Genomic DNA, 72,089 nt, shown 5'->3' on the forward strand with positions numbered 1-72,089 from the left:
GGTCCCCCGCTGGTGGGCTAGGCGCCCTCCTGGATGTAACCAAGCTGTCCCCAGAAAAGAAGCCCACAAGGGGACGCCTGCCTTCCAAGACCAAGAAGGAGTTCGTCTGCAAGTTCTGTGGCCGCCACTTCACGAAGTCCTACAACCTCCTTATCCATGAGCGGACGCACACGGATGAACGGCCCTACACCTGTGACATCTGCCACAAAGCCTTCCGGAGGCAAGACCACCTACGGGACCACAGGTACTATGGGGTGGCTCCCCAGAAAAGCTGTCTGTCTCTGTTCTCACCATCCTCCTCCCTAATGAGGCTGTTCTTGAGCCCAGCTCTGGCTCCAAGCATCACAGTTTCTGAGAAATCTCTACTGTAGCAAAGGAAGCCCGACAAGGTTCAGGGGTAGGTTCTTGGAGCATGGGTGGAGAGAGCATGGGAAGAATAAGTCAGGTCTCCATGAGCTCCAGACAGGCAGGCACAGCTTCCTAACTCGTTCTTCCATCTGCAGCGCTGTCCAATACAAGTTTCTGCGGTGATGGAAAGTGGGACCCATGACACATGTCACCACTGAGCACTTGAAATATACAACTGGTGTGACTGCAAGATTAACTTTTTAGTTTTACTTAATTTTGATTTTAATAACTACGTGTGGCTAGTGGCTGCCAGCTTGGACAGCAGAGCTCCAGCAAGTTGTCACCCCTCCCAGGTCCCCTTGTTCACCTTTGTTGTTAACCCAAGCCTTATAAGGAAACCGGGCTTGTCCCTCAGGGGAAGGCAGGGATGGGCCTAGCTGGACCTGTTGACGGATCTGATGGATCAGACATTGCCTCTGGGTTTCCTTCACCTCCCTAATCTATCCACAAACTTCGCATTTTGCCCACTCCACACTAGGTACCCCCCACGTCCCCCCTTTCTTTTGAGGGCAAGCACCTCATTGCTATGGGAGGGGATCTTGGATAACTGTTTATAACATTACATCATTTTGCAAAGATTAATTTCTCTGTTTTTGCTTTCAGATATATTCACTCCAAAGAGAAGCCTTTCAAATGTCAAGAGTGTGGGAAAGGATTCTGCCAGTCCAGGACTCTCGCTGTCCACAAGACGCTACACTCACAGGTGAAGGAGCTCAAAACCTCCAAGATCAAATGCTAAAGAGAGCCTCCGGGTCACCAGTACCCTGGGTCACGCTGCCCCCTCCTCCAGAGGGACCAGAAGCCGAAGGCGACTCTGGCGGGCAGCGGGAGGGGTTCCCGGGACCTTCCCCTATCCCAAACTTGTCCCTTGGGTCCCGGGCGCACGCAGAACTCGAGAGCCCCGCCCCGAGCCGTGACCCCAGCCGCCCGGGCGGCTCCCCCAGGACGCGGCTAAAGTCTTGGCCAAAAGGCGGTACTCACGTGGCGGAAGGGAAACTGCATTTAAAAAAAGAACGAAAGCTCCGCGGAGCCGCAGCGGCGCCTCTCCCAGAAGTATTACTTTTTCTATTGTTATTTTATACGTTTTCTTTATTATTTTTTTCTTTGACCATATAAGCTTGTAACTCTGCCTGCGGAGAGAGAGGGGAGAGGGAAAGAGGTTCTGCGCGTTCGCAGCTTCCACCCCCTCCTCCCGTCTCCACCCCACCCCGGGAGCCTGCAAAAGTGTAATCCATGTATCTGCTTCAGCAGCCCGGCCCTTGGGACCGCGGGGCCACGGATGCCCCCTCCCTGCTCCGCCGCGCCGCGCCGCCGGTCGTTGGCCCTCGGACTGGGACCGCGGGGCGGAGGGCCTTGGGCCCTGGGGCCGGAGGGGGCCCGGCCTCCGGCTCCCCTGCTCCGCCGCCCAGTCACCACCAGCGAGCAGCCGGCTAGGAGCAGGGCGTTGTATTGCGATTGGCACTTTATGCTGACCATCGGTAACGGACATTTATCACTGGAGTTTTTTAAAATATGAAATAAACGGTTATTTTACAGGCATTGCAGGATGGGTATTTTCCCTCCCAAACACAGGAAACTGGGAGGCTCCTTTCCTCGAGAGGAGCAGGTTTCCCTACCCGCTCCAACCTGTCCCACTTCCCGAACCCCGGCATTATTGAGGTGCTAGGATTGAGATGGGTGGAGAAGCCTCTTCCATCCCTGTGTTGGTCTACCTCGGATCCCGTCCCAGGTTTATTTTCTTACTTCACTCCTCCATTTCGGTCTTAGGTCTCAGTGTCCTCACTCCTCACCAAAGGGCTGGGAGTTCGTAAAGAAATCGAGCCTGCGGCCAGTACATCGGCCCTGAGAAATCTCAACGTCTCCAGGTGCCCGGGTCGTATAGGGTCCACTAAGGGAACAGAATGTCACCCACCTCTCCGACCAAAGGCTTCTGTACTGACCTTCTGCATCAGCTCTGGGGAGGGAAGGGGGTGCCTTCACAGATAGCCTCAGGACCAGTACTGTCCCCTGGGCCCCAATACTCGCTACACGTGCACAATCGCCGCTGCCTCCCCAAAGCCCCACACCTACAACGCTCCCTCCGTTAGGATCCCCCAGACACAGTTCTCTGTCTGGGGCTCGTCCCCTGCCCGGAGCGCGGCTCCACGCCCGCGAAGATTCCCTACAGTTTTTTAAAGCCTTGTTAGGAATGGCGGGGGCGGGCGCCCTGGGAGGCCCGCGACGTTTAGGAGGAGAAATCTGAGTCCGCCCTCCACAAGTTGAACCTTCCCCGGGGCGTCTAGTTTTCCCACAATTAGAGGCCAGGCCGCCGGGGGCTCTCCTGCTTGGGGCGGGGCGGGGCTCCCCAGCTCCAGAGTCCTGACCGCAGGGCGGTGCAGGCGGTGGCGCCCGCGGCCTTTCCCAAGCCGAGCGCGCGGCCTCTCGGGCTTCTGTGCCCGGCTCTCAGCGGCCGCGGAGACGGCTGGGTCGCGCTTCCCGGCCGCGGGGACCCAAAGACCCAGCCTCAGGCAGGGCCCTGCGGACTGAGAAAGGAAGCCCGGGCAGTAGGAGTTAAAACGCTCTAGCCTTTTACTGCACCATCCCCACCTCCTCCGGGCCAGCCTCTCCGCCCAGTATGGGCTTGAACTTCGCGGTTCCGGAGCCCAACTTGCCCCTGTGACCCTGCCTGGGCCGGCGCTGATGAGCCTGGCCCTCCGCGTTCAGAGCCACGCTGCCCCCTGCTGGACAGGCCTGGACGGGCGGCCCAGGACTGGGGCACGTCACTGTGTCCTGCAGCACAACCCATCTAGAGGAACTCTCTAGATGAACTCTCCGCTACAGGCCGTGTCCACCACTCATCTAGATGTCTGGTCTTGCCCTCAAAACTTTCTCGACCCGTCCTATGGCCCACTGCTAATGACTGTCCGCTGCCGGGTTTGAACCGGCCTGGGGGATCTCCTCTAGCGGAGCAAGATCCCAGCCCTTCTTCCCCCAGCTTCATAAGGACGCTCCCCAGGAGAGAAGTGGAGTCTGGATGCCAGAGAACGGTGATTTCTGGGAGCAGAAGGAAGGGTTAGTCCGTGGGTTTTGGGCTTCGACGGCTTTAGCCCAGCCAGCACAGGCCGTAGTAAGGTGTGCGCACTTGGCCATGGCTTACGTTAGGGGCCATGGCTTATGTTAGGGCCCATGGCAGGAGCCACATCCGTTCCTTTATTAGCTCCGTGAGGTCGGGGGACGTGGCTGTTCTAAGATGACGACAGTACCTGGGTACACGCGGCCGCTAAGGAAAGCTTTGGGCACCTCCGAGGACCCGTGAGAGGGCCTCCCTCAGTTCCTCCGCTCTTTCTGGGCTTCCACCTTTCTCAAGGATTTGCTACTGCTGCCGCCCCCGCGGCCTCGCGTTAGCCGCCTCCCACTCCCCCAGGACTGTAGAGCTCCACCCCAAGGACCTCTCGAAGGCTGTGAAATGCGGAAGGTTTGCAGGCGAGGTTTTTCCATTCTGGCCCATCCCACCTCTGGTAACCTGAATCCCCTTCCTTCGGTCCCTCCTAGGTCCTGCAATTGAGAGACTTTCTATACCAAGTGTGCGTCCTTAAAGGATAGATTCCCAGCACAAGTTTTATAGAGAGGTCCTGGAGTGGGGCAGGGTACTGTCCAAAGAAAGACCTCCACTGACTCACAATGCCTCCACCTTGTCCTACTCTACCAATGGCTCACTATCATCCTGATGGACCCAGAAGCCACTTCTCAACGTAGCTCGCTGCGTCTATACCCTGACAGTGATTTCATGGATTGTGCAGTAACAGCAGGGCAAATGGAAGGGCAAGCTGGGGCTGCGGGCCCCTAGGCACCACACAGGCTACAATTCCCAGACAACGTGGTTGGGGGCAGTTTCCAGCTCCCACTCTGGGTAGCAAGAAAACGCAAAGAGAATGTCTGAAATGCTTGGGTGGGTATTATTGCTTACCCACGCTGCAAGGGGACAACTTCCCCCCACCCCTGTTACACCCCTAGAAGATCCCATTCTTCTCTCCCACCTCCCCCGATCCCAGTCCTCGGACATTAAACTTCTTTGGTCTCAGGTCCCCAGCGTGGACTTAGGTCGGTTTTCGGGAGTGAGGGAAGGGAGAGGAGAGTTCAGCTGGGGTCCTCCCCCAAGCTGCTAGGCCAGCTGTTCCTGTGAGGGGCAACGCGAAGGTGTGTGCTACTTGGCTGGGCTGGACCTCTTTGTTAATGGGTAGAAGGCGCAAGAGACCTTTGAGGCAGCCTGGAGCTTCCTGGGGCTCGCTCTGGGAGATCAGTAGCACTCTGGGGAAAGAACAGCTCACAGAGGCTTCTCCCCAAGAGGAGAATGTAGTCAGGGTTCTGGGGCATAGGATGGGCCCCTTTTTCCTGCGGCTCTCTTGGCCGCGGGAGTCAGAGCTAACATACGGTCATGGGGAAGGGAGAAACGAAGTGGATTAGTCTAGAGCTCCTTGATATCACATCAGCTCCAAGAACGTGCAACCTGTGCTAGCACACCCAACCCCAGCCCTGGAATCTTGGTGTCTCGAGAGGCGGCTCAAAGGCATCCCGCCCCACCTCCCACAGCACTAGGGCGCTGTGACGTCACACGGGACTCTGGCAAGATACGCCAGGGCTCCGCCAAGTCTACAGCGGTATCTCATTTGTGCAGTTCGATGACGTCACAGACTGGCGGTGATACTACGGCTCCCACATTTCCCGGCCCCGCCTCGCGAATCCGGCCAGAAACGCGCGGAGAATTCGTTCGTTCCCGTACAAGAGGGTCCTGAGACCCGAATCGTTGGTAGGTGCCCCGAGTGAGGGAGAGCGCCCGGCGGCGTTCCCCTCCGGAATCTCGTGGCTTAGAACGCTCTCCCAGCGCGGAGGGTTTCCGTGCACCCGCTGCAGCGGGATACTAGCCCCGCCCACGTTGCCCTGTCCTACCCGCCGCTTCCAGCACTGCGCATGCTCTGCGCGCAGGCGCAGAAGGAACTCGTCGCCCAGCTCAGCAGGCGCTGGAGTTCACCTTCCCGCGGCGGTACTGGCCAGTAGCCGCGGACTTCTGTGTCTCGCTTTCAGATGTAAAGAACGCAGAGTACCACTGGCCCAGCGGGCGCATCCTACTGTCGGCGTTTGTGAGCACTAGAGATGTTAACGCCGAAGAGGGCAGCTCTGGGTTAACGCGGGCTAGAGACCTTGGAGTCCCTGTGGTGCCTCGAATCCAGCGCTGCCGTGGTCCGACGGAGGTCCGTGGGATTGGAGCTGAGAGGGATGGTGCGGCCCGCCCCTGCCCTAGATCCAGTGCGGCCCCAGTCTTTTCGACAGGGCCTTTGAGGCAGAGGTCTTGGTCTCCAGTCCAGCGGATTCGTGGAGGCACAGGCTTGGTCACCCACCCTGCCCTTTCAGCCTGACTTTCTGGGCCGCTGTGAGAGCCAGACTGAAGGTTGGGCCCAGTTTGCATATGTTTCAGATGAAAAATTCACTATGGACATGAGATAGGATGAGGGGGTCAAACCTCATGTCAGTGGCAGAGGAAGAATTCGAAGTTGCGTTGCTTTTGAGGCAAGGGATTCGAAGACCCAGTTGTTGCTTTTCCTGCCACTTACAAGGTCAAAGTCATACATATTTTCTCAGTGATTTATTCACCACTACAACCAACAACTGGGTCCTAATGTGTTGCAGAACAACTTTGGCATTTATGAAACACGTAGTAAACGTATTAGAAATGCTTTTCTCAGCGTCCCGAAATAGCCTGCCTCCTAAGCTGCCTTATTCCTAAGAGAAACTTCTTCCCGTCTTTACTTTCTCATCACCTAGAGATAATGAAATGGGACGGAAGAAGGAAATCACCTGGACTGGTGGTCATGGAACTTCCTAGAAAACTTGAAAGAAGCCACCTTTAACTGCATGGAGACAAATGGATAAATCAGTTCACAGATTATTGTTATATTTGGTTGAGAGAGGAAGGTGGGAGACAAAATGTAAGTGCCCTACTTACCACTCCGTGGTGGCATATGTCTAGGGAGAAAAAAAAAACTCGGGGCAGACAGAGGTGTCAGGCAGGGCAGGGCCTATATATGTGGCAGGTGTGACTGAAAAGGTGGTAGGGGGTCTTCCACTTTGCAAACACACCCAACTATGGTCTTCTTTGGATTTGTGTTTCTTTGATTTCTACTAGAGTGTCCATAGCCTAAAGAAAAGATAGTTGTACAATGTTGTTACATGGACAGATCTGCAGGAATATTCCTCTTACCCAGCCACCTGAGCCCTGGCTATCTGATACCACTCTTGGCCATTTTTCTTGGCCAATGCTAGTTCCAGCTCCAGCGATTAGAAAATAGGACTTAGAAAAGTGGGATGGATGAATGATTGGAGTGAGTTTTGTTTCTTATTTCTGTTTTTTAAAGATTTTATTTATTTATTCATGAGAGTGAGAGAGAGGTAGAGGGAGAAACAGGCTCCCTGCAGAGCAGGGAGCCCGATGTGGGACTAAATTCCAGGACCCCGGGATCACGACCTAAGCCGAAGGCAGACACTTGAGCCTGAGCCACCCAGATGCCCCTGTTTCTTATTTCTAAGCATGGAGCTGGCTCTTAGCAGCTTAGCCATCTCTGGGGAGGTGTAGGCATAATTAATTTTTAATGTTTGGTTTGATTGAACTCTTGCTTGTGAGATAAGGAGTTTTGTGGTTACAAGGGCAGGGATGGGTTGCTATTTGTCACTGGTAGGAGTGGGTACCACTTGGAGACTGTAGGTAGGTAGTGGCATGAGAAACTTTACAGGGGACATGGAGTAAGGCTAGAGGAGATGGGGCAGGAATCGCTAGATTCTTCACCACTCAAAGGACCAGAGAGGGAAAGTGAGCTTCCAGAGAATCCAGGCCTTGCCTTAAATAATGAGGTTTACTTGGGAGCTTGGTTCACTTCTTATTAACCTGGGTCAAGAGCTGAACGTGTCTATGCAGAATTCAGACTATCTTCAGTATCTTGCAGCATACATAGCTCCTCCTGTAGGTCTGCGGTGGGCGAAGAACCAGGGCGGGTGTGGTGCTGTAGCTGTCAGGGACACTTTCTATTATGGCCTCGTTAGACCAGCCCACACTGAAATATCTGAGCAGAGTCACTCTAAAGTGAGTCGAGCGGCTCAGAGAGTTCTTGTTAACTGTTACAGGGATCTGTGCGCCATAGATCTATCTCTTAAGTCTTCTATATTCTTTTTAGCTTTTCAGTTTGTCTATTAATTCCTAACTTTGGTACTTTAGTGTGTTAAAAACTCCCACCATGATGGTAGAATTGTTTTTTTGTTGAAGTTCTAGTATCTATAACATGTTCAGGTTTGTCTCTCCTTCACGGTCAGCAGTACTCATGGGCGATTCCTCAGTGGGACATTGGGGACAGTGGCAGTGACTGGGGCTTTATCACTTTGGGAGAAGTGTGAAGGCCTGCTAGGGCTTCTCCAGGCCGGAAGCCAGGCAAGCTTTTGCCCTGGCAAATGATGCTTTATTTTAACAATCGTAAGTATGTATTTAACTGGGCCAGGGAGGATCAGGAGTGTTGGGGGAGGGCACTGGGTTTTGCTATGTTTCCTCAGCTTTCTTCCCCCATACTTTAATTTAAACATTTCCAGGCATACAGAACAATAGAGAGAAATTTATACTGAACACTCAATCATCCACCACCCAAATTCCACAATTAACATTTTACCATACTTGCTTTATCACATTTTCTTCTACCCCTCTATCCCTCAAACTTTTTTAAAATGAAAATTTCTAAACACACAGAATAATTGAAAGAATAGGACAAAGAACACTCCCCTATCTTCTTCATAAAGTCAACAATTGATCATGTTTTGTTGTATGTCTCTCTTGCTGTCTTTCTTCCTGAACTATTTGAAAGTTAGTTTCAGACTTCATTATGTTTTAGCCCTAAAAAATTCAGCGCACATATTTTAGGAATAAGAGTGTTACTCTATATTACGAAAACATTTTTATCAATAATAATTTTGCCTAATATCAAATGTCCCATCTACATTAAAGTTTCCCCCAATTTTACCCCATTTGAATTTTTAAAAATCAGAATCCAATCAAAGTTTTTCACATTGCATTTGTAGTCTTTAGCATCTTTTAATCTAGAACAGTTCTGTTTTTTTTTTAAACTTTAATTTGAATTAAGTATAGATTTACAGGAAGTTACAGTGATAGTACAGGGAGGTTCCACATACCCTTCATCCATTTTCTCCCATGATTACACCTTGCATAATGATAATACAATATCATAACAAGAAAATTGATATTGGTACAATGATTGCATATAGTTTTATGCTATTTCCCCACAAAAATAGGAATAGGTAGATTCTTCTAACTACCACCACAATGAAGATACAGAACTATAAAATCACCACAAAGATCTGCTGGTATCAGTGTTTTAGAAGTTTGAGTTAATGTAGAAACCTTACCTCCTGTTGTGGACTGAATGTATCCCCCCAATATCCCTATGATGAAATCCTCACCCCCAGAGTGATGGTATTAAGAAATGGGGAGGCAAGTAGGTCTTGAGGGTGGAGCTCTCATGAATGCTATTAGTGCCCTTATAAGAAGAGTCTTGAGGGAGCTTGCTGCCTCTCTCTCTGCTTCAGACCATATAGGGGGACACAGCAAGAAGACAGCCATCTACAAACCAGGAAGACGACTCTCATGAGACACTGGATCTCTTGACACCTTGATCGTGGACTTCCAGGCTCCAGAACTGTGAGAGGTAAATACCTGTCCTTTTTAAGCCAATGGGTCTGTGGTATTCTCTTACAGCTGCCTGACCTAAAGCACCAACTTCTGAGCCCTTTTAATCCTCCCTGTTGATGGCAGAATAGTCTTAAATATTTCCTCTACATACACTGACATCCAAGTCATACAATGTCGTACTTGTTGCTTTGACCATCAAACATAATTGAGACAACTCGAGAGGGAAAGTCTGTTGTATTTAGCCATCTTTTTGCTTTTAAAATTGTTTTGTTTCCCTTCCTCATATTTTTAATTTCCTTCTTGTATCATATCCTCTCTGTTTGGAGAGCTTTTTAAGCCATTATTTTAGGGTCGGTCTGGTGGTGAAAAATTCTCTTAATTTGCCTTCATCTGAGAGTGTCTTTTTTTCTCCATCATTCCTGAAGGAAAACTTCACCAGGTATGGAATTCTGGGCTGACACATCTTTCTTTTCAGCACTTGAAAAATGTGATGCTTCTTCCTTTTGAGAGTTTAAACAATTCCAATGATTGTATTTTTTTTAAATTCTGAAATTTCCATATTTTTTAATATATTCTGTTTCTTTGCGGAGACTTTGTACTTTTCAGCTGTTGCAAGGGTTCATAGTTGTTCATTAAAGTATTTTTATGATGGTTGCTTTCACATTCTTGTTGATACTTCCAATATCTGTGTGATCTCGATGTTGATATGTGTTGATTATCTTTTCTCTTTCAAGTTAAGGTTTTCCTGGTTCTTGGTCTGACATGTAATTTCTGATTATACCCTTAAAATTTTTGGTATTGTGTTATGAAACTCTGGATCTTACTTAAATCTGTTTCAGTAAGCTTCCTCTGACTGGCTGTGACATGGTGGGAGAAGGGGTGCCATTTCACTAGTACCACATGGGGGTGAATATCTAGGACCCCCACTTGGCCTCCCTTGACACCCTGGGAAGAGAGGGGTGCCACATTGCTACTTGGTAGAGGTGAGATTTCAGGCTCCCTACTAGGCCTCCACTCACTCCACCTAGGCTAGGAGGGGAGACATCCTTTTTGTTCTTCCCACTTGGCTTCTGCTGGGGTAGGGTGAAAGGCCTTGTTGCCTCCGGGTGATGGTGCAAGTTTGGTTGCCCACTCAGTCTTTTTAAATACACCTGGGTAGGGCAGGGAGGAGCCCCCCCTTTGCAGGTGGACAAAGACAGAAGTCCAGACTCCTCATTCAGTCTTTCCTGACGGGTAGTCTCTGGCCTCTTGAAGATCTTGTTGCATAGGTGGACTGGTATTGGCCTTATGGAACTCTACACTAAGGGACAAATTTCTCCACAAATTCCCATTTCCTGGGATCACTTCTTTTATTGTTCTAACATGATCCCAGGTTGCCACTCTAACGTATTGTGGTGTTTTAAATTTTGTAATACAAAATTCTCACTTTATGTTTTGACATAAAATGCTGTGGGGTGGGATTTTATTATAAAGTTACAAAACTTGCCTACTCTCAACTGTTGGCGGGTAGGGTCCTCATGGATTAAAAAGAACAGTTGATATATATTTTTTTTACCCTATTCCTATGTCTGGTATTCAGGTTATAATTTTTAATACAAATATGTCCATAGAATTTTAAGCTTTGTTAAATTTTTGAGAATGGTATTTCAGGAATCTGCCTAAATTTTCCTAAAATATTAGGTTAGTTTCCTTCATTGTGCAAATTTTCCTAACAGGATAGGATTTTTTTTTCTTCTGCTTGTGCCTTACAGATTTCTTAGTGTTGCCTTGGTCAGGGAGAGAAATAATTATTAAGGCAAAAAACTTCTCTTCAGTTCATATTATTTATTGACTAAGACCTATGACTTGTGCCCGAGCACAGCCTAAGTGTGAATATCATGTAAATTGAGAGCAGTAGTTTTTGCTTTTTCCAGATATAGGTGGTTACAGCATAATGTTTACTTCCGTGAGTCAGGGCAACTTAGATAGATAACCAGGATAAAAGGAACCGGGAGGCGGGAAGCCTGTGTCGCAGCACACGCTTCATTGCTGAACTTTGTTGGGTCGCCTTAGTCAAATCCTTGTAACCTCTCACGGCCTCAATTTCCTTACCTGTCCATGAGAATAAAAGTATTTATCTTTTCTGACTTGTACAGTTTTGGTCAGAGAAAATTTAGAGTTTTGCCATAAATATAGATAATATGGCTAAAGACTATCCACCTCTTTTTCTTTAGTCTTAAAAAAGTTTCTGTAAACACTCCTGGCTTTTCGGCTTCTTTTGGTGTCTAAATGTCTTTGAGCAAAGAGAATTCAAAAGTGCTTGGGATAGCCATACATGTTTTTTCAGACTTCATTGCCATGGTTGACAATTTTTGCTATGAGTGAGAAACCAAATTTATTTTTCTCTCCTGGATACTCTGATTCTTTGGTTGCCCGGCAGCCGGTTACGTCACCCATGCAGAGTCAGGCAGAAGCCTCGCACGTGGTTTACAGAACCGTGTAGCAGACTTACGTGGATCGAAACAGCTGTAATTAGAAAATCAGCCTCACGTTTAGGAACTACACAGAAGCATGTGGCTATTCCGACTTGTTCTGGAAGCACAATAAAGTAAACCAACTGGTCTTGAAGTAAGAACAATTACAAAAACACAAATTTTGAAAAAAATGAACACAAGGACTTGAATCATAAATATTTATTTCTAGAGAAACAAGGCAAACTCATTTCAAATTTCAGAGGAAAGCATTCGCGGTAGTTAGACCACACCAACCATCCTGCTGTGTTGACGTGGGGATTTCTGCATAAGGCCATCTGCAGGAGGCAAGATGCCCTGCAGTCACCCCCATGGTGGGCAGGATCTCTTCTCCTGTCTTTGGACTGCTTCTTAGATATGGCAAGGAACTAACAAAGAATTCCTGTAAATTTCATCTACTGTTTGTACTCTTCAGAATCTGAAATTAGGGAGTGAGCCAAAGTTAGCTCTGACATGAACTTTATCTGTGGATATTAAGGTCATTTTGCAATTGGTTGCAGAGCACATGTTTGAATGGCAGAAAAAAAATGTAAAGCAATGTTTAGAGTTTTCTCCGTGTGTGTCTGCTATTGGCTTACTTCCCTGTCACTTAAATTACTCTGAGCCGAACAGTAGTACGGGCCAGAAAGACACGGAGCATGAGTATCAGTAAAGATCTGTTAGTGTAGCCTGAGGGGGCCAGGTGGAACCCATTCGGACTTTTCCAGCTCGTTGGTTTCATTGTTTCCTACAGTGGGTGATTGTCTTCAGCCTGCTTGGCTAGCACCAGGTCCTTTGAGGTTCCCAGGAAATCCTCATGTAAATGTGCAGCCAGAAAGTTGGGTGCACAGCAGGCTTGATGTCTGGTGTGTTCCTTGGTGCACACTGTCTTCTGAACGGGAGGCATTTCTCTAAGTGATGAACAGAAATTGCCTTAATTGAAAGTACGACTGTTGGCAGGATGATTTCAGAGTCTACCTTCCTTTGAAAACAAACCCTCACCTGCTCCCCAGGGGTCTGGAATCCCTCATTTTCTCATGAGAACCCCTCCTTCCTTAGAGCTGATGTTGAGATGCAGACCTAGGAGATATGCTAGGAAGAGATATTTTCGAGAGCTACCATTTATTGGGTCCTCACCATATGCAGAACACTGTGCCAAGAGATCCACGGATCCCATTCTCATTTTTTTTACATGAGGAAATGGAGGCTGGAAGTACACATTTGCACAAGGTGACACAGTGTATTTAGAACCGGCCTTCAATTCCAGGTTCTTCGGACACTCGCAAGACCCTCTGCCACTTCCCTATACTTGAGGTGCACCGAGAACTCTAAAGTTCTGATTGCCCTGCCCAGAGGAATGAAGAGTGCCGGGCTTTTACCTTTCCTAGGGTGGGAGAAACTAGGTAAGAGGGGTGGACTGAGAAAGCTCTGGGCCTCCCAGGGGGTGCTGAGCACAGGCCAAAGAATGATGAAGGCCAGGGTCCTAGCCTCCGCCTCCAAGCACAAGGCAGAGGCCCTGTCCCTGCTGCATGGAGCAATCTGCCAAGGGTCTCATTCAGGATGGAGCCCCTCCTTGGAGAAAGGGGAGTGGGAGCCTGTGGCTGATCCCTGCCTGCAGGAGAGCTCTTGTGCTGGGGTGCCATCAGGAGAGGGTGTGGCTTGTTTGAGGGGGACGGTGTGATGTGTGAGATGTTCCTCTGCCTTTCTCTTCATTTCACTGCAAGCTTGTGAGCCTGAGTAATGCTGAAGCACATCAGCTGGACATGTCAAGGACTGATGGCAGAGTGGAGACGGAGGCTCAGGTGGGTCTCTGGGTGCTGTCCTGATGGGGCACGGCTAAGACAGTCAGCTAACCTTCAGGGGTTCATCTTGCGGTAGAGGCAGCAATGATGAGTGCGGCTAAAATGCAGCGTGAGAAGGCAGTAAGAGGAGCTGAGGTCACCCAGACTAGACTCCTTCCCGACACGGCCTCAGTCTCTCACCTCCACAGTCTGGTTCCGGGGGTCTCTCCCAGGTGCTCGTATGGAAACCTCACTCAGCACTTCTAATGCTGCGTCCCCATCGTCCCTTCCAGGTTGCAGGCTCCTCGAGGACCCGGGCCAGTTCTGTTTGTCTCAGCACTCCCTATGTCTTTGACGGCACCTGAGCCCGTGAACATGTTCCTAGCCGAGCGGGAAGCTCGAGAGCCTCGGCCCGATTAAGGCCAAGTGAGGAAAACTTCATGAGAACAGAAGTTTTCTGTTAACTAGTTAACTGTTTCTTGAAAAAGCCTTCCGATCATTTGAGAACCATGTGTGTAAATTGAAGTAGAAGGAACTGTCCATTGCCCAAGTGATAGGGGCTGGCTGGAAGGGACTTTTTCAGAAAAAGGAACAGCAGCTTTGCTCTGGCAAATCCTATATTACTTTTTCAAATAATAATCTGCTAGTATGAAGACTGTACCTTTTACTTCCATTTTGCCTTGTGTTTAAATGAAACATTTAAAATGACATTCTTGAAAATTGAGAAGGCAAATAAAGCAGTCCTGCTAATTTAATGAAGACCAAGCTGTAAATGTAATTTTATGTCAACCACTCACGGAGGAACCTGGTAACTAGAGGGAAAGGAGGGGGCACAGGTGTGTGATGACTCATCCCAAGAGTTCAGGACTTTTCCTAGTTTTCTAGAGCATGCAGGGTCTCTGCAGAGGAGGGGGGGGGGCTCTGCTATTCAGGAATGAGCCAGAAACCTTAGCCCTGTGAATTGTCCCTTCCAATTGTCTTGTCTGTCTCCACGATGAGACTGGAGAATGGCGTGGCTGTCAGAAAACACTCATCCGCCTGGGATGGTGAACATCTCCCTCTGGTACTCTGTGCCAAGAGGTCCGTATTGAAGGCAAATCCGATGCCCTCTGTGGTATGCGGCCTATCTACAAAGCTGGTCAGAGTGCAGCAAGGGGAGGGCCGGTCTGTCCTCCCGGGTGTCCTTACTGTAATCCCCTTGTCACAGCCACCTCCGAAGGCTGCTCGCCCTGACAGAGGGGCCATGATGGGCAGCCTGTCAGAGAGATTGTGAGTGCATTAGCAGGATTAGCAGAGAAGGCTAATGTTGCAGCGTTCCCCAAGTTCCTTCACAGCACCTGAGACTGGGCCGCTCAGCTGCTACACTGGGCGGCACAGGCTCCGGAATTCACGTCACATCAGGGACTGGCCCTGAAATGGTCAGAGACACAACAGCCCCACGTGTCTGACTTGGGTTTATGTATTATTATTTCACAACAGAGCTTAATTTATAGTAGTAGTCTAAAGATGCTAAGTATCCTTTTTTCCATCTGATTGATAAACTAGCTGAAATACTTTAGTAGCCTCTCAAAACCAGAGGCTTTGTTCTTGGCAGTTTGTTGAAGTATCCTGATTTTATTTCTGCTTGTTAAAGTAATATACCCTCATTTTGGAAAAATTGGGTCAGAAAAGTATAAGGGGGAAATTTAAAATAGTTCTTTCACCAGATATTACCTCTCCTGCCGTTTAGATGTATTTTCATGCAGTCTTTCTTCTATGCATATCAAGTAAAATTGTGATTCTACTGTATACTTGGTTTTGATTCCTTTTAAAAGAACAAATATCCTAAGCCTATGCCAGTTTTCTTGCACTTTTAATGAAAACACCTATTAATACCTTGTATGAATATATTTGCATTCATTTTTTATGGATGTGTAATAAATTACCACAAACTCAGCTCTTTAAAATAATACCCATGTATTAGCTCACAGGTCTATAGGTCAGAAGTCTAGCATGGCGCGGTTGGGGTCTCTGCTCACATCTCAGAAAGCCAAAATCAAAGTATCAGCTGGGCTAAGTTCTCTGAAGGCTCTGGGAAAAATTGCCTCCAAGCTCTTTCTTGTTGGCAGAGTTCAGTTCCTCAAGATCGTAGGGCTGAGGTCCTCTTGTCCTTGCTGGTTGTTGGCTCAGGAACACTCTTAGCAGCTGGAGGCCACCTGTCTCCCGTGACATGTGGCCCCTTTGATCTGAAAGCCAGCAATGGTGCATTGCATCCTTACTGTGTTTGGACTCTGGCTTCTTCTGTGATCAACTGGAGAAAACTCTTCACTTTTAAAGGGCTCATATGCTTAGGCCACACCCACCAGAATAATCACATTTTAAGGACAACTGCGTCATATAATGTGACCTAATCAGCGGAGTAAACGCCATCGTATTGATGGTCAGCAGGATTGTGCAGGGCATGCGTACCAGGGTGGACAAATAGTGGGGCCATGTTAGGTCTCTACCTACCAGAATGTTTTCATTTATTGAATAGTTTCTTTGTTTTAAAATAAGCTGGGTTTCTTTCCGATTTTTTATTATTGTAAGTGATGTTTTTGGATGAGCGAATATCCTGTGTTAATGTGATAGGCGGAGAGTGATATTTTGTTATTTGCATTTTTGTTTCTAATGAAATTCAACCCTCAGTTTTGTGTGTTAACTATTTGTCTTCTTATGTGAATTGTTTCTTTTCTTTTTGGGGGTTTATTTTCTAATTAATATATAATGTTCTTTAATAGTAAGGACATTATAACCTTGCTAATTTTGTTACAGCTATTTTTCTTTGTGTACTTTTCGATGTACCAAGGTTTTAAATACGTGTGTACACAATTCCATTTATATCTTCCTTTCTGTTTTTGCCTTTGATGTCATATTTAGAAAATCCTTTTGCATCTCAAGATTTTAGAAATATATTGGTTACATGTCTCCATTTTATAGATTCATTATTTGTATGTAAACTTTAATGTACATGGGATTTATTTTGATATATAGTATGAGGTACATATTTAAAAATTTCCCCCCAGACTTACTAACCAGTAGCCTAATATTTAATAAATACCTCATCTTCACTGATTTCAAATGCATTTTCATACCTGACCTTTTTTGGTGGCTTTTCATTCTGTTCAATTGTTCTGTTTTGCAGGCTGGTGCCAGAGTATGCTCTTTTGGTTACTGTAAATTTAAATGCATTGAAATGTAAGTTCCTCCTTGCTTTATTTAGTTTTTAATATTTTATTGGCTCCTTTGCCCTAATGATTTCACGAATTTCTGGTGGAATTTATTTTGAATTGTATTGACTTCATAATATTTACATTGAAGAAAGGATGGCTTTGCTATATATAGTCTTCCCATTCTAGCAATATAGCATGTCTCTCTACTTATTAGAATTTCCCTGCGTATTCCTCAGGAACATTTTATTTTTTTATTTTAATAAAATTTCAAATTTACAGCAAATTTGCTAGAATATTACAAATAATTCTTTCCCTGAACCATTTGAAAACAAGTTGCTGGAAGACTTCAGTGTGTAATTCTGACAAAGAAAGACTTTCTATACTACTATCGAAATTGAAATCAGAACATTACGATCTGTGTGACACTGTCATCTCACCAGAGATCTCCTTCCACTAACGTGCGCTGCCATGGCTTGTAGAGAAACAGGACCCAGTCCTGTTGCATTTAGTTGTATGCATCTTTCATCTCTTTCAACCTCAGTTTCTCAATCTTTCTGCGACTTTCATGACCGTGTCACTTTTGAAGGTCACAGGCCAGTTATATGGTAAAATGCCCCCATTTTGGGTTTGCCCAGTGTGTCCCCATGATTTGATTTGGATCATGCCTTCTTGGCAGGAGTGTCACATAAGGAGTGGCGTTAGTGCATCCTATGAGGAGACACACTGATCTGTCCAGTTCTGGTGACTCGACTTCTTTTTTTTTTAATGTTTTTTTTATTATATTATGTTAGCCACCATACAGTACATCCCTGGTTTCTGATGTAAAGTTCGATGATTCATTAGTTGCGTATAACACCCAGTGCACCATGTAATACGTGCCCTCCTTACTACCTATCACCGGCCTATCCCATTCCCCCACGCCCCTCCCCTCTGAAGCCCTCAGTTTGTTTCTCAGAGTCCATAGTCTCTCATGTTCATTCCCCCTTCTGATTACCCCCCTTTCTTTATCCCTTTCTTCCCCTACTGATCTTCCTAGTTCTTATGTTCCATAGATGAGAGAAATCATATGATAATTGTCTTTCTCTGCTTGACTTATTTCACTTAGCATAATCTCCTCCAGTGCCGTCCATGTTGCAGCAAATGTTGAGCAAATGTTCTTTCTGATACCTGAGTAATATTCCATTGTATATATGGACCACAACTTCTTAATCCAGTCATCTGTTGAAGGGCATCTCGGCTCCTTCCACGATTTAGCTATTGTGGACAATGCTGCTATGAACATTGGGGTGCATATGGCCTTTCTCTTCACTATGTCTGTATCTTTGGGTAAATACCCAGTAGTGCAATGGCTGGGTCATCTATGACTCGACTTCTGATCATTTGATCAATTCGTGTCTGCCAGGCTTTCCCACCCTAAACTTGCCCTTTTCCCATTTGTAATTAATAAGTGTTTTGTGGGGAGAAACTTTGAGACCATACTGTTGTTAAAGTATTTTAAGCTTTGTTCGGTGTTTCTGGAATCAACATTTAGTTCAGAGCCAATTTTGTCCCACTATTGAGGAAAAAACCTTGCTTAGTACTCTGCCTGGTGCTCCATGAATTATGAGGTTTTCTGCTTTGCTGTGGCAACAGGAATTATTTCCAGGTGTGAATGAACTCTGGGGCTTGTTCTTGCTGACCCTTTCTGGTGGTTTTTTCCCCAGCCTTGAGTTTCCCCGACACCATGAAAATGTGAGAGAGACTCCCCAGATCTCGGGGCTGCTCTTTCTGCAGCTCTTTCCTTGCTGGCCTTCTTTCCTGGGAGCTCACCAGAGTTCCTTCTCTGTTCCAACTCAAGAGAACCTGGGCTCTGTCTGGACCCTTCCTCCCAGTCCCAAAGTCTGCAAACTCTCTCAGGGCAACAGTAGGGCTCACCTCACTTTTTCCTGAGACTCAGGAATCGCTGTCCCTGGTTGCCTGGTATCCTATGTCCTGAACACCATTGTTTCATACATTTTGTCTGGCTTTTTAGTCCTTCCATGCAGGAGGATAAAAATGGTCCCTGTTACTCCATATTGACTGGGAAAAAACCACTTATGCATGTTGGACAAGTCAAATGCATCATTATTTTCCAGGCATTTATTAAAATGTAGAAATGTGCCCCTCTGCTCTAAATGGCCCTAGGATGCTGAGACTTTTTAAAATTTCACTTGTCGTAGTCTTGTCTTCTCCTTCCTCAGCTACTGCTCGCCTCTGCTTGTCAGCTCCACGCCTGCTTTCCAGGGTTTAGGCATCACCGCTGCTGTAGGGCAGTTTCTTAGATAAGGGTCAGTAGGTTCTAAATGAGTGAAGATCTCTTCTAGGAATTAAAAATGTGAACTGTATCATATGTATTTGACTGGGGCACTTTTTTGCTTCCTTCCTGGTCCTTGGCCACAGTTCCGTGGTCGAGTCTGCTAAAGCACTGCTTTCTGGATACACGAGATATAATACACTTCGGAGCTTTGTTTGGGAATTGTGCTTATTGGTGAGTCAGGGGTGGGAGTGGGACTACTGCACCCTTGTTGGATCATAGAATATTTCTGTATTAGTTTTCTAGGGTTGTCATAACAAAGCACCATGAACTCAATGGCTTAAAATGATAGAAATGTTTCCCAGTTCTGGAGCCTACAAGTCTGCAGTCAAGGTGTTGGCAGAGCCATGCTTCCTCTGAAACCTGTAGGAGAATTCTTTGTTGCCTCTTCTTAGCCTCTGGTAGTTTGCCAGCGATCCTTGGGGTTCCTTGGCTTGCAGCTGCATAACTTCATTGTCTGCTTTCATCCTCACATGGCCTTGTCCCTCTGCGTCCCTGTGTCTTCAAATGGACATCCGCTTATAAGGACACGAGTCATATTGGATTAGGGACCCACCCTACTTGAATATAATCTCATTTTAATTCAACTAATTACATCTGTAACAACCCGATTTTCAAATATGGTCAAATTCTGAGATATATTGGGGGTTAGGACTTTAGGATTTTTTTTTAGGGGACACAATTTAACACTTAACAGTTGGTATAGAATATTAGGTGACTTTCTTAGTGGAAACTGAATGAACACCCAGACCGTAGGCTTTGAACCAAAAGCAGATGACACAGGTGTCAGCAAAGATTAGGAAAGCTGGTTGGGCTAAGGGTATGCTAGCAGGGAGTCCTGTGCCAGGTTTGACTCTTAGCTCCTGCAGATAGGAATGCAGCGACATCAGTATCCCGGTGTTAAGCCTGTGTCTGAAATTTCCTGATGTAAAATACTTTGCCCAAGCTTTGGCTAGTGGCCCCGAGCCTCAGTGAGTGCTGCAGACAAAGGTCAGATCTTAGAGCTGAAGCTTCTCTGACAAATGGTCATGGTAGCAGTGACCATGCATAATATTAGGAAATCTGCTTCCCCCTCTCTCAGTCTCTCAAGTGTACAATACAGTATTTTTAACTATAGTCACTGTGCTGTAGGTGTCCCCCAGAATTTCCTCATCTTAGAGCTAAAAGTTTGTCCCCATTTGTCCCACCCCCAGCTCCCAGAAGCCACCATTCTATTCTCTGTTTCTAGGAGTTTGGCTTTTTTGGACTACACATAAAGTGAGATCATACTGTATTTCTTTGTATGATTTATTTATTTATTTATTTATTTATTTATTTATTTATTTATTTATTTCCTTAGCATAATACTCTCAAGGTCCACTTATGTTGCTACAAGTGGCAAGATTTCCTTTTTTATGGCTAAATAATATTTCACAATATCTCTCATTTTCCTTTTTAATGGCTAGATAATATTCCATCATCTCTCTTCTCTCTATCTACCTATCTGTCTATATCACATTTTCTTGATCCATTTATCCGTTGATTGTCATGATTGTCATGTAGGTTGTTTCCATGTCTTGGCTATTGTGAATAATGCTGCAATGAACATGGAAGCACAGATTATCTTAAGATAATTTCATTTCTTTCAGATATGTATCCAGGGTGGGATTGCAGGATCATATGGTTTTTCTATTTTTAAGTTTTTGAGGAAACTCCATACTGATTTCCATAGTGGTTTTACCAATTTACATTCCCCCCAACAGTGTCCACATCTCTCCCTAGTTTTAAGATATTCTCAGCCTTATTTGCTTAAATAAGCTTTTGTCCCTTTCTCTCTGTTTTCTCCTTCTGGGACTCCAATAATGCATGATTTTTGCTCTTAATGGTATCCCATAGTCCATATAGGCTTTCTTTAATCTTTTTCATTCTTTTTGAATTGTTCTTCTCTTATTGGACAAGTTCAAAAGATCTGTCTTCTGCCTCACAGATTCTTTCTTCTATTGATCCAGTCTGATAGTGCCATTCTCTACTGAATTTTTTATGTCATTCATTATGTTCTTCAGTTCCAGAACTTGTTTTAAAAAATGATTTCTATCTCTCTAATAGACTTCTCATTCTATTATCGTTTTGCTGATTTTGCTGAACTACCTTTCTGTGTTTTCTTGTAGTTCACTGAGTTTCCTTAAAATGATTATTTTGTATTTTTTATTGGGCAAATCTCATTTTTTTGAGGTTGGTTACTGGAAAATCTTATTTCTGTGGTGGTGGTATTCTTACTTAAATTTTAATATTCCTTGCAGTTTGTGTCATTGCATTCACATTTAAAGAAATAATCAGCCTCCTCCAGTATTTACTGACTGGCTTTGGGAAATACCTTCCATTATCCATATTAGGGATTCTGAGCCTTTTTCAGATCTTTTCTATTGATATTTCTACTCCACAGTTCTTGTTCCCTCACAGAGGGTGAATTCTTAAGATCGTATGCCTTCTTTTGACCAGCAAAACCAGATTCGGGGCCTCAGCTACCCATTTGCTTTCTCTAGGACTGTGCTGAATGCTCAGATTGCATGCTTTATCACAGTCCTGCTGAGTTGGGCTGGCTTTCTGCATGTGCTCACTAGCTATCTGCAAAGGTTCATTTTCGTTGCTATAGGGATTGTGCTCAGGGAGCTGACCACAGGATGGTGGGGTGGGGTATGGGTGAGGTTGCAATGCATTTGGGGTGCCTGTGGACCAGCAGGAGGATCTGTAGGTGAGATATTCCCAGTGGCTCATTGGTGGGCTTCTGATGGAGTGTGCAACATGGTTAGTAGGATATATGTCTCTTTGATGCCTTCTAAGAGGCCTGGCTGCTCTTCTCCCAGACACTCCCCACCCCCACTCAGGCAGCACACCTCAGGATTCTGGGTGAAATGAGAAAGAATTGGGTCTCCTTTGTGGTGTCCCACATAGTGGGGGAAGCTGGGCACTCACTCAGATGTTCTTACTTTCCCTTGTGGGAGAAGTCACAGGCTGAGAAGGTCTCTCTTGGCAATGAGCTGTGCCACTTTGGGGGAGGGATGATGTGGGTAAAGTGAAACTGTTCTTCTTACCCTATTCAATGCATCAAATCTCATATGTTTTTTGGTCCGACTATGTGCTGGAACCTCTCCACTGGACTCCCAGACTTCCACGAGGACACTCTAGTTCATGGGTGATTAAATCGGTGCTTTTGGAGAGGAAGATGGTAGAAAACTATCAATTCCACCATGTTGATGGTATCGCTCTTCTCAGCCATTATTTCTGAGCACTTATATGCCAGATACTATTCCAGGCCCTGAAGCTGTTGCGATGTAAGATAAAGTCCTTGTAGAGTCTGACTTCTGGAATGGCATCAGTTCATTATTTGTAAAGTGGAGGTAAAAAATGAATATGCCCAATTAAGTTGTGAATAGTAAATGCAGTCATTCGTATAATGAGCTCAGCCCAGTGACAGGCATAATAGTCAGTTGTTTATATGGAGATAGAAACAGTAGAAAGTGGATATAATTCTTGTCTTGTTTGGAACTGCAATGCTCTGACACGGGGAGGGCATGCTGAATAATCTAGGGGGAAGATAGAAGTTTTGAGTCTTGGATGCCTTTTCCAGATTTAGGATTGAAACACAAAGCTGGACTACAGTGATATCATGAGGACAATGGCAGGACCTCCCAAAGAGCTAGACCTAGAGGACATGTACCAAGTTTATCTCCTTGGCCAACACATGCTTCTCTGCTCTGCCCAGAACTGCAGCCAGAGGTAAAGGATTTCATACGGTAAAGCAAAGAATCAGTGAGGACCAAAAGCAATGTATCACAAGTTACATTGTGCAGAACACATTGTTGTTTTAAATTTTGGTTTGCCTAAAATGGCTCACTGTTTTAGATGCCTGTTTTAAGTTCCTATACCTCCGTATGTGGTTTTAACTCCAATAGAAAATGTGCAACTGACCCAAAGACAACATAGTTTAAGAAATGTAATATTTTATTTGCATCACATTTTAGAAAGCTGTTTTTTGTTGAGGAATGGGGTAACTGCTACTGGACATTTTACTTTGCCTTGGGGATAAAACTGTAGTAGGAGTTAGAGTTTATACCAGAATTTGGCTAATCTACTCAGATTCAGCATCCGTAGTCCTTTAAGTGGCATTTAATATTACAACAGGAAATCTTTACTGTTTTTCTATCACAAAGGAACATTGCTAGACTGTACCGTATTGTGTGCTCAAATTGGCTCACCATCTGTGATGAGCTGTAGAAGAAATGGAAACAGACAGTGAGTGAGTGGAGCAGGGATGCTTGCGCCCACAGGTGTTGTGGGCCAGCAGCATGGATTTAAGGTGTGCAGATGAAGTCTGAGATCTTTCTAGATCTCCCTGAGATGGAGAAAATGATTTACCTCTCTCAGGTTGGTTGCAGTGCTTAAATGAGATATGTGCAGTAAACTTGGCACCCAAGAGATGAAAACAGTTTACGCTCCTTTCTTATGTCCTACTTTTGGAATTCAGTTTTCTTCAGTATTTTTAAAAAGCAGTTAAAATTAAACCAGTTAGTTTCTTATTCCTAGCTGGAGGGTCTGGCACATAGAAGGTGATCAGTGGGAGTGTGTGGGGGATGAGTTGTTTGTGGTGCTTGGTGTAAAGGTGTTTTCTGTCTACATCCCTTGGTGGGTTGGAGATTCAGCACTGTCTCCCAGCTCTTGAGTAGTACGCACAGACAGGTTAGACTTGGCTAGGCTCTTTCCAGGTAAGGCTCATGGGAGAGTTTTTCACATTTCAATATTTGAGCCATTTAATGCACATGATCTGTGTTTAAACCTACCTTTCAAATACCTGGCCACATTCTGTGTGTCTGGAGCAGTTCCAGAGTTTAGAAATTCAGAGAAGAATTAGAACACATCCCCTATTCTTAGAAAGTCAGTAATTCAGTAGCAGAGAAAGTACCACACACACACACACACACACACACACACGCACATACAAGTACTCATGCATACATATACATATTTGCTTGTGTGTATGTCTGTGTGTATTTTGGGACTAGTGTCCTAAGGTAAGGGGCAATGCTCAATGTGAGAGATCCAAAGTTGTGAATGTGTTGACCATGTTTTAATGTCAAAATTAGGATCCATGGACTGATAAGAATATAGCTCCATAGAAAGTCAAAGGAATAGTAGTTCCAGGATCAAGGCTGCCTCCTTTAGAGGTAGTTCTTGTCCTCAATAAGTTTACAGTCTAGGTAGAGAGTCATGTGCATTTCCCTGGATGAAAGCTCTGTGTGATGTATCATCAAGGCAAGAGGGGGACTCAAAGGGAGGTATGGCTATGGCAGAGCTATGGAGATGAAGAAGGAAGGGGAGGTAGAGTTTGATGTTAGTGAGTAGCAAAGGATCTGGAAGAAGAGGGAATGCTGAGTCTGGAAGGATGCTGGAAAAAGGCCTGGCCACAATCTTGTCTAAGCAGGGAGATCAAAAAGCCTTTCCTAGATTTAAGACAGTGAGGCCCACATCATTGGGGAGCCAGGTGCTTCTGTGGCCAAGGACTTTGCAGCTTGTCTGGCTGACCCTCAGAAACATGGTTGAGAGCAGACATGCGGGATTGATTAGAAAACTGCAGTGCTTGGGAAAAATGTAGATTTCAGAGATATGAAAATGAAAACATGCAAGCATTTGTAAATGAAATGTGCCTATCATTGTGGTTTTATGTGCCCAGAGACCTTGTGAATAACCTGTAGATATGGCGGGGAAAACATGTCTTCCAAGGCCTTTTTCTCTTCCTTGCACAATGATGGCTTTCTCCTTGGGTGGCACCTGATGGTTGTCATATTTTCCTTTCTGAGATAGGACCTTCCTCTCACTGATTGTTATCAGGAAGTGAACTGGTGGCCCACTAAACTAGGGCTTCCTTGGGCTCTTGGGAGGAAACCTTATGTGTGCATGTGGGGCGAAGATGGTATTGCAGACATCAAGTACCCACTCTGGAGAGTTATTAGTTGTTAACCTTTGGAAAGTTACCTAATCTATCTGAACCTTAGATTCTTCATCCATTAATGGAAATAATAATACCTATCTTGTAGAGTTCTTGAGAGGACTAAACATACTGGTACAATGCTTGGCACACATTGGGTATTCAGTGAATCTCACCTGTTATTGCTGTTTTTTGGGGTCAAGAGCTGGTTAATATGGGTACATTCTGAGTGTAGTGAGAACATAAAATTTCTTGGGGGTGGGGGCACACAATCATACACATTGCTGTCCGTAGTGCTGAACTATCATTGCATGGGGCAGGGCTGTAGTCTCTGACCCCAGGCCACCCTTGATGGCTGCTCAGTCTGTGCGAGAAATTCTGAGCCAGAGAGGTGTAATGAAGAGGCCAAGATGGTAGAGAAGCAGACTGATAATGTCATTTGGATAAGTCACTGAGAAATTCCTTTGCACAGAAAGAGACATTTTAGTCTCTCCTAGAGATTTATATTACCAAAGAAAAAGTCCAAAGTGACATGGCTCAAAATGCTGCTACAAGCTGTGTTATGTGATGGAGGGCTGTGCATGTGTTAACGTGAATGATGAGTTTGGGTAGTTGGCAGAACCCTGGAGGGGTAGAGCTTGTTTAAGTGTGGTATCTTTATCAGTTGGGTTCAAACAACATTTTAATAGATATTTAAACATTTTGGCCCCATAAAATATTTGTAATTTGCACAATGTCACAGAACAAATAAAACTATTACTTTATGATGTGTGTGGTCAATTTCATGTACTGTTGAAAATCAAAGCACTCTTCTGAGTGTAGTAAGTTTTTTTTGAGAATCGGAAGTTTTGAAGGACAGATGTCTCCCCCACATTCCGTTCCTTGGTTATTCTGGTGATGATTCTGGGAGTATTGTTTTCTCTGAGCCCTTGTTCTCCATTTGCCCCATCTCAAAAAGACCCCAAGCTGCTACAGCAGCAGCTAGCCTACCTCCTAATGTCTACCCATTAGTCAATTCATCCTTCCTTCCTTCCATTGTTCCTCCATCCATCCATCAATTAACCAATTGTCAAACATGTAATTATTGAGCATCTACTGCATATTATATACTCTGGTACTCTGTTGTGTGTTTTGCAGCAATAGAGTAGCTTGTCTAATCTACCTGTTATCATGACAAACCCTGGGCTTTGACTCAGCCCCTCCAGAATCTGCTGGTGCTATGTTTATTCCTTTGTCAACAACATTTATTAGGCACTTATTATAAGCCAGATACTGTTCTAGGTAGTGGGGATACAGCAATAAATACTGCTATCTAGTGTCTAAATTGCTGAAATAGGTTTCTCATTGGTTCTTTTTGTGCCATTGACCCCCTGCAGTTCATTGTCAATACAGCCAGACGTCCTTTTAAACCTAAGTCATGTCATGTTATTTCTTGGCTCATAGTCTCCTGTTAACTTCCCATCTCACTTAGTGAGGGGTAGTTCTGGAGGTGATAAGAGGTTGTATTCTCTCTTTATATTTTGAAGGTATAGCCTATGGGACTCACAGACATTGAGTATGACCAGAAGAGAGGAATCAGTAATATCTCCAAGGAATTTGTCCTTGGTAACTGGAAAGATAGAGTTACCAATTACTGAGTTGGAGGAGACCGACAGGAGCAGATTTGGAGATGGAAATTCCAAATCTTGTTTTGGACATGACAATTTTGATGCACTTATTTGGCATTTAAATGGAGATACTGAGCATGTAGTTGAAGATAGAATTCTCCAGAGTTCTATCCAGAGTTCTATCTCCAGAGTTCAAAATGTGTATGGAGATACACATTTTGGAGTCATTAGCATATAAAGGGCATTTAAAGCCACAAGTTTACATGAGATTGCCAGGATAGAGAAAAGGAAAGTTCCTAGGACTGAGTTCTGGAGGACTCATCATTTAGAAGGTGGGAAGATAAGGAGAATCTTGGGAAGAAGACTGAATAGGAAAAGATGAAGAATTTGGAAGTGAACCAAGTAGGTTGTGTCAAGGGGAAAATATATTTCAATAAGGAAGGTGGGTTGAGGGCTGAAAATTGACTTCTGGAAATTACAGGAGGTCTTGGTAAGAGCTGCTTTGGTAGAATAATAGAATCAAAAGCCTGACTAAATTGTGTTCTGAAGAGAATAAGAAGAGAGGAAAGGAGACAGAGTAATGACAACTCTTTCAAGGTTACCTGAAATATGTCAAGGAACTCATGATTTTCAAAGGGATACACATGAGTAAACCATGAATAGCTTTGTTATTGCCATGTTGTTCTAATATTTCCAAATACTGCATTGGCCTAAAGAGAGATCAGCATCCATCAAAACTAGCTGGGAAGGGGTGCCTGGTTGGCGCAGTCCTTAAGCGTCTGCCTTCAGCTCAGGGCGTGATCCCGGCGTTGTGGGATCGAGCCCCACATCAGGCTCCTCCGCTATGAGCCTGCTTCTTCCTCTCCCACTCCCCCTCCTTGTGTTCCCTCTCTCACTGGCTGTCTCTATGTCTGTTAAATAAATAAATAAAATCTTTAAAAAAATTATTAAAAAAAGAAAAACTAGCTGGGAAAGTGTAGAATCAGCCAAAGGCTGCACCACCTGTAGCTTCCCTAGAAGTAACTCCAGGCTTGCCATGTAGAACCTCTTAATAATAGGAACAACCACAATGTAGCCACAACTAATAATAGTACATTAGAGTTCTCACTGTGAAGCATTATATTGAGTGTGTGTCATGGATCATCTTATTTAATTCTCAGAACCCAGTGAGGGTGGTATCTCTGTTATTTCTATCTTACAGACTTGGTGGTTTATAGGCAGAAGTGTAGTCCTTTGGAATATTGGTGAGACTCTGAATTTTACTACTTTTTGCATACAGGCATCATTTCAAGACCTTGCCAAAGAGCAATGACATGACACAGTTTTTCAAAAGTAATATAGGGAATAAGTAAAGGCTGTTTTCCCCAAGAGCTACTATGTGGACTGAAACCTCACTCTTCCTTCCTACTTCACTTTTGCTGAGAGTTCTTGGGAATATAGGTGCCATTTTTTAAAAGATTTTATTTATGTATTTATTTACTTGAGAGAGAGGGAGAAAGCAAGCAAGGAGGGGCTAAGGGAGAAGGAGAGAGAGAATCTCAAGCAGACTCTGTGCTGAGCCCAACATAGGGCTCGATCTCACAACCCTGAGATCACAACCTAAACCAAAATCAAGGGTCAGATACTCAACCGACTGAGCCACCCAGGCACCACACAGGTGCCATTTTTAATGGATGATGCTAGGTAATTAACAGACAGAGCATGCCATCTTCAGGGCCTTTGTGTGTTTATGGAAGAGATCTGTCCTTCTTGTGGTACATTTCCTCTTTGACTCCCCTCTGATGCCCATGGCTCTTGTTGCCCCTTGTAGAGTGAACGGCTTGCTTCATTCAGAAGGAAGAAAAGTGCAAAGTGAGGTCACTGGTTCCTGCTAACTCTTAAGACCTTAACTTTCAGAAACATTTCAGAAATGTTTCCTAAACATTTACAAGAAACAAGAGGTATTTTGATAGGCTTATAAACTTTATTTAGTTTTAACAAATACTGAAGTTACTGGTTTACTATACCAATAGGAATTACATGTTGTGCTATAAAGTCAAAGGCAAAAATAGTTCAGATAGCTACAGCTCTAATTAAGACTTCAGTGCGTGGTGGAGTGTGGGGAAAGTAACACTGCACAGTCTATGGACTAGTCTTTTAAAAACAGTTTAGCTACTCAAGTTCCATTTATTTAAAAGAACATTTTATGGAAAACTTAGAGAACGTTGGATTCATTAACAACAATTGTAGGTTTCCATGAGTAGGAGATGGATCCATTGAAAGGACCGGATGAACAAATATGAATTGAGCATGACCTCCAGAAATTAGGGGTCTGTTTGAAACCTGTTAGTGTTTTGTACAGTAGCTTTAATCTTTCTCTCCTTGGGTGGAATTAAGTGCTCATTTTTTCCTTTCTCTTCCTTACTACCCTTTTCTCTTTAGTTTATATGCACACTCACACACTCACACCATTTCATATTGTATTACCACAGGATAATTTTCTTTTTACTTTTATTTCAATGCATGTTTTAGTTTGCTTGTTTTTTTCTGAATTGATGATGATGAATGGAAATATGTCTATACATATTGTGTTTTTTTCCAGCTTTGTCAAAGTACATTGACAAATAAAAGTGAATATATTTAAGGTGTACACTGTGATGATTTGATACACAAATGCATTGTGAAACGATTACTGCATTCAAGCTCATACACAGCCATAACCTCACTTAGCTACCTTTTCTTTTTGTAGTAACACTTAAGATTTAATCTCTTAGCAAATTTCAAGTATGTAGTAACTGTAGTTGCCATGCTGTACATTAGATCTCCAGAACTTACTCATCTTCTAACTGGAAGCTTGTACCCTTTGACCAACATCTATTTTTCCTATCCCTCAGCCCTGGCAACAACTACTCTCTGGTTCAGAATTTGACCTTTTTTTTTTTTTAATTTCACATATAAATGAGATCGTACAATATTTTCTTTCTGTGTCTGCCTTCTTTCACTTAACACAATATCCTCCAGGTCCATACATGTTCTCACAAATGGCAAGATTTTCTTACATTTTATGGCTGTATAACATTCCATATGTATATATTTCATAATATATATACATTTTCTTTAACTATGCATCCATTGATGGGCACTTAAGTTGTTTCCATGTCTTGGTTATTGTGAATAATGCTATTGCATGTTTTTAAACATTTATCCAAATGACTGCCTCAGACTTCACATCTCCTGCTAACTAGTAGGATCAAGACCAGAAAATAACTAAGATATTTGCAGCGAGTTTTCTATACTTATGTTCACTCTGAAAAGTCTTTGGCAATCAAAATAATTAAAAGTGTCAAGGAAATAAATAAGCTCTGTGTGATTCTGGTTTTCCATTATGTAATTCTAAAGGGATTTTTCAGGAGTCGTAAGGTCCTTGTTAGAAAATTATGAAATAGATATTATTTTAGTGCCATTTTTTCCTCTTCTATTCTCTTCTTTTTCCTCCTCTTCCTCGTCATTATTATTTTTATTTATTTTAGATACAGCTTTCCCATCCTTTTAGGTTATTTAGCAGCCCCTGACTATAAAGAACCTAGGAGGAAATCCTCCTCAGAGTTGTAAATGTTTTGCTCTGCCAGCACAAAGTTTCAAAAGTCTTTTTTGGCCCTTGATATTGGTCAAACGCATTTTCCAGTGCATTTCACAGTTATCCAAAGCCCCTTCAAGTAAGGCCTGCCATTTTTTTTGCATGTATATCTACTCCCCGCCAACTCCCATTGAGAACCTGGATTTGAGTCATCTCTGCCACTTATTAGGTATCTGACCTTGGGCAAATTGTTTAATCTTTCTGAGAATATGTTTCCTTATTTATAAACAGGAACGATGTCTAGCTCATACATTTGTGCTGATTAAATGGGATAAATTTGACATAAGAAATTCTCATTGTAGGTGCCTGGGTGACTCAGTTGGTTAAGCGTCTGCCTTTGGCTCAAGTCATGATTCTGGGATCCTGGGATCGAGCCACACGTCAAGCTCCCTGCTCAGTGGGGAGTCTCCTTGTCCCTCTCCCCCGCCCCCCCTCCCCTGCTTGTGTGCTCTCTCTCTCTCTCAAATAAAAAATAAAACCTTAAAAAAAGAAATGCTCATTGTGAATTGTAAAGGTCTATTTAATATTAATATAAAATTTATTATAGTAATAGTAATAATAATTTAATTGGAAAAATATCCCCCTGTTGGGGACCAGCGTTTTCATGTGACATAGCCTATTTTAAGTGATATGGTAGAGTTAGCCACAATTTATGTAAACATCTTCTAAATTGGGCAATTAAAATTGTTTCAAACTACTTGGGCCTATAAAGAACACTGCAGTCGGGGTGCCTGGTGGCTTACTCAGTTGAGCCTCTGCTCTTGATTACAGTTCAGGTTATGATCAGGTTGTGAGATCAAGCCCCGCATCAAGCTCCGTGCAGAGCAGGGAGTCTGCTTGAGATTCTCCCCATCCCTCTCCCTCTGCCCCCCGCCCCCGCTCACTTGCTCTCTCTCTAAAATCAATCAATCAATCAATCTTAAAAAAAATAAAGAACACTGAAATTATTGTGCTTATGCATAGATTCTTTGTCTGCATTTCTGAATATCTCTTTGGTGTTTGGTTCCAGAAGGCCAGTCACTTTCTCATTGGGCTGGCATTGCTCTGGGCTCCTGTCTAATCAGCACTGCTGTTCTGCTCTTTGAAGAGTTCTTTCCCCTTGCATTCTCCCTGGACTACAGAAGGACCTCCAGAAAGACCTGGGTATGAATGGGGTTGCAAATAGATGGGCTTCGTGGTTGTTGGTTTGATGGCAAAACCAGACTGATAATGCCCCATTGTTCTGGAGGATCTTGGTGTGGGGAAAGGGTAGTCTGTGCTTGGGGATGGACGGGCAAAGCAGAGAACAAGGAGAGGGAGGGCACATCAGATCGGTGGATGCATGTTCATGCTGAAAGTCCCCATTGGGTCCCCAGGGCTCTCTGAGCTGGGCTTTATAAGATTACAATTGAATTCACGACTCGATCTCTGCCAGAGAGAGCAGTTCTGTCTGCACTGCCCCGCTCAATGTTGTATCCAAAGTGAGGAGTGGGGGCAGCAACCCTCCAGGCTGTGAGCAGCTTCCCTTTAAGTGAATGGCCTGTGAAATGTTAGAGAAGACCTGAAACCCTCCTCCCTGGGTGGATATCACCTTCTTCTTTTGGATTTTATAAAGAACCTGATCCTCTTTGCCTAAACGGAGCCAAATAAATGGGAGTCTCGGAGGAGGTTGATGGCTCCGCCATAGAAGTCCCACAGCGACGTCTGGTTTTGATGTATTGCTGATGGATACGATCATGCTTAGAGAGCGAGATCACTTTTGCTAGTTTGAAAGAAAGGTCATGTTTTTAATTTAACTTAATTTCCTACACCAAAGAGAATTTTCAATAGGATATTCGACTTTTGCACCTTTAATGAGACCAGATGCTCTGGGGCCTGCAGCAATGAAGAGAAAACAGATTTTCTAGTTTACACTTCCACTTCTTGCATTTTCTAAATTGGTCATGTGCAGTTTCTTTAAGGATGCCATTCCTCATGGGTATTTCTCCCTTTCCTTCTCATTTTTTCTTTCCTTCCTTCCTTCCTTCCTTCCTTCCTTCCTTCCCTCCCTCCCTCCCTCCCTCCTTCCCTCCCTCCCTCCCTCCCTCCCTCCCTCCCTTCTCCTTTTCCTCCTCCTTCTTAGGGTTATCTTTGCTTTAGCACATAACATGGGTGAAGCAATGTGCTTAGAGCTTTACAAACTTAAAGTTAATTTCCATTTTGTAGATGAAGAGACGGAGACTCATCAGGGTTAAGTAAAGAGTATAGTATATATCGTGTAGTGGAATGGATAGGCTGAATAACATAGTCATTACAAGCGTGGATGATGAAACTAGATCGTCTGGGTCCAAGTCCAGATTTGGTCATTTATTTGTGGAATGACCTGGGAAAATTACTTACCTTTGACTACTGGTCTGTGTTGATTTTCTTAAAGTTGCAAGTTTAATTTTGTTTTTAATGTGGACAATTACGTATATAAAAGGGCATATGTATTGTTTATAGACTAATAAAATAAATGGGTACCTTTCAAGCAGATTAGGAAGTAGAATATTGCCCATACTTTTAAAGCCTTCCACATGTCCCTCCCCTATTGGCAGTGCCATCCTCACTAAACCCCAAAGCTAACCATTATTTTAGATTTTGATTCTTTTGTTATTTTCTTGTTTTTCTATATATGTACACACACACACACACACACACCCTATTACTAAACAATACATTCATTAGTGTTGTTTTTGTACTTTACTAAACTGAGAAACACTGTTTCTTTTACTTGCTTTTTATACTTTTAACTGTATTTATGAAATTCAACCATATAGTTATAGTTCACTTATTTTCAGTACAAAATAAGCATGATACTTTATCTCAGTTTATTTATTCATTCTCTTCTCAGTGGACATTTGGGTCATTGCAGCTTTTTGATATTACAAATAATTCTGTTATGCACATTATTAGACTCTTCTGCTGGGGCCCATCTGATGAAGTTTCTCTAGGGTATATACACCTAAGAATGGGATGGTCATAGTATGTATGTTCAACTTTATGCCCAACTGCTTTCTAAATTTGTTGTAACCTATTTACTGTCCGGTTGGTAGAGAGTTTCTATTTTTTCCACATCGTCACCAACACTTGGTATTGTCAGATTTTAAGTCTTTCGCCAATATCGTGAGTGTTAAATATATCTTATTGATGTTTTAACTGGCAACTTTCATTTCTAATCAAATTGAGCTACTTTACATATGTTTATAGTTATTTGAAATTCCTTGTAAAGTGCCTGTTTGTTTTTTCCTTTTTTTTGGTCCATTTCTCCTCTTAAGTTTTCATCTTCCTCATGTATTAAATGGGGAACTATTCTGGAAGGCCTCTACTGCCTTTATAGTTATACACTCTGTGATTCAAAGTCTGATATTTTTATGCTGTTAACTCTCTGCTTTCACATGTTGCATTCCTTTCTTTAAAATATGCTGCATGTCTTAGGGTTAGGTACCAGCTCATGGCCCTCTTAGGTCAAGGACAGTATAGAAAAAATCTCCCATAGAATAGCCCATGAGCATTTTCTGGCTTTCACTGATTATTTTTAAATTCCTGTTGACAATTAAAAATAAGATCTCTTTTTCTCCCATTTCTATTCCCCCAAATATTGATAAGTTAGACACATATTTATGATTGGCCAGAATCCAGATTTTTCTGTCGAAGATGCTGTGGGGTTGCCTCTCTCTTCTCTCTTTCTGCTGTTCTTCTCTGGTGGTAGAATCAAGAAAAAAATTTAAAGCTTAGGAGATATAAATTCATCCTGTTTCTACAAAGTTAAATACATGATCATAGTTTCTTTTTAGGATAATTTATTACATGCCTCTTCATTGCTCTGTTTCTAACTCATGTTTTCCTTTAGGTCGGTGGTTTCAAAAGCAACAACAAATCAAAACAAAACAGAATTCCCCCAAACCAATGAACCAACTAACCAATGAAAACCCAAACCTAAACCACCACAAAAGAACCCCAACATACACTATCAAATCTAATATTACACTTCAATTTAGACCAAGAATAACACAGGAGCAATTAGAATTTTTTTGTGGAGTTGCCAGCATCTGCCCCTACCTCACCTTATCTTTTACCAGATCAGGGATCTCTGAACCAAACAGAAAAATGGGATGACAGCAAGGTGGTATAACAGGAAGTTCCCCACTCATATCCTCCAACAGCAACAATAATTTTGCAGCTATCGATGGACAAAAGTGCCTTTGTGGGAGCTTTGGGATCTAGGTAGTATGTCATGAAACCCCAGTGGAGCCCAAGACCAAGGAGGGCCATTTAGAGGAGGGAGCCACACACACTCATGTTTCAGGCTTGCCAACTCTGGTCCTAATTATAGACTTAGAAACAGCCCCATCCCCCTGTGGACTTGGCAACAGCCCTGTTTGTCCTTGGTCCTGCCAAGGCTATCTGCCAGCACTATCTGCCAAGAGAACTGGGAAGATCCACACCCCTCTATGCCTTGGGTAGCAGGCCAACTGACCTGTCTTGGCTGTGAACCTTGAAGCAGCCTATGACCTGGCTCTAGCCCCTCTCAGCCATGGTCTGGGATTGGTCCTGCCTATCCAGAGACCCAGTGGGAAATGTATTCTATGTCCCTAGAGGCAGACCTACAGACCTCGTCCTGACTATATATCCTGAAGCAGCTCTGTGACTTGGTTCGAGCCGTATCATCCTGTGGCCTGAGGCCAGTCCTACCCACCTAGAGATCTGCCCTGTGATGAAGTAGGAGCCCTCTCAGGGACATGATAGGAATCATACCTTTCTGCATACTTGGTAACAGCCCCTATGTGGACCCAACTGTAGACCCTGTAGTGGACCCTTGTCCTAGTGCCAGCCTCATTGACCAAGGTCCTGGAGGCAGTCCTGTCTTCCTAGGGACCAGGCAGTGTCCATTCCCACCTAAGCTCCTGGTAACAGGTCTGCTAACTGTGGACCCAGCAGCAGCCACATGACCTGGCTCCAACCCTACTCAACTGCAATAACAGAGACACTCCCAACACCCAGAGATATAACAGGAGATCTTCCCTGCCAAAACCAGTCTGTAAAGGCTGGAAGAGGTGTTTGCTCCTTCAAATGCCAAAAACAGCAATGCAAGGCTATATAGATCATGAACAATCATATAAACATGACACCATCAAAGGAAACTAATAAAACTTAAGTAACCAACCACAAAGAAATGGAAATCTACAAGTTGCCTGATGAAGAATTCAAAATAATCATCTTAAAGAAGCTCAACAAGATGCAAGAGAATACAGGTGACCAAATAAAATCAAGACAACAATATATGAGCAACAAGAGAAATTTGATAAACAGAAACCATAAAAAAGAACCGAACAAATTCTGAAACTGAAGAATACATGATTGAACTGAAAAACTCAATAGAGAGCTTTGACAACAGGATCAATCATACAGACGAATTACTAACTTGAAGATAAGTCATTTGAAATTAGCATGGAGACTATGTCAATACTCTATTGCTATTTTAGATTTCCTAAAAGAGTAGATCATAAGTTCTTACCATGAACAAAACATGGTAACCATATGAAGTTATGGATATGTTAATTTGCCTATTTGTGGTAATCATTTCACAATATATACATCTATCAAACATCACATTGTACATATATACATTTTTTATTTGTCAATTTTACCTTAATAAAGCTTGCAAGGGAGGAAAAATGTGATGCAATGGGAAATCAGAAGGTCCAAGGTCTGGCCACAAATTAAGCATCTAACATTGCTCTGATGTCAGAGGCTCAACTCAATATAAAGTTGCCAAGTAGCTATGATAAGAACTTTTGCATCATAGGTAGTGAGTAATGCCTGATCAGGGGTGGTGGTGGTGGTCGTAGAAGTCTCTTGAAAGCACATTGCCTTTGTGTAGTTTCTGTCCTTCATCAGAGAGGTCCGTGGTGTGGAGTGTCTTGTCTCTGTCTTCTGCAGGCCTCAGAACAGAGCTCAGGATCAGGTCAGAAAATTGAGCCCAATCTTCACAGGACTGGGTTATTAAACTCTCTACCAAAGAGGCATGTGAATATACTGAAAGTGGAAACACTTGGCTTTCATATGGAAGTTAAAAGAGATGGTTTAAATGATTTTGGAACTGGTAGCCTCAATTTCCACAGGGCTGACCAGGCTAGAGTCTGGGATGGGCAAGGAGTGTGTGTGAGCTTGTTGAAGACAGTAAACTGGAATGAAGTGCACACACAAGTTTCTTAACTTCATGGTTTAAAATCCCTGGGAATTCTGTGGGATCCTCTCAAAGCTGGAAATAGAAGAGTTTGGAGGCCCAGTATACTTTTTAACTGGAGCAACTGATTCCTATGCATTTTGATTCCAGGTAAAATATTATTTTAACAAAGGTGTATTAGTCTGGGATCTCCAGAGGAACAGGCACAATAGAGAAAAAATATGTATTTTTCTATATATATATACATATATATGTATATATATCTATATATACATATAAATAAACACATATACACATACACATATAGATACATATGTGTATCTATACATACTCCCTGCTGAGCAGAGAGTCCGATGTGGGGCTCGAGCCCAGGATACATCTATATGTGTATGTGTATATGTGTTTATTTATATGTATATATATTTATATAGAGAGATTTATTACAAGGAATTGGCTCAAGTGATTTTGGAGACTAAGGAGTCCCGAGATCTTTAGTCAGTAATTTGGATATCCAGGAGTCTGAGTCTAAAAGCAGCAGAAGACATTGATGTCCCAGCTCAAGGACAAGCAGAAAGAGAATTCTCTTTTACTCTGACTTTTTGTTCTGTTCAGACCATCAGCAGATTGGATGAGACCCGCCAATGTTGACAAGGTCAATCTGCTTTACTAAGTCTACTGATTCAAATGTTCATCTCATCCAGAAATACCCTCACAGATGTACATTGAGTAATGTTTAACAAATACCTGGGCACCCTGTGCCTAGTCAAGTTGACATGTAAAATTAACCATCACAAATGGGTTACAATATTTAAAAGTAGGAATAAGTGAAAATCCTTGGTTCATAACCTAGAAGGTAGTAGTAATGGTTGTGGGGATGTTTTGTAAAATGTTACAGAGGCCTTGTTGGCCAATTTTCTCCACTACGCACAGTCTTATCCTCTAATTGTTTATCCTCTACTTGGTGAGAGGTCTTTGCATGACATCATATATTAACACTGTCTAAGTGTTTTAAAAAAATATCCTCATGCAATCTCTGTAATTCTCCAAGACTATTGATTCCTCCCTTGGCTGGCTGTTGCTGCTACTCCTATAAATCCTAATCCACTCTCACCACTGAGTGCCATGACCCTTTGCTACACCACACCAGGCAGTCTGTCCTTCTTGCTTGTTTCCCCTGGTCCCCTGGAAAAGTCAAGTTGGATTGTTTTGGCTAATTTATTTGCCTAGGATTCGTTTTCTTGGTTTTGTGTCTATTCTAGATCATTACTTCTGAAAGTTTAGCCAGGATCACCTGGAGAGCTTTTTATTTTTAAAATTTTTAAGAATATTTAATTTATTTATTTGAGAGAGAGAGAAAGAGAAAGAGCAGGGAAGAGGGGCAGAGGGAGAAGCAGACTCCCTGCTGAGCAGAGAGTCCGATGTGGGGCTCGAGCCCAGGACCCTGAGATCGTGACCTAAGCTGAAGGCAGATACTTAACCAACTGAGCCACCCAGATGTCCCCCTCCCCCCGCCCCGAGCTTTTTAATACACAGATTCCTGGACCCTATTCCTGGACAGTCGGTCTGGGGAGGAGATTAGAGAATTTACATTTCTAAGAAGATACCGGGCGATGCTTTGTTGCTCGTTTGAGGACCTTAGAGTAGTGCTATTCTACGTGGTACTCTCAAATCTGTTTACATCTACTATAGCTTTTTTATTATTAGCTTTTTAATTGTTGTCTTGTGGTTTCAACATAAATAATATATTATTTGAATGACTTTTCACCATTGGTTACTTCTCACTAAGTTAATGGCTCTTTGAGGACCAGCTCTTACTCAGATTTGGATGCATCTTAAGGTAGATTCACACCGTGCTCAGGAAGTATACATTGATTGAATAGAAAGGAAGAAAGAAATGCTCAGTTGACAACATATCTCATAAAGTGTTAGTATCGAAAAATCTATGAAGAACTTACCAAACTCAACACCCAGAAGACAAATAAGCCAGTTAAGAAATGGGCAGAAGACATGAATAGACACTTTTCCAAAGAAGACATCCAGATGGCCAAGAGACACATGAAAAGATGCTCAACATCACTCACCATCAGGGAAATACAAATCAAAACCATGGTGAGATATCACCTCACACCTCTCAGAATGGCTACAATTACCAACACAAGAAGCAACAGGTGCTGGCAAGGATGCAGAAGAAGGAGAACCCTCTTGCACTGCTGGTGGGAATGCAAACTGGTACAGCCACTCCGGAGAACATATGGAGCTTCCTCAAAAAGCTAAAAATAGCTATCCCATGTTCCAGAAATTGCACCTCTAGGTATTTAGTCAAAGGATAAAAAAAAATACAGATTCAGAGGGGTACGTGCACCCCAGTGTTTATAACAACATTATCAACAATAGCCAAACCATGGAGAGAGCCCAACTGTCCATCAACTGGTGAATGGATAAAGAAGATGTGGAATATTATTCAGCCATCAAAAAGAATGAAATCTTGCCATTTGCAATGATGTGGATGGAACTATTATGCTAAGCGAAATACGTCAGCCAGAGAAAGACAAACACCATATGATCTCACTAATATGTGGAATTTAAGAAAGAAAATAGATGAACATATGGGAAAGGGTAAAAGAAAAAAAGGAGAGAGGGAAACAAGCCATAAGTGCCTCTTAATGATAGAAAACAAACTGAGGATTGATGGAAGGTGGTAGGTGGGGGATGGGTTAGATGAGTGATGAGTATTAAGGAGGGCACTCATTATGATGAGCACTGAGTGTTATATGTAAGTGATGAATCACTGAATTCTCCTCCAGAAACCAATATTGCACTGTATGTTAACTAAGAAAATTTAAATTAAAAAAAAAAAGTTGATGGCGGTCCACAGCATTCAGGGCTCTGGGGTCACCCCCCACACCCTTATGCCACATTTCATCCAAACACTGGAAATTGTGATCTCTCTCACTTCCTGCAGCAACTCACTGGCAGCCTTGAGACCACCCTGCCTCAGGCTGAGAAGTGAGAAATTCTGAAAGCAATCGAACACTGTAAATTTTCACAGCAGTTCAGCTGAAAGCTGTTGGGCACAGATGTTTCTGTAATTGTGATATGCTGGGAACATTCTCTGGGCTCCAAGCACAAGGGCCTCAGCCTCATTCTTCCACCTGGGTGCCTCAGTGGGCAAGTCTCCCTGTCTCGAGGCTGTAATGGGAACCAGGTGGCAGCATGTGTCTGTTTTAAAAGAGCTGAGCAAGATTCATGTCCCAGTCTCAGTCACTCCTTCCCTCTTGCCCCAGCTCAGGCCTCAGGGAGCCGGCTTTGGGATGGTGGCCCCAGCTCACTCCAGAGTGGGTGATTCTCAGCCCCTTATTCAGGATGGGAATGGACTCTCATGTTTGCTGCTGGGTGGAGCCATGGAGGCTTTCCAGCTGCTCTCTGATAGGCTGTAAGAAAAGAATCAGACTTTTCTAATTGAATATGACTATTTCCAAAAAATAATATAACTCTTCCAAATGACCTCCTTGTGATCGAGATTGCTACCGTCATTTCAAAATCCACAGAAGGATCTGGAAACTTGTGACATATTCCTTCCAGGCTGAATTTGCTTTTAGTGTATAGTATTCCTGCCTTTAGTGAGAGATAGTGCTCTTTTGCTTCAGGGTTCTTCCTGCTTGTGGAGACATGGGGAAGGCTATGAATAGCGCAGGGGAAACATCTGCCACTGTTTGAAAACTGACCAAAGTTCAATGAGCTGGGAACATTTTTCACAAATAGTTCCAGTCAGGATAACTTTAACCTGTATGTACTCCAGCCAGAGGAGTAAAGAGGACAGAGGATGAAGGATATGGAACTACGGCCCTAGGAAGAAGAAAGAGTGTGCCATTGGGAGTAGTTAGCGTCCTGCCCTGGTGACTCAGGCTGAGTGACTGTCCTCGTTTGCACAACCGTCTGCGTTACGTGTAGCAAGTGTAGCTGCATCATCTTTCTACAAGGCACTTTCCTGACACAAGCTGTTGAAAGACCTATGTTTATAAACCCTGCTATAACCTTTGTGTCTTAATTTTCTCACAGACGCGTAACATCATCTCTACAACTGTTAAACAAAAGTTTACCCTAAACATATGCACGCATCTGCTAAGGGCAAGAGGAGTATCTACTTCCAGTGTTAGCTCCTATGGAGAACATATTCCATATAGTCACACCTTTCTTCTTGGTTCCAGTTTTTCACCATGTAGCTTTTTGAATGTATAATCTTCGTATGAGAAAAAGGAAAAAAAAACATCCAAGAAGGAATATTTTCTGTAACTCAGTGAGGTAACCGTTAAGATAAACTAAAAGAAGCTTTCATTTAAAAAAATAGAAACCCCCTCCCCACAAAACCAAAACTATTAGAAGTAATAAAGTTCAACACGTTTGCTGGATCCCTCAGCTTAAGTATATTTAACCTGGGGGCGCCTGGGTGGCTCACTCGTTAAGCATCTGCCTTTGGCTCAGGGCGTGATCCCTGAGTTCTGGGATCGAGCCCCACATCAGGCTCCTCCACTGGGAGCCTGCTTCTCCCTCTCCCACTCCCCCTGCTTGTGTTCCCTCTCTCGGTGGCTGTCTCTCTCTGTCAAATAAATAAATAAAATCTTTTAAAAAAAAGTATATTTAACCTGATTTTTTTTTATCAGCAATAATTAACTAGCATTTAAAAACATAATAAGAAGGTAACCTTCATAGATCAATAAAAACTATAAAGGATGTAGGAGTTAGCTTAATCAAGAGTATACAGATTTCTATGGAAAAATGTTAAATTCTATTACAGTACATAGAAGATGATTTATTTAAATGGAGACATTCCTTATTCTTGTGTGGAATGAGTTAATATTATCAAGCTGTTTTCTGCCCCAATTAATTTACAAATGCAATATAATTTCATTTAAAGTTCTAGTGGGATATTTTGAAGAACTTGATAAACATATTTTAAAAAATATATAGAAGAAATAAGGTCCATGAAGAGCTAAATGAACTTAAAAAAATAGAGAAAGGGGATATTTATTTTGCCAGATATTAAGACATGTCATAAAGACCGATAATTTGTATAAAAGAAACAATCTAGTGGAACAGGATAGAGAACTCAGAGAGAGACATATATCTACATATTAATGGATCTATACCCATATCTGAAATGTCTGTATCTGGGGCACCTGGAGGGCTCAGTCGGTTAAGTGTCTGCCTTCAGCTCAGGTCATGATCCCAGGGTCCTGGGATGGAGCTCCACATGGGGCTCCCTGCTCAGTGGCGAGTCTGCTTCTTCCTCCTCCTCTCCCTCTGTGATCTCTCTTGCTCTTGCTCTCTCAAATAAATAAATGAAATCTTAAAAAAAAGAAACATCTGTATCTGAGTATCTCTATCATCTCTATATAGTTCACACATATCTGTATCATCTTTAGGTACATGTATTATATATGTATATCCATCTATATGTATATTTATTACTCCTGGGAACTTAATATTCCAGAAAACTGGCACAACAAATCAAAAACGGGTGGGGGGCTGGAAGCTAAGTAGTTTCATAGTTGGATTTGGGAAAACTGTCTCACAATATAAAAAGAAATAAACATTAACATAAAAGGTGAATTTCAGATAGAGTAAAGACTTCGTCGTGTAAAGATATATAGTAATGTTAGTTGAAGAAAATACAGGAGAATATTTTAAGGCGTAAGAGGGAGGAAGAACTTAAATAAAACCATTAAAACACGGTGCGCAAGGCAGAAAAGTTGATGGATTTGATCATGGCAAATTTAAGGACATCATGAATAAGTTTAGGAACAGTTTAACAACTAGGATAACATTCTTATTATACAGACGAGATGTTAATATCTAGGATATAAAAAAGACTCTTAAAAATCAATCCGGAAAAGAGAGAATCTCAGTGGAAAAATGGGCCAAAGATAGAAATTGCTAATGTAACAGAGAAAAGACCACAAAAAGCTAATAAGTAAATGAAGAGATTCAAATTAAAGGAAAATTAAACACTAATGAGATAGGGCTTTATCCTTGTTATTCTGGTTACAATTCTAAAATTTGATAATGCCAAGTGTTGGGGAGTGTAGGCATATCAAGTAACACTCCTGCTGTGCTGGAGACGTTGGGAAGAGCAGTGTGGCAGCGCTGGCTAAATAGGAATACACATTGCCTAACCCGCACAGAAGTGCTCACCCAAGTCTGTAGGTGACTTGCATGAGGAGAGACATTGCAGTGTTGTTTATGGGGGAAGATGTTGAAGACAGCCCAGTGTCCATCACTGGATGAGTGGATAGTTAAATTGTGGGTTGGCATATGACGGGGTAGTATGCTGTAAGAAGCAGTGGACTAAATACTGATGGACCTTAAAATATGGTACGGAGTTAAAAAGTAGAAAATAGAATGTGATCCATAGCCCGATACCATGTGTATACAATACAATACATATTTTATAAGAAAACATATACACAAAGGGATGGGTACTAAACACATGGAATATTCTGAATGTGGGGGAAGGGTTAGGATGAGGTTAGCATTAGGGGTTAGGAGGGCAATGAGTCAGAATTAGAATTAAGGGGTAGAAATAATTAAAGAAAATGTGTGTGGACCAATGATGATAATGTGCTCTAGCCTGGGAAGCATGGTTAATTTAAAACTTTAGATCTTAAGAAACGAAGGAGGAAAAAGTAAAGAAGTCTCCATTTAAAAGTTGCCACCTTCTCTGCTTTTCTTTCTAGGTGGAATCAGGAAAACATTTTGGAGCGGATCTTATTCCTTTCAGAAAACAAATACTTGAGTGACGACTCTGCTAAGTAAATGTAAGGCCAAGTCTTGTGTCTTCACCAAGTCAGTCCCTCCTAGCACTGGTGGGTAGGGTTGCTGTGGGGTAATTTGTAGAGTGGCAAAAATCTTCCTTTAAGAGGAAAGGATTGAAACTCTAAGTTCTCTTTTTGGGAACAAGATTGGATTGAGAGCATTTTGACTAAGTTTCCTCCAAACCATGTGTTCCCAGGGAGAGCTCAGTGGAATCTGGTCTGGTGACCCTGGCTCAGTGCCGGGGCTAGGGGACTGCCAGGCACTGCAGGGAGGGGAGGGGCAGGGCATGCTAGATCTGGCATAGAGTTAGGCTAAGGCTAGAAGCTCCTCCCTTTATCTAGCCCCTTGTGTCCCAGGAACGATAGTGAGCATGTGAGGGTAAAGCAAAGACCTTGGGAAAACAATCTTGGGACATCCTTGGCCAAGCCCAACTCTGGAGTAGGTGGGATTGTTCCTTTTGAAGAAACTACTGTTTGCATAGGGAGCTGGACCAGACAGGTTGTTATCACTGCAATGCAATGGGACATAGCTATTTTTGAAAGAAATCAGTCTGGCAAAGACCAAAGCCATAGCAGTCAAAACCTGGGCTTTTAGTTGTGGACCAATCTGATTGTCTGGTTCTCAGTTTACTTAGTGTTTGAAAGTTGAAGTAGCCTCTTTGGTGTAAATGAACATTGGACCCGTGGACAATTCTAGGCAGAGAAAATCCAAAGAAAGGGAAACCAAATATCCTGATAATTTGGATAGGATAGAGACTTAAATGGTCAATTTGAAGGTTAAGAAGAAGAATGACAGTGTCTTGGTGAAGTGGGTAATACCGATTATACATCCAAATCCTAGTACTTCAGGAAACCGTGAAGAGTACCCAGTATGTGCCAGGCATGGTGCTAGAAAATGACATGGATTCAAGACGACTAAGACATGACTTTCTCCTAGAGATCACAGTGAGACGATTTCATGTAACAAGGAGTCAAGCTCCTTGGGGTTCGTTGTGATCTTATTATCATCAGTTACTGACCTGGATTGCATCCTTTATAAATGTTAGCAGGACCATAAATTCTGCTGTAAAATGTCCTCTGGGCAAACCAAGTACACTTCAGAGGTAGTGTCACCATAATACCCCAGGCACGCATTCCACTGTGTCTGTTGGGGAGCTCTGTGCTTGGCGGTCAGAGATGCCTGGGAAGGTGGTGTGGCCTTGCACTGCTCAGGTCTTGCTGTAGCACTGGGCCAGGGCAGTTGTTGGAAGGGCATCTCTGACAGAATTCTCTTCAACTTCTGGGAAAGAAAGGCTTCACCTTGCAGGGACCTCTGTGGTTCTCTCTTTCTCTCCCTCTCTCTGGTCTGTTTGTTCTCGCCTTGCCTGTCATAATCATGTTTACATACCACCCAACCCTTCCCATAAAAAATGACAGAGATGAGGGGGTCCTAATGAATCACTCCCTAGGCATCCAAGTCACAATAATCAATTATAGCTCCCTGTCACCAGGACAATGATCTCTGAGAATCAGTGATCTTTACATAAGCTTGTTGAGAGATCCATTAGAAGGGGGTACAGACTCTCTCTCCTTTGGTGTATTGTTTCAGCAAGAAGCCGCATGCCTAGGAGGCCCTTCACTCATGGGACTTGAAGCTTTGAGTCACAGATTGGCAGTATGGGATTAAAGAGCACCTCAGGGACTCAACAAATCCTACCTGAGAGAAGGCATCAGATGAAGTTGAGGGGTGTTTCCTTCCTGCACGTTGTAGGGAAGGCTGCAATGTTTGGGGCTTTGCTTCTTCCTCTCCCTGAAGAATCTCCCCTTTCGTCTCATCTCTGTCCAGCTCCAGTCAGGGTTGGATAGACCTGGCCGAGGTGGGTGGACTAAGTTGAGTCAGCTGGTTATCGTGGTGGTAAATATCTTAGGGCAAAGGAGAAATGAGGATCCCATTTAAAGAAGAGATTCCAATGGGATTAAAGACAGGAAGGGATTTCTCCAGGAAGCATATGTGTGAATGGGGGCAAGCAGCTATTTTAATTTGGGGAGAGAGAGGAGGACACAGAAATTTGATTTTGAACACAGAGAGGTACCCGGGACTTCCACTGATGAGGGGTGACCTCATGGTGTATGAGTTCAGGGTGCAGGCTTTGAGTTGACACCTCCAAGTGCCATGCTGTCGTGTGGCCCCTTTCTGCCTGGTCTGCTGAAGAGACTGGCATGGGTGCTGCAATTGCTCCTTCTCTGCAGACTTTGGGTGGAGGGTAAGTAGGGTATGTGTATCTGTAAAAATCTGCATGCAGAGGAATTCACAGAAAAGTGATCACTGGGACACAAGGGTCCTCCTTGGACTTGGCTATGTTTCTTGCCAGCACATTCTGGTCCTTGTGGCCCTCAGCTCTACCTTCTCCAGCTCTTCATGTGGGCTCTACCTGTTCCCTGCATCAATCCCCATGGAGACAGAGAGAACCAAGTGAGCTCCACCGTCAACTCCGTTTCCTCTCCACCTGATGAGGGCCTGCTCCTGAGACCTTCCCAGGTCTGGATCAGGTTCCCCAGAGATGACCAATAATGGGCTTCTGTGTCCCCTCACTCAGGTCGGGGTCACTCCATCCTTGTTCCTAGTTATTGGACTAAACGGCCAAGCCCATACATGTTGTATCTCATTTAATATTTCTAACAATCCAATGAAAGAACATTAGTATCCCAATTTTATAGATAAGAATACTTAGGCTCAGAAATTACAAATAATTTGCCCAAGGTCAAATAAATGATATATCTGAGGTTTTGTCTTGAACCTGTCAGACTGTACATTTTTGGCTTCTTTCTAATACCCTTTTAAGCTATTCGATGGTATGGATTAGGTTGTTTCTTTCTTCTTAACTTGAATTCTTGGGTTGTTCATCAGTTCCCCACCAGAGGCCTCTTCGGCTCTTATGTCCACTTCACACAGAGAGAAACTTTAAAGACAGGCCAACTGGCCATGCTTCTAGCCCATGCCAACCTGTGAAATCAAGCTGTTAGTAGATGTTCTTGGCTGGGGATTTTTAAAGGATTCTTTCTTTGTGATTATGCAGTTTTGTTCTTCAACATATTTACCCCCCCCCTTTTTTTTATTTCAGAATAAAGCTTTTCCTACCATTGCTGGCTAATTGAACATTATCTTCAGTGTAAAACAATCGATTAAAAATAGCTATTATCATTTGCAGCAATTTGTCCCTGTGATCAGGATTTTTTTTTCTTTTGAAACTGTAGAACCAAGACAAAATACTGAACTAAATTGGATGCTGAGGGTGATAGAAAATTGCAATGTTCATTCTCCACTTCAAATTTTCGTCTTAGTAGAATTAAATTCCTGTTCTTATTAGTTGTCTTTATAATTAGCAAATGTACTAATTTACTAATAACTGATTAAAAATCTGTTTTTGTGTTAGGCTTGCATATCTTTCATTTATAAAGAGTTCATCTACTAAAAATGGTTGAAAACCACTGCACTGGTGATCCCTCCAAAAGCCTGCACCTCGGCTTTACTCTCACTGTCCGGGCCCTTGTAGACCCCCTGCCTGTCATCACTTGACTTTGACGCCAGGGAGTGGGGCTCTCCTCAATTCCCTTCTCGCTATCTTGAACCTTGCATGAGGTTTACAGCCTCAGCATCTGACACTTTCCAAGGACAGGACTTACTTCTCCAGCCCAGCCCTGCAGAAGCAGCTTCTGCTGAGGCTGATCCTGCAAATGAATCCTGAGCTGGAGCCCCTCTTGGGAGGTGTGGACTCGTCTAACTCTCCGTTGATTGCTGAGAGGGCCATCTGGAAGCCTCAAAGATGGGTGCCTTGGTTTATATTGTTCCTGCTGTCATGTGGCAAGTCTGCACAAGTGCTGAGAAGCAGGCTTTCTGGCAATGGCCCCCACCACTCCTTGCCCAACCATTTCTTGGGCCATTTAAAACCTGAAGGTTTGCACTCTTCAAATAAGACGGCATTGGAGGAAACACGGAGTTCCTGACTCGATGCCATGCACTGTGCTAGGTGGTTCCTTGTGCATTTTCTCTTGTTTGCTTCTGGCTTCAACTAAGTGGCATAAACAAAACAAAGAACCCATTAGCGAGCACTTGTGGGATTGGGTTGGAGAAGTTTGCTTTTACAGGGGAAGAAGGAAAAGGAAGTATTTGCCACCAGGGCAGGGCTTATTTATTCTGCTGGTGATTCTCAGATTACACCTAAGGGCTCTGATGCCTTCAGAGAGCCCTGAAGGATTCTGTGTACAGGGGCGGGATCACTGGCACTTTGAACAGAGCGAGGGGGATGATTTCTGAAAATGTTCAGGGCACCGTCATTTGCCAAAGGACAAACAACTTGAGAAAGCATGATCCCTCTGTTTTCAAGAAGCTCACAAGCTGGCTTGAAAGAAAAGGCACGATAGTACAGGGTCCTTAAATGTACTGGACAGCATATAGTCATGCATGGCACAGACCAGGAGAATGAATGAGTCCTCCAGGCTGGAGGCTGGGAAGCCACTCTGGACAGTAGGGCTGGTCTGGGCCTAGAGTTTGATGGGGCACTTCTTTGCGTTCTCTGCTTTTTGCACATTTTTTCATGTCTTGTGCATAGACCTCGTTTCCATAGTACTTTCTGTTCCTGTTACTTACAAGGAGAAGAGATTTACTCAGGTTACTTTAAGCACTGGGCAGTGGGCATAGGGGATAGCATGAGAGTTTATTAGGATTTGAGGGGGTAATATATTGAGATAATGGGGAGCTTATGGTATTTAACCATTCTGTGACGCAATTAATTCTTCTAATGGGACTAATATTAGTGCCCACTCATTGGATTTTTGTAAAAGAAATAAATAAGAGAATCCATGTATTGCTTAGCTTGGTGGGCGGCACACAGAAGATCTTCAATACCTGTGATTTCTATTATTATTGATAATTTCTGGTTTCTCACAACGTTCACTTGCTGCCAGCTCCTATGGCTCCAACTCTGAATTCCTCTCAGTGTCTCTGTCTTGATGTCAGGGCTTTCAAACTCCTTTCAATTGCACCTTTTCTGGTCTTTGCCTGAATTTCTTCTCATTTCCAGAAATGTTCTTAACAGAGAATCTCGTTGACTTAGCTCATGGTTTCGGTTGGACCAGGTCATATGTGACTGGCCATTTTGTTAGCAGGCTTCCATTTGGTCTATGCTGTCTTCTGGTCCAATCATCAGAGACTGTTGACAGGGGGAAAAATGCATGCATAGAAGGGAGTGTGGACATGGCATGCTGGGTCAGGGGGTGGGGTCTTATTCTTGGTGTTGGTCTGTGAATCCCTCATAGCCTAACATTGTATAAACATCTCCCCAGTTCAGATCTGTGCACAATCGCCGTACGCTCAGTGTTGAGAGGACTAATAGATGGGAGATACATGGTCCTTGCGAGACCTCTCCATGAGGGAGTGGTTTGGGGGTGGAGAAAACAAAGTGCCCAGAGACTGTAATGTGTGTTAGCTTCTGGGAGCAGAGTGAAGGGAGAGGCTGTAGTGGTCAGTGGTGGGCCCTGAAGGCCAGCGTGTCAGGAACTGGCTCCTGGAAAAAGAGATCCTGGGAGAGGGCTTTGGGAGTCTTGTAGGCAAATGGCAGTAAATACGCCAGATTTTGTGCTAAATGGGCTTATTATTTTTTACAATATGCCACTGAAGTAAGTACTCTCACTGTTTAAATTACACATATGAAAGAATGGATGCTCAGAAAAGTTAAGTGGGAAAGGAGTGTTTCAAACCCAGGTATGAAGGTTCCCACAACAAGAACAAGGACAATAAAGGAAGACATACTTTATTTATTTTTTATAATAATTTTTTATTATGTTATGTTAGTCACCATACAGTACATCCCTAGATTTTGATGTAAAGTTCCATGATTCATTAGTTGCGTATAACACCCAGTGCACCGTGCAATACATGCCCTTCTTAATAACCATCACTGGCCTATTTTAAGCTCATTCCACTAGGAAAGACCCCTGAGTCCATTTGGCTGGAGCCCAGTGTGCCTGCTGAGGAGTGTTGGGGGAGAGACTAGAAGGTGGGTTGGAAAAGACTGTAGAGGGTCCTGATTGAAGTTGGGACCAGAGTCTCAGTGCCAGCCCTTGGCACTGGGTCTTGCATGTTGTGAAAGTTCAGCAGATGCTTTTTGAAGAGAAAGGGATCTAACTGCCAGGTGGAATGTTTATCAGGTTGTTTTCTTGGCTGCCATCTTGGGCACCTTGGCCTCATTCCTTCACTTTGTTCTCCCTCCCCAACAGCCCCTGCTTCGCATGGACATCTGAGTGATCTTCCTCAAAACTAGACCTCTTCATGTCACACTTTTGCTTCAAGTCTCCCAACGGCTCCCTAGAGCTCTCAGAGAAAGTTCAAACTGTTAAGTGCAGCATTAAATAACTTTCCAATCTGGACTGGACCCATGTCCTTGTTCCCTCCTTGCTGTTCCCAAAGCTGCCACATTGAACTGCATCCCGGTACCTCAACAGGATATTTATTTTTCAAGACTCCAGACGATTGACAGGCTCTCCCCCACGTTCTGCTGGAATGCCATCCTTTACTCACTAGCACTGTCAGCTGAGTCCCTTTACAGGGACAACCACCTGTCAAACAGACTCTTTTATTTCCATTTTACAGATGAGTAAACTGAAGTTCAGGGAGGTTAAAATTCTTGTTCAGGGTCACAGAACTAGTAGGATCAGAGGCAGGATTGCAAGCCAGACAGCTTGACTCCAAGACTTGTACTCCTCAGCACCCTCCTATGTGGTGTCCGTCCTTGGTTTTTTCACTGGGTGGGCTCTTTCTTATTCTGTGGCCCAGACCAGATGCCACTTCTATGGCACTTTTCTTGATTTCTCCCTCACACGCAAGTCCCTCTGTCAGATGAGTCATGCCATAGAGTTCTGCTCAATTCTCCAACAGCATTTCTCACCTCCTCTCTCAAGGTTTGTTTCCTAGAACTCTCTTATGGACTGGATGTTTGTGTCTCTCCCAAATTCATATGTTGAAGCCCCAAGCTCAAAGTGACTGTATTTGGAGATAGGGCCTTTATGGAGATAAAATGAAATGAGATCATAAGGTTGGGATCCTGATCCAATGGATTAGTGTCCTTATCAGAAGAGACTAGAGATCTCCCTCCCTTTCTCTCTGCCACATTAGGGCACAGTAAGTAGGCAGGTGTCTATGAGCCAGGAAGTGAGCTGTTACGACTGCATTAAATTAACATTTGTCGAGTGGAGCACAGGGTGCTGGATGGTGACCCTCAGTTCAACAGTGGGTCACATGAGAAATTGAAAAAGAGGAGTTTATGACTCCCAGGTCCTGAAGGAAGAAGCTGGCACGCCTTGAGGGGCCACATGGGAGGTCAAGGCAGAGTACAGACAGAGAGAGAGAGGGAGGGTCTGTGGGTGGAGCACTTGAGGTTTCCAGGCTAGGGCTGGACTGGTCAATTCAAAGCAGAAGAACAGGGTGTAGGACTCCTCTTTAAGGGGCACATAAGGCTAACAGACACTGGGGGGACAGGGGGACTGTTGCTCACAAGGGTCGTTAGGGACAGCCTATCAGTGGCTCACGGTTGCTGGTGACTCAGCTGCTGCATTTCAAGGTACGGTCTTGCATGAGGGGCTGGTGTCAGTGTGGGTCCCTGCCGGCCTCTTGGCCTCACAGAACGGACGCTGAGGCGCCAACACCATGGAGTAGCTTAGCTCACTTCTCAAAGAGAGCCTTCCTCTGCGGGATCCCGATCTGAGACTTCCTGCCTTCAGACCTGTTGTTTAAGCCACCCAGTCAATGGTATTTTGTCAGGGCAGCTCAAGCAGACAAATAGAAGCTCTTCCTCCCTGATTGGGTTTCCCTTCTCGAATGTGAGCTACTCATGGGGATCCTTTCTGTCGCTGGCCCTCGATTCCCAACCTCCAAACTTGGAGCTTATTGACTGGAAGCAGGGCATGCTGGAGGCTCGGCGGTTGTGGAATCATGCTTTACTGTGCCCCCACGACCGCAGTCCCCAGGATCCCACCGCTACAAGTGGTCCAGAACGCTCTCCCCGCTCCTGCCCGTGTCACCTGGGCTCTGGGCCCCTGGCACTCCGGAGGTGCGGCTGCTTCTTCACAGAGCTTCCACTGACTGCTGATTTACTAGCTTCTCACGGAGGGCTTGGCGGCCTGCTGTCTCCTCCGGCCCTCGTAAAGCAGCCCCTCCCCTCAGCCCAGTGCCAGCAGCTGCCGCGCTGACTGCCTGGGCAGAATTTACAACAAGGATTCATCAGATTAGGAGGCAGGGACGGGGTAGTTCTTCCTCGAGGTGCAGAATGCAGTCAGACAGCATTGTAGGCCCTTTTTCTTGCTGAGCAAACCGATGTGGTAAGCATGGCATTCTCTGACCTGAGTTGTTTAGAAACATTTTGATTGGACAGGAAATAATTTTTTTAAATGTTCTGGAGCCGAGTAGAAATTTAACTCTCTCAGGCCTGTTTGTGCTACTTCCTGCCCAGCTTTGGGAGCTCCCAGTGGTCTGCTCACAATGGTTTGCTCTTTATCAGGACCCAAAGGCCGCCAGACCTCCACTTCCTCTTCTAAGAATGGAATATTCGCCCCAAATCCTAAGGCCACTGCTCGTCTACTCTGTACTTGAGGAATGTCCATGAGAGGGAGCTCACAGCTGCCCCCCTGTCATCCCTTTCATGATTAGACTATTCTGACTCATAGAAAGTTCTTCAAAGCTTAAAAAACATTTTGCATCCCTCTTGCTCTTGCATCCACCAGCATTTTCCTGCCATCTTAGACAGCAACTAAAACAATATAGATCGGCTCCATCTTTCACACAGGCAGTTTTTCACTTGTTTGTAGATAGCAGGGTGTCTTATTCCTCAAACATTTATCAAGAGGCTGCTCTTCTGGGCACAGTGGACAGAGAAATGAATGCAGGATGACTGGTGTGATTTCACAGCTGTGTTCTGCACAACTCCAGGGGGCTCCACTCACACAGACCACAGCCGGTGCAGGCATGTAGGGCTGCCCTGTGTGAACACTACATATTCTCGTCCTTGAGACCCTCACAGATAACTCAGGGATCTTCTGAGTCTTCTTAGCCTAGCCGAACCTCCTGGACTCTCTTCCGACCATGTCCTTGTAGTCATGGCCCTGAGGTTCCTCACCATCTTGTTCTTTCTCCCCTGAACATATGCTTATCTGTCAGGGTCCCTCTGCAAACGGGATCCACTAGAGTGATTTACGGCTGTCACCTCCAGTCTGGACTTTGAACTCCTGTTAATGCAACCATCAGGAAGAGCCTTTGGCTGAGGTTTAGCTTTAGTGAGTGATTTTCTAGAGACCAACAAGACTTGGAGATCATTCGACTTGGATTAAGGGAAAGAGATACGCACCCTTTGGCCACACATGACATGGGTTTGGCTACATGTAGCCTCCCATGTGCCATTCAGGATTCTAACTATGCACTTATATACTTGTCTCCTTTATTAGCTTCTTTGTAGGGGGCACTAACTTTTATTTTCACGCAGCTTCTGCAACAGCAGAGTGTCTGTCTGGCCCCTGGCAGCTACTTGGTAAATGTGAAATAAATGACCGCTGCTATGTTCATGTCTCATTCTAGGTACTGTAATGCTGAAATCATGGCACCTGCTCTCACAAAGACTTTGACAAAGATGTCTCATGATATAATCAATGAATTTGAGCAGTTGATTTTGGGGGAGGCAGTGCTCCCGAGTGGTGGTTACCATCTCATGGGCTTTGCTGTGCCCCAGTGCAAGGCTGTGGGTTTACCAGCAGCATAAGTGCCTTTTTTTGTTTTTTCCTGTTAGCTTGGTATTCTGCTTTTATTTATTTTTTTTCTTCAAATTTTTATTTAAACTCTAGTTAGTTAACATACAGTGCCATCTTGGTCTCAGGAGTAGAATTCAGTGATTCATCACTTACATACAACACCTAGTGCTCAACACAAGTGTCCTCCTTAATCCCCATGACCCATCTAGCCCATCCCCCACCCACCTCCCTCCATGAGCCCTAAGTTTGTTCTTTATCTTTAAGAGTCTCTTCTGGTGTGTTTCCTTCTCTCTCTCTCTTTTCCCCCTTCCATATGTTCATCTGTCTTTGTTCTTTTTTTTTTCCTCTTTTCCTCAGTTTTGTTTCTTAAATTCCACATATGAGTGAAATCATAGGGTATTTGTCTTTCTCTGACTGACTTATTTCACTTAGCATAATACACTTGCGCTCCATCCACGTCATTGCAAATGGCAAGATTTCATTCTTTTTGGTGGCTGAGTAATATTCCATTATATATACTACCTCTTCTTTATCCATTCATCAGTGGATAGACATTTGGGCTCTCTCCATAGTTTGGCTGTTGTTGATAATGCTGCTATGAACATTGGGGTGCATGTACCCCTTTGAATCTGTATTTTTGTATCCTTTGGGTAAATACCTAATAGTGCAATTACTGGATAGTAAGTTGTTCTATTTTTACCTTTTTGAGGAGCCTCCATACTGTTCTCCAGAGTGGCTGCACCAGTTTGCATTCCCACCAGCAGTACAAGAGGGTTCCCCTTTCTCTGCCTCCTCCAATACAGTTTTGATCTCAGTAATGGCACACAACATAACTTGTAGCTATTTCTGGAAACTCTCAATTTTTAGGGATCATTTGAGGCACCCAGAGGAAAAGGTTTTGCAGGACTTGGCTTTCGATTGAACCCTGGTATTCCCAGGGACTCAATCATCAAGTTTTTGAGGTTGTAAAGGTCTGTGGGGGGCAAGATAAAGGTGTTACTGGATTCTCTGGGAGGTCATAAAGCCTTCTTTAGGTCACCTGCCTGTTGGCACCTATATGAAAAAAATCAAATACATCCAAAATATCAGAGCTAAATAACCAGATAGGAAAGAACAAGGAGAGTGAGACTTTCCAGGGAAGGGAGGAAGAAGGGAGGAAGATAAGCTCTTGAGGGAAGGCAGGTGTCGATTCTGCTTGTACGCTTTCTTTAGGGAAGGCTGACCAGGTCACTGGGTCGACAAGAGCTTTCGTGATCTCTCAGTGTCAGCCATAGCTTTGATAGTGCCCCTCCTCCACTCCAGCTAATTCTTTCCTGGTGCCCCAGACAGTGACGGAGCTAGGCCTTGAATTTGGTGCTCCTGACACCCAGTCCTGATGTCTTCCATAGCAACATACGTGGCTGCATTTTTCACTCACTCTCTGGTGCTTACGTCATGATCTTATCCAGCTCTGGTCAAACATTCCTAATCATTGGGCTGAAGGAAGGCCATTCCACTCCACTTTAGATTAAGACAACAAGACAAAGCCAAGTTTTTGGTATCCCTCCACACCTCTCATCCGCTGCTTCTCTGTTTTGCTCCACAATGCCTATAACTCATCTTGTGGCATTTTGTAAATTTGGCTTGGGGTTGAATTCATACTAATATTTGGAAACTACCTTAATTTTATAATTAAAAATGAAGTGACTCATCCAACCTTCTCTTTCTCTCTCCACAAATAATCTGGCCATAAAACAAATCTCTGCTATTAAGTGGTATTTATTTAATTGTGATTTGCTGTAGAGCTGTTTAAGAGGGGGTCATTAGGTTAAAATCATTGCGCCGGTTCTCTGAGCAGAGTATGTCTTGTGCTGACTTACGTTTGGGTGTGTTTTCTCTGACGCTGAGCTAACACAGCCGTGTTTACATTATGCACATTCTCTAGTTGCTGACATTTTTTGTTCCTCCAGAAGGAAAAAGACGCAGCACAGATGAATGACCCTCTTTGATGTGATATGTCAGGTCAAGCTGGACCATGGGTGATACTGGCATTAACTACATTTTCTTCCCATCTTTCCAATCTTCCTTACCCCCAAATCAAGGTTGAAGAAGAAACCAGTAATTTCAGATGGTCTGAATCTGTTGTAGCTTACACTGAGAGTCTCTGAGGTTGGATAGAGTCTTGAGGGGCTAATAAACCAATGGGCTTCTTAGGCACAGACCCCAAAATACCACCGGGAACCTTGGTTGTCTCCAAATGGATAGGAGTTTGGAGACCCATGTAGAGCCTCCTTTTTGAAATGTTGAAATGAGGCAGTTAATATACAATACAAAAGGATGTTCGGGGTAGGGCAGGGCTTACCATAAAACCCCCTTGGGAGCCTTTCCTCAAATAGTTTTTCCGAAGTCCTTCATCGTCTTCCCATTCAGAGCCCTCTTGGCTTTGCGTTTTCTAGGCAGATGTGAGAAATGTCACCACGTTTCCAAAGAGGAACTGAACAAGACAGATGGGCTCTACCCCAGCAGGACACCTGGATGGCAGCCTTATCTAGAGCCAAAATGGGACCGCATGTGCCTGCCTGTTTATTTATTCTCCTCCTGTTTGGAGACTTTCCCTGATTAATTACTTTCTAGTAATCGAGGCTGCTAACTAATGTCTCATCTGATTAACCTGTAGTTTGGCTCTTGGTCCCAGAGGGTGGGCTGGCCATCCGACTGGGGAATGAAGGAGGTCATTGGCCAGGGGCCCCTGGGATGCCAGTTTTGGGCTCGTTTATTTGCTTTAAGTCTTGTTTGCTATTCCTGCTGCAGTGACTGGCGACAGCTCCCCCCATGTCCCATCCAATCTAATTGGCCTGCTGAAACAGCAGTGAACACAAGACTTAAGAAATGTTTTCTTTGAAAACTTCTGGTCCGACAGACACTTTGAGATCATGTTTCACCCTGTTTCAATTGCACACCATTCCCTGGGACTTTCAGGAGAAATATTGAAAGGGAGTCTTACAGGGGAGCTGCAGCTCTGTGGTTTGGGGAGGCTGATGAGCTAGAGGGTGGAGGGAAGGCTGTGCTGAGGCAGCCCGGCATCTTCAGAATCTCGAGAGCCTGCCAACGTTAACACATCCGAGGAGGTATTCAGTATCAAAGTCTCCAATATTTGGCTCCATAAACACGATACCGGTTGCAAAAACAAAGCTAAGGAGCTCATGCTGATTACTTCAATAAAAGCTGTTTAATTATGAACGTTTGGGAAATGAAGTTACCAACAGGACCAGGAGAGCTTTGGCGTCCAGTGTCCCTGCTCCCAGCATCCCACTGTTAAAGTAGATTGTCCACTCAGCTGAAAAGTCTGACATTGAGCGGGGTACACCCTCAGCCCCGCAGGATACTGCTCACTTGCCAGTAACACTCCCTCTTGTTGCAGTGGCAAATTTTGGGAACTGAGTACTGATAGAATTATCTAATGTTATCCGTGCCATTTTCAGACCATCCAAGGGTTACTTGGGGTGGTGGTCAAAGCTCTTGAAAGACCTGCATTTGTTTCCAGGTTTTTCTTTTTCTTAGCTGACTCCCCCCACCCCACCCCCAGAAGTCAGGGTTCCAGGACTAGACAAAGTAGATGAATTCTGAGGAGGGAGCTCATGGACCTGGTTGTGATGGCATGTTTTGGAATACTCAAATGAGTTTTGCTTAATCACAGTTTAGGAAACATGATCTTATTAACGCTTCTGTATAATTCTCCTCTCTCTTTGTGTGGTTATAGTCAGTTATTTTGTGTTTGATGTAAAAGTTTAATGAACAAAAAATCAGAGTTCAATCTGTGTATATCAGGAAAGAAAGTAAGGATGTACACATTGTCAAGGAGTGAACTGTTTTCCACAAGTGACTTCCCCCCATGTCTTGATTATTTCTCAAAGAACTGAAACTTTTTATATTTTAGTCATTTTTTTTAAGATTTTTATTTATTTATTTGACAGAGACAGGCAGCGAGAGAGGGAACACAAGCAGGGGGAGTGGGAGAGGAAGAAGCAGGCTCCTAGCGGAGAAGCCTGATGTGGGGCTCGATCCCAGAACGCTGGGATCACGCCCTGAGCCGAAGGCAGACGCTTAACAATTGCGCCACCCAGGCGCCCCTATTTTAGTCATTTTTAATAGAAATCCTTCAAACTTTTATTCATCAGAAGATATTGAATACAAATTAACATTCTGACATTCCAAATAACTATTGAGTAATTTATGTTAATTACCATTTGTGTGTGCGTGTCTACATTGTCATGAGACTATTCTATGCTTTTATAATGACAGTATATCCTTGATTTTTATTTCCCTTTAACAATGCAGTAACAATTCTTTCTTCTTTCAGTGAACAAGATAAAGAATAAGTTGGGAGGAAATTCTGAGTGTTTGGGGCAAATTCCTTGCTTTAAGCTCATACCTGCCTGGAGAAGGTCTGGAACCTTCCAGGTGGCTGGTGAGCTGCAGTGAAGGGGAGGGGCCTGAAGTGTGTGGACAGGGTGGTTAGGGAAAGGGTGACTCTGGAGTTTGGTTGGGGGTCCTGGTGTTAAACTTCAGGACCTGGTGCATTCACCTGGAGAATGTGTGCCAAAATCTTTTCTCTTCTAAAAATCCAAGTTAAAGGGTAACTTTTTATGTGTGGTATACAAAGTTAAAATAACATTTCAAATTCCTCTGTGTATGGATTTGTTTTCTCTCCAAATGGTCAGAGTTACTGAAAGAAACTTGGAAAGGTTACTTGAGGTTCACAAGACCCTCTGGGAAGAGCCCACTTAGACCAGCCACTGGGACTTTGAGAAAGACCAGTGTAATGTTGTTACCTGACATTAGTGAGAAGGGGCCCTGACTGGTTCCCAGGAGCTGTCTTTGTTGTTATTAGCTGCAAACGCCAGAATTTGTGGGGCAAGGAAAGGTGACCAGGCTGGGAAGATGCCTAGCTCCTGGTCCAAGCCTTCTTGCTATTGTGTGACCCCAGATAATTCATTTACCTTCCCTGAGTCTGATTCTTTATTTAATAAGCTAATGACACCAATGCCTTATCATCAGAAGTGGAGATACAAACCAATGAGGTAATGGGTGTTAAAGAATTTTGCAAAGGTGACAAAGTGCTATAAAATTCAGGGGCTACTTAATTCTACATTTTTTAGCAACATTTAAGGCCTTCCAGACTCCATACATGCTATACTGCATTAGAGCAATGATAGTCTTAGAGGTCATCTCATTCAGTGCTCTAATTTTATATACAAGAAACTGAAAGAGAGGGCCGGAGAGAGGGATTTGCCTGCAAAGTAATGTGTCATGGTAGTGCCAGGGCTGAAGCTGCTGCTAGGAGATAGGACTCCCTTTAGATGCTTTTTACATTTATTTTATTTATTTTTTAAAAAGATTTTATTTATTTGAGAGAGAGAGAGAGGGCAAGGGAGCACGTGCAAACACAAGGGGGGGGAGGGGCAGAGGGAGAGGCAGACTCCCCGCTGAGCAGGGAGCCTGATGCGGGGCTTCATCCCAGCACTCTGGGATCATGACTTGAGCTGAAGGAAGACACTTAACCAACTGAGCCACCCACGTGCCCCAGATGTTTTTTTTTTTTTTTTTTTTTTAAAACCAATGTCTGTTATAGAGAAGGCATCTAGCCAATGATGGATGAGTTCAAATGAAACAGCTTCAGGTGTTGTAAAACAATGAAATTCAAGGGGAATCAGGTGAAGGTATCGAAAGAAGGCAATTGTGGGCCATCCTGACTTTCTTGACTTTGTTTGAAATCTACTGACTTTCCAGGTCCTTGTGAGCTCCATCCCACAAAGGAAGCACACTCTTCAAGTTTCTTCTCTCCATATTCTAAACTCCCAGATGAGTGTGAGCTTTGGGGACTTTCAGCACGTAGGGCTTTGAGTAGCTGCTCACCTGGTCACTTCTGGGCAGATCCATGCCCTACCTCCCCAGTGGGGAAAAGGGAGCATGACTGGGAGCAGGGCAGCCTCTGAGGAAGGACTGGCCTTTAGACGAGGGTGCTAGCCCAGGAGCATTCTAAGTACTTAGTATGTCTTTTTCCGTAGTGGGGGCAGGGGAGGATCTGAAGAGCAAGCTGGAACTGTTTCTGTTGACTGCCCTTCCTTTCATCCCAGATCTGATTCTCCATAATGGACTTATGGGGTAGCCCAGTCCGAGCCCAAGAGCCCCAGATTCAGGTATCACAGGATATGCTATGAAATGTAATCACCAGTTGCTGGGCAGTAAAGCTTTTATGGGGGGAACCACGAGATATTTCAAATTTTTGATGCTTTGAGTTTCATTTTATACTGCACCTCAAATGGAAGGGTAACAGGAGTTAAAACGGGATCCTTCTGGAATATCCCAACTCAATAGTACCTCAGGCAGGGACCTGCAGCTGAGGGTGGGGGGCTATGGTGGTCTTCTCTGTTTCCCATCTATGCTGTTTGTCCTTCTCCAATACCTGCCCTTAGTCTGCTCTAGACCATGGAGGGGTTTGGCGGGGAGAGTTAGGAGTGAGAAAGGTACTGCTTAATAGGGCCTGTCATGGTCCAATATTGTTGCCCTCTGGGTTTGGTGGACGCTTGTTACTCATACTGAGTATCAGCTGCTCTTCCCTTAACATGGTTGCTGCCCCTTCAAACTGGCTACTCAGGACTCTAGGTATCAATGTCCAGCCTTTCGTGGTGTTGTCTTGCTATGCGGTTCCCACAAGGACTTCCAGGGCAGAGCTTTTCATACTATGATATATTCTACAGGGTTCATATGGAATCCAAGGGAAACCTGAAACCCAGGCATTTCCCACACAGCCATCTCTCCTGCTTCTACTCTCAGGGTCGCTGACCCTTCACTGCCTCTCTGGTGGGTTTCTCCAGACTTGGAACCAGTCCCTGTCTCTGGCCTTTGAACACCAGATCGAGCTCTCCAACCTGTCATTCTAAAGCCCCCCCACAGGTAAAGGGATGCATCTCCTTTCCTTCCTTCGTGGAGTTGTGTAGGGGTAGTGGTGATGCTTAGCATTCTTGCCAAAGACACCCTTTCTTCAGGGTCTCTTCAACCTCAGAGTTTTTCAGAGTGGATGTTGGACTAAGGATTGCAAATATGATCTCTGAAACATTTCCTTTGCAAATCCTGCACCAGTGGGCTATCATCTCATTTTATAATGTGTTATTCCGGAAGGACCCCATTTTAACTCCTGTTACCCTTCCATTTGAGGTGCACACAAATCGCATTGGAACCTGCCTTCTGTGCCTTGCAGGATTCAGGTAGATTTCAAAAGGGGTCATGGAAGAAAAGAGGGTTCTCAAACTCTAACATCCTATAGAATCATTGGGCTTTGTTCTTAACATTAAGAAAAATATAAGTCAGAAAATCTGCATATAGAAATAAATCATATTTCTATCCTTTAAAATACATTTGCTGTATCTTTAGGACCGTATCCTTATCATTGAGGCAATTCGTTAGCAAACAGTCATTTCCAAGATTGACCGGGTTCAAATCATATGTGTCTTTCCCTTTAGAATGTTCTTTTTCTACTTTTATTAATGCCTGATTGTCTTCGTGTCAGTGGAGTGGCGGCCTTCAGTTACCCATAGGCATCAACTAAGAATATCTCACCAAAGCCTTTGGTGTAAACTGTGGGTACCCTACAAAGAGGAAATCTGGTTTTGCTGTTTGCAAAGGAATTCAAGACCTTTATAGTCACCAAGAACTCATAAAACCAATGAGCCATGTATATGAAAATGATCCCTGGGTCTAGTCTTCAACAAGCCAGTGTTTGCTAATCAGTTTGGGAAATAAATATGAGCAACTAGGGCTTTGGGTTTGGGAGTGTGTAGCATCTGTTGGTGAGTGGGATTTCTCCTGAAGTCATCTTGCTGTTCTGTATGGAAAAATCAGGAGAGTTTAAACAGGTTTGTCTTATATTTTAATCTGCTAAACAACAACAACAACCACCACCACCACAAGTAAACAAACAAAAAATAGGTAGAGCACAGAGAATTAAATGCATGTTTCTAAAGTTTATTTGAAGTTTTAGATCGTAACCAAAGGACGCTTCATAGCAGTGTGTACTTTCACTTTTACCTACCCCAGATATGTAATCTCTTAGGATGTGTGGCTATCAGATGAGAATGTTGGGTTTTTCCTGACCTTTCTAAATTGTAATTTCCAGATACAATGCCGTATCTTTTATTTTGTTTTCTTTGCATGTAATAGCCTAAATTAGCTGATCATGTCTGTGTGTAAGTATATGTATATGGGTGCATGTTTTGAGAGGAGGGGAGAGAGTGGGGCTTGGGGGTTGATTATGCTCAAAGCTGGCACACAGGATTTATTATGTGTCCCCCAATGTGGTTAAGTCTGACATTTAGTCTTTCAACAAATATTTATAGTCTCCCATGTTCCAGGAACCCTCATAGTTTTGGGGGCCATGCAGTTAATTAAACCCTGGTCCCTCAAGGTGCTTACATTGGAGTTGGATCTCTTTCACTGTTGTAAATGGAGCACAGAGCTTGAAAATTATTCGCTATGATACACATTTATTCTTTATTTGGTACCCAAACAATGAGACAATCCTTGCTTAAGTATTTTTTTGAGAACTTTCATTTAAAAGTACTTTTTCCAATAAAACATTCCTATGTGTAGAGATCTTAGTTTTATGAGGAGTGGGAATTTTTCTTATGCAGATTTTCTTTATAAATGTGGAGTCACTGATGAAGTGGCAAGGGTGGGAGATTTAGAGGGTGGCAGGGAGATATACACAACATCTTTGGAAGTTGCCAAAATCAACACTAATAAGATATTCACTATCATAGTTTTCAGAATGTGGATCCATAAAAGTATTGTGGTTATGTCTAGGACCAAGAGGCATTGATTTTTATTTTACTATGGTATTGCAGATTGTGCCATTGGCAACAGAACTTATCATACCATTCTTTTGGCAAGATAAACTAAGTCTGGTTCTACTTCATTCTGCAGTTGGGTTGTCTATGGATCTGGGGTAGATTAACTCAGTTGGTGGGAGTCTAGGGCTAATGAAACTTAGTTGCAGGTCTGATTCCCAATTAGACATCAATCACTTTCACATGGAAGAAAAGGAGATTCTTCTTTGCCTATGGTTGCCACATAATCCTGGCTGCCATAGCTAAATCATATGGTCATCAGAAGACATGGATAGAGAGGGTGTGAAAACTTGGTTTTTCCAGGCACTTCTCCCAAGGGAATAATTCAACATACTTTATACAATGACTTTATCAGTCGAGTTGCCAAAGTTTTTGTGAAGCAAACCTTGGAAGCACTGCAGAGTAATACCTACCAAAATGGAGCCCAGGTCCACTGGCGACTTACATCAACAAAGGCGAGCAAGTCTGGCCCCAGGACCCAATTCTGCCTCGACTTTTGCTGAAATAAGGAGCCCTAGGGCTCATGCTGTCAGAACTAGTTCACTCTTCAGTAGGATAGGGTGCTAGTTAATGCTTGATTCTCTTATCCTACCTATCCTGGGTGAATTAGACCCCTACATATGGAGGACAGAATGGAAGTCTGCCTAAGAAGCAAGCCTCTCATGTCTGCTTTTCCAAATGTTTCCCAGGGTTGTGGACATGCCCTCAGGCATGATTTTTCTCAAGACCTCACAGTTTTTGCAGTTGTCTTGGGTTGAGAAAACGACATTACTCAGCCACAACCAGTTTCTTGCCAAGATCTTCCATAAAATACATAATAAAGCCGGATTTTAAAGATGAAACATGTTTATTTGGTCTCTTGTGTTGATGGAGTAGGCACTGAAGTTTCAATTTTTCCAGGAAGATAGGAAACAAGAGGGTGGTAGTCGAATGGCTGCCCTGAATGGAGACAGATGGAAAGAGTGAATAGATCTAGATATTAGAGATTTGCAAAAGGATGCAGGTGGTTGGCCCTGGAGACCAGAATAGGAGACAGATGAGGAGTTGCTGTGGTATGTGTTTCCAGCCAGTACAGTTCTACAGTCCAGGGCTGGGTGCCCTGGAGAAAGAGGCTAGAGGGTGGCTCATGACAATGGAATACCCATTGACTTAGCATGGGCTAAGTTTTCTGGGGTTACAGTAGAGGATGGACTCTTTTCAATCATGCCTCACTGATGGCCATATATATATGTAAAATCTTTCCTTATTTTCCCAAACTAAGCCATATGCTGTGCACTAAAGACAGCAAAGGTCCCCAGCTCAGACCTTTCCAGTGTGAATTACTTTGCAGTCATTCCTCTGGGACTGATCATCAGTTTTTATCATCTTCCAAAAACTAGCAATCATGCCCACATCCTTCCGAGACCAGGCTGCATCTGGGGTATCCTCCACTATCTTCCAGCCTGGGCTGGATCCAAGGGTGCAGGCCACCTCCACAGTAGCATGGCCTAAGAATTCCATTTGTTACGCGGAAGATCCCTCACTACTAGGCGATCCCATTGTCTAGAATCTCCGCACAGAAGGCAGAAGAGAACTCCAAGTGGTGCCTCTGACTCTAGAGTATGGTTTCTCAGAAGCAGCAAAACTTGCAGTGGCCACTGATTCCTTTGGGGGAATCCCCTGAGGCTTTGGGCCCATTCTTTCTGATCAGACCTCATAGTATCACTAGTATCACTGCTATGAATTCACTGCCTTCTCTTTCCCATCTGTCCCACTGACAGACCCACAAATCACACACTTTCAGAATGGAGGCTATCAGGATTTGCCTAAACTAGATGTCTATTTGTTTTCACTCTCGCTCTTGCTCTCTTGGTGTCTGTGTGAGTATGAGTGTGTGAGTGTGTGTGTGTTTTAAGTAACTTACGATGACTTAGCCAAGGTCACAGAAGGAAAGAATTTTATGAGGAAGTGAAGATAATGCATTTTCTAGAAGGGTGTGGCCTCACAGGCCAGGCAAGCCCAGTTTGTCTCCTGGGCATCTATGCGCATACCCATGCATGATGTTGTCAGTCTGTACTCTTGGGGCATCCACCTCTAGGTGCCTCAGCAACAAAGTCTGGAAGTTTCTTGTCACCCTTTAGGGCAGGTTTTGCCTTGAGCTATTAAGTGCCCATGAATCTGTCTCACTAGTATGGTTGTGTTCCCATGGGGTGCAATGGGCCACTTAGCTCCTCAGATGAGACTCAGCAGGCAGTCCTAGGTGGGCAGGAAATCTCTGCAAAAGCATGGCTGAACCAGGAGAAGCATCCTTGCCCAGGAGATATGGCTCAGTGCACACCCCAAGACAACAGGAAGGGGAGGGTTATCTTATTATCAGGAGGCCTGGCTTCTTGAATTTATGTCCAGGATCCTTTGTTAATCCACCTTGGAGAATGAGAAGGGACCAGTGGTTACTAGTGCACTCTTCCCCTTCTGTCCTGACCTGCCTGTGATCTTCTTGGGCACATTACCTCGGAAGACTCAGGAGAGTGAAGCAGAAAGTCTGGACTTCTAGTTTAACTACAGCCCAGGGACCTCTTCATTCTGGTTTTGCTATCACGTTGGCATGATTAAGACGCACTAGAGACTGCCAGAGGCCCAGTGTATAGTTTACACTTCCTTTTTGGAAAGAATCTTCATGCATATATATCAGGGAACACCTTTCAGAGTGTGGTTGACTCATTCATTGTTGAGTTTTTCTTTTCCTTTTGAACAGACACTGCCGGAAATACAGGCCAAGCTTCAGGAAGGAGACTGCCAAATAATAGGACAATTTCTTTTTTGAACAAAGCTGGACTTGGGAAAAGCACCATCCCTCCCTGTCTTCTAGGCAGGCAGCTGTGGGGGAGAAAAGGGGCCCCATTCTCTTGGGGCCCAGCCCAGCCCTACCCATCCCAATGTTGGGTCTGCGGTATACCCTGGATGGAAGGGGAGTCAAGAGTAAAGGCTGTGGCATGTGTCAGTGTTATCTCTCTCTCTCTCTCTCTCTCTCTTTCACACACACACACACACACAGGTACTGTGGGGACTTTTGTTCCAATAACTGGGCCCTTCTTCACTCTTGACTCAGGAGTTTTATGAAAGTGCTTCCCCACTTCCAGCTGGTGCCTCCATAAAATAGTACCTTAGGATGAAGAAGGAGCTCCATCCATGACAGTCGATCTCATGATTGGAGCCACTTGTGTTGTGTGGGGACCACTCAGGGCTCTGGATGTGTGGGTGTGGAGGACTAATCCATTGGCCTCAGTTATTAGGCACCTACTGTGCACAGAGCAGTGTGGGAAACACTGTGGGGAGAGCATAGGTATGGGGCATAGGCCTGGCTTCCAATGGATCATTCTGGAAGAGAGACAAGTGAAACCACAATGCATGTGGAAAAGATGGGTTGGATTAATGGGGACCGCAGCTGAAGATTTCAGGGAAAAATTGGGGCTGGGGGTGATAAAGTTACAGAAAAAGAGAGGCGGGTCCTGACTTCTTATGTGGACAAGTGGTGATGGGACATGGGGGTGCTGGGATGCTCACCCGACATCCCCACAGGCACCTGGATTTTCCAGGGAGTGTGTTCACCTGAAGGCTGCATTCCCTGCGCTGGGAGAAGAATGGCTTCTAAAATAAAGGTCAGCTGCTTCAGCCAGTGCTCTGCCTCCACGGGCTTAGAGAATCTCAGACATCTGAGGTAGGCCTCTCTGGTCTGCTGCCCGGCATTGCTGCTTTTTGAGCTCTTTAGGGTTTTCTCTGACCATTTAAATGACAAAGGGGAATTTCTTGCAGGGGTCACAGGGAGAATATTTTTAGAATGAAGGACCTTTTTAAAAAGAAGACAATTACTGCAAGATTTTGAAATCTGACAAGCAGACATTTTCCATCCCCATCAGGAAACTGTGCCCAATTCCTTGGACCTTTAAATACCACAGATAAGCTCTGGTTTCTGGCTGGCGGCGAAAGGGGCTGGAGCAGAGCTCTGTGGAGGCTCAGCGTGACACCTGTCCGGGGGCTGCCTGTGAGTCTGGCATTTCAGGCCCAACTTCCCCTCTTTGACCCCCATTAGCTGGGCGCTACTCCTCTCCTCGTAGGATTTGGCTTCAGAACACCCAGTTGTAAATTCCAGCTTCAACCCGTGACTAGCTGTGTGACCTTAGGTAAGTGAGTTCACGTCTCTGAGCCTTTGCTTCCTCATTAGTAAAATCAGGATAAATATGTTTGTAAACTCACACAGTCTGGGGAGGAGTATTTGTTTTGGTGCGGTGTGTTTCGGGCCCAGTGCAGTGAGAGGAAGTGGGCCTTGCAGCTTCAGCAGAAGACAGGTGATCAGAACATTCTAACATAATGGGAGAAGCATCAGAAGCGCTGGCACAGGTGTGTCCATGGGCTGGGTTCCGGAAGGCTGAGAGGAAGGTGCCCTGGAGGCAGATGTGAGGCATCAGGAGCAGCTTATGCCAAGAGATGTCTGGCCTGAGGACAGAAGGTGTGCGGCCTTGGGCCCAGGAGGAGGCATGTGAAGGGCCGTCTAGAGAGCTGGCTCTGAATGAAGGCACAGAAGTGTGCAGGCAGCCACAGGCTCATGGAGCCACACGACTGAGTGTGACCGTGCGGTGTGACCGTGCGGTGTGCCGGGGGCAGGGGCTGGGTGACAGGGCAGAGTGCTGACGAGATTCTCATCGCCGGCGGAGGCACGATGCCATGCAGGTGACAGGTTTCTTCTTGGTGGCCTCTCTCCTGACCTGCTTTCCTGAGGTAGCGCCGTCCTCCGGCCCTCAGTCACCCTCAGGCCCATTCCTCTGCTTGCTCTCCTTCAGAGCAGTTCTCACTAGCTGAAATTATTTGTCCACCTTAAAATTTAACTTTTAATGTAAGTCAAATGTCTTAATTACTGTCTCCTCGGTGTTTATGCATGTAGTTGGCGTAAAGTAGATACAATCAATATTTGTTCAGTGGGTGAATAAATAGCAAGTGATTATACTCAGATGAAGACCAAACTTTCTAAGAGCAGTCGAGATGCCAAACACTTCCTCTCTTAACCCATTACTACCTGGCCATTTAGGAGGAGTCAGAGAACATAAACGAACTTGGGAGTTCTTCAGGAAATCTCTTCTCAAAACGTAAAAGAGACAGCAGCAGCTACCGTGAATGATTATGGAAATGAGTGGGATTGTGATGGATTTTAGGAAGCCACATTAACTGGACACATCGTGGTATCTCACATGTGGCAGAGTAACCGAGGGCTGTCAGACCTTGGAACATACCAGGGGCTCCAAGCAGACATCTCTTCTATCACCAAGATCACAAAGACTTCCGGGTCCTTGGCAGAGACGTAGAGGTGATACACCCCTCTTTCTACTCTTGAGGTTCTCTGAGTCGACCACTACCTCTCTCTGCTTCCCTTCTTTGCGGAAACCAGAAGAGGCACAGACATTCATTCCCTCGTTTCCAAGTACACGGGAAACATGTTTGCTTTCCCAACCTCAGAGGACTTCCTAGCAGAGAAGGTGAACTCTTCCTTTCTCCTTCTCCACAGACTCGGGGATATTGACTACATCTCTTGGGGCGTCTCTTGGAGTCTCTGATACAGGCTGCTGATAATTTATTTATTTAAGAGAGAGGGAATGCATAAGCAGTGGGAGGGGCAGAGTGAGAAGGACAAGCAGACTGCCCACCGAGAGAGGAGCCCACCGTGGGACTTGATCCCAGGACCCTGAGATCATGACCTGAGCCCCAGGCGCCTCCCCCCCCCCCCCCAGCAGAGAGTTTAATGAAGAAGTTACAGCAGGGACAAGGGGAAGGGACTGGTCACCCAGGCACCAGCAACCGTAGGAAGCCATTAGGCCTGAGGGCAAGGCGAGGGTCCAGGAGTAGTTACTTGTGCTGTCCTCACAGGCTTTGAAGCTTTCTTTCCTCTGCCTGTACCCTTCTCTGTGAATACTCAAGAATAACAGAAAGTTTCTGTTGTACAGTTTAAAATTGGTGTTGGGGAAATGGAACTTTTTTAAACTCCAGAACTGTCAACTGTGTGCAGAAGTTGCGACAGCAAGGCCTGAGATTCATGTCTTGTGAGGCCGGCCGCTGCAGGATTTATAAACTCTGCCAGCAACCCCAGCACTCTTTGCCTGCAGTCACGGAGGAGGAGCTAACAATTAGTGGGCATTTGCCATGCATTAGTCCTTGTTTTAAGCAGTTTACATTATTAACTAATTTAGTTTTAGGAACACCCCATGAGCGACAGACTGTTTTTACTCCAATTTTAGAGATGAGGAAGCTGAGCTCAGAGGTCACGTGACCTGATCATGGCCACAGGGTTAGTAAGTAGCCACGTTAGAATCCACATCTCAGGGTTTTGACGGCTCTGCCCACGTTCTTGATCAGGGAGCTCAGTGTCGCTCTTGTGTCGTATTGCCACTGCTATTTCAGTAGTTTGTCTTCTGAGGACCCTCCAATGCGCAGCCTCCACTATTTCTGCCCGCTTCAGAGACCCTTGGGGTAAGTTCTTGAGTTAGCTGTGGCTGAGATAGCTACGGCTAACAGGGAGTAGCTTCAAAGCCAGTCTGTGGCTAGTCTGTCCAGGCTTTCATTGGCCCCTTCGACGGCCTGCTTAATGCAGTGTACACATCGTATGTCTGACAGCCCAGTTCGAAGTGTTCTGGTGAGTGGCATAAGTCATGCCTATTCTGCGTTCTTAGGTTTCCAGGGATCTTTCCGTGAGTTTTTAGGAAGAACATTATTGAGTTAATCTTAAAGTTTTGAAAACCATATGCAATAATGATACAAAGTTTCTTCTTATACAATGTTTATACAAGGAAGAACACTATTTATTATTAAAGTTTTAAATATCATATGTAATAATTATACAATTTTTTTCTTGTATAATGTTAAAAGACCACAATATTATTATTTCCATTTCATTGCTGGAGAAACTGAGACCCAGGCTCATGAGATGGAATGATATGGACAGCAATGGACTGTGAACCCTGAGGTCATTTTCCGGCTGTTCCTTCAACTAGGTGTGTGACTTTGGGCATGCCTTCTCTCTCTCTCTCTCTCTCTCTGGGTCTCTATATTACTGTTTACAACATTCGAGGCTCAATTTGATTTCTGAGTTCTTTTCCAGCTCTGCAGTTCTATGACTTACTAAGATCAAAGCAAGTTGCTTGTTAATTGATGTGTTTTATCGATGGCGTGGTTCAAAAAAGGATTTGAGGTGGCTTGTAGGATTAAAATGCACTTAAGTCAAGATGGTTAAAAATAACAACAGAATCGAAAATAATAAAACACAATGCAAAAGAGATGCTTTAAGCACCAAGATCGAATGAGTCACTGATGGCCAATATTATGTCTGGAGTCCCAGAATCCCAGGATGTTGCAGCTGAAATCAAAGACATCATGGCTTATCCACATACATCCCAGGCTCTTAAGCTTCTTCTCTGGAGCATTCTGCTAGTAAGAATATGGTATTTCTGAGTGAAGCCAGCTTGGAAATCTGTCCTTCTGACCCACAGGGTCTATGAGGCTAGGCCATCTCGGCTGTTAGGACATGAGAAGGTTTGGCAGCTCAGCCAGGAGTGGATCTCAGGTCTCCTAATCTGTTTCCCAGCACTTTGTCCGTGACAGCATGCCACCTCCTGTAGTGACCGTGACTCTTCACCATATGGTATACAGGCAGGGATTTGTGGTTGTATGGTCTTTCCATAAATAGCATTTCTCTGATTCTCTTAACCTCCTGAAGATAGGCAGGAGAAGTGCTATTATTCTCATAGTATATCTGAGGGAACAGGCTCAGAAATGTTGAGAATTTTCCCAAACCACCCTGCTAGTTAATGGAGAACTGTACCTGGAACCCGGTTCGTTGACTCTGGAGTGTTCAGTGCTTGCCTTGTGCCATCACTGTGTTCCTGCATTCCAGGGATGAGTGTTTTCCAGTGATGTGTCAACAGTCCACTTCTCAGGAGGTGAAGTCAAAGCAGCTGGTCTGAGACAGCCTGACCCACACATGGCCAGTGCCTACCAGAGAGAACCTTGGGAAGCAGAGTCTTGGTAGATTCCTTGGCATTGAACCTTTGCCCCAGATGCCAGGCCTTGAGCTTGAACTCTGGCCTCTCAGATTATGGTTAAGCTCTGTGAGTATATAAAACTTCATGCTATGTATTGCACAGGTCTTGAGATTGAGACTGATGATATTGAGGGAAAACCAGAGTTTAAAGCAGGTTAAATCTCTCTGAGCACAGCAGGGGCTTTTCATCAAATTCAGCTGTGGGAAACCCTTGAACTGGACCACATTGCTACTGAACGTGTCATCAATCAATCAACAAGTATTTCTTGAGACAGCAGTGTGGGAATTCAGTGAGATCACCGAAGTGACAAGTTAGGAAGGCAGTATGGTACAGAGCAAAGACATGGGCTTTAGAGGCATTCAGAAATAGATTTGCAGGCTGGCCCTATTATTTATGAGCTGTATAAACCCAACCAAATCACCTAATCTCACTAAGCTTCGTCTATCTATGGAATGGGGAAAATACCTACCTCATCAGGCTTTGGAAAAGCACTTCCTATTCATTATTTCTCCTTTGTCCAACATTTAAACAATTATTAAGTATTATATCAATGATAATTGTAGATATCATTGATATAGTGAGATGTGAATACTATATATTGATAGTATATATCATTGGTAGTTGTCAGTTAATTATTCCTATGTACTTGACGTTGCACGAGATGATGGGAATGATAAGGAAGGGGAAGACATGACCCCCTTTGTCCTTACAGAAACAAGACCATTCAACAAACAAGGCAAAATGTGGGGAAAAGGGAGGTGATTGAGAGTTTCTGGACTAAGTGAGAATTCCTAGAAGGAACAGATGGGTCTTACTGGGTGGATGGGGGCATGCAATAATGCATGAATCAGGGGTCCCAGGTGAGAGGGGCAGTAAAAGTAACAATAAACAATGCTCACTGGGTGAGGCAGAAAGAGGAGTCTTTAAAAGTGGACTTATAAATCTAGACTCATTACACTCCCTGGTACAGAATGCGTCAAGCTTTTTCAGTAGAAGAGTGATCAGGCCAGGGGCTAGAACTATGTCTTCTTTTGTGTATCAAATTTCCGTAAAATTTTTGCTTGATGTTTAAGGATGCTTAGTAGTTACGTATGAAGTAGTAAATAAGTGTTTATATAGAGCCAGTCTGGCAATGGCGTGTGTGATGTTGACAGCCTTCTGAATGTAGAGCCTCACACCAGATACCAAATGACTAAACTCAGCCAATGGAAGCAATGAATGAGGTAAGCTGGAGGTGGGTTTCCATGTGGATTCAGGCTCACTGCAGAGGACTCCGATTATTTCATTTAGATTCCTGCCTTAAAAATACAAGAAATGTACATGCTTTTTGGAAAAATACTAACACTGTAGAAAGTTCCCACATTCTCCTCTCCTAGGCATCTGCCACTTTTAAAGGCTTGTTTTATTTCTTTACAGACAATTTTGTAGGCCCCAAAATACATACATAACATTCACTAACATATATACGTGTTTTCCTTTTGATAAACTTTATTGAGGTATAATTTCCATAAAATAGAATGCACCAATTTTAAGTTTAGTGTCTTGTGAATTTTAACAAATATATACACCCATGTCCTGTCGAGTTTTAAAATGTAGGAATGAGGTCGTACTCTATGTACTATTCTGCAACTGGGTTAGGTATTCAATAATGTCATGGACTTTTTTTTTTTTTTTTATCATGACACTGATCTTTTTTTAAATTATTGCCTAGTTCCTTGGTATGGATACCAGTAATGTATTGAACTATTTCCTTATAGATGTATGTTTAGAATCCCTATACATTTCACAATTCAAATCAAGTAATGGAGATCCTTTTCTATTTATCTTTGACATTTTAATAGATATTTCTATAGATTGGAGTCCTAGAAGTGGAATTTTTTGGTCAAAATTTTTGAAATTAAAAGAAGAGATTATAGCAATTTAAGCTCCCACTCATAAGAAAATGCACTTTTCCTAAAGTATTTTCTATTTAAAATTATTAGACTTTACAAGATTTACCAGTCTGATGAGTGAAAAGTGGTAACATGTTGTCATTTTAGTTTGCATTTTCCAAATTGCTGGAGAGGATGAACATTTATGTTTATGTTTATTCTTCTGTGAATAAACTATTCTGATATTTTGTCAATTTCTGTTTTTCTTTCTTTTTGTTTTCAAGATTTTACTTTTACATAATCTCTACATCCAATATGAGACTCAAACCCACAACCCCAAGATCAAGAGTTGCAAGCTCTACTGACTGAGCCAGCCAGGTACCCCTATCTGTTTT

General features: G+C 43.9%; 1 protein-coding gene and 1 long non-coding RNA gene across 3 annotated transcripts in view; both read left to right on the forward strand.

Annotated features, from left to right (window-relative positions):
• Positions 1–1,294, forward strand: part of OSR1 (odd-skipped related transcription factor 1) — a 6,603-nt gene extending 5,309 nt beyond the window's left edge. Inside the window, exons 2-3 of the mRNA XM_045807127.2 lie at positions 1–244; positions 1,012–1,294. The exon at positions 1–244 is cut by the window's left edge and continues 459 nt beyond it. Coding sequence (XP_045663083.2) covers positions 1–244; positions 1,012–1,147 — 380 coding nt within the window. The 3' untranslated portion in view covers positions 1,148–1,294. The remainder of the gene's footprint in view (positions 245–1,011) is intronic.
• Positions 1,295–5,390: 4,096 nt separating this feature from the next.
• LOC148109729 (uncharacterized) lies at positions 5,391–43,109 on the forward strand. Of its 2 annotated transcripts, none has more exons than XR_015725095.1 (3): positions 5,391–6,371; positions 9,025–9,143; positions 43,027–43,109. It is a non-coding gene; the product is annotated as an uncharacterized LOC148109729 (long non-coding RNA). The 2 variants fall into 2 exon arrangements; XR_015725094.1 differs by lacking the exon at positions 43,027–43,109 and adding an exon at positions 13,691–14,186.
• The last annotated feature ends 28,980 nt before the right edge of the window (positions 43,110–72,089 follow it).

Source organism: Ursus americanus, chromosome 7, assembly GCF_024610735.1.
Source record: "Ursus americanus isolate L20-20 chromosome 7, mUrsAme1.1.p, whole genome shotgun sequence".
Classification (NCBI taxonomy): Eukaryota; Metazoa; Chordata; class Mammalia; order Carnivora; family Ursidae; genus Ursus; species Ursus americanus.